Here is a 72,089-nt window from a genome sequence, read left to right on the forward strand (position 1 = left end):
AGTACATAAGAATAGAACCCAAGTATATCTAGAATAGTCATCTACCAAGACAAATGCATATTGTTTTCCACCCAAGCTAGTAGTCTTAGATGGCCTAAAAAGATCTATATGGATCAATTGTAATACTCTACTAGTTGATACATTATTAATGGTTTTAAAGTAAATTCGCTTTTGTTTTCCTTTAGTACAAGCATCACAGATTTTATCATTATAAAATTTAAGCTTAGGAAACCCTCGAACTAAATTTCCTTGAATTAGCCGTTGTAAAACACTCATACTAGCATGTCCTAGTCTCCTATGCCATAACCAACTATCATGCTCATCCTTAGCAACTAGGCATAAATTAGTCATATCAAAAGAGTCTAAATGCACCATGAATATTTCATATTCTATGACCAACAAGCATAATCCGATTAGATGCAATGTCAATAACTTTTCAACCATTAGTTTCAAACATGACATTGAATCCTTTATCACAAAATTGACTAATACTCAAGAGATTATGCTTTAATCCATTCACATATAAAACATTTTTAATTTGTATGGAAGAGGTATTACTTATTGTACCTATACCTTCAATATGACCTTTTGAATTATCATCAAAAGTCACATCTCCTCTATTTTTGGCGTTAAGCTATATGAACCGATTTTTGTCCCCGGTCATGTGTCTTGAGCATCCACTATCAAGGTACCATGAGTTTGAATTTGTTTCCCGTGCCTTGTAGCAATGCTCATTTTCCTACAAACATAGATTAATTTTTTATTTTTGGTACCCAAATTCTTTTGGGTCCATATTCATTAGTTTCCAAAATCCTAGTCCCCTTAGGTATCCATTTGTGTATGATATCCTTATCTTTAGTAGTAATAAGTTCTTTAGGAACCCATATACTTCTAACGACTTTTCTATTAGAGGTTCTTCGGGGACCTCTATAATTGTAGTTTTTAAAACTTTTTCTAACAAAGTTGGATTTTGAATTTTCTCCATTTTCAAAATGTTTTGTTCCAACTTTATCAAAAGAAGCTTTAAGATCATCGATTTTCTTTTGATGATCATCATTGACCTTTAAAAGTAAATTTTGCAAATCCGAATTTTTCTTTTCAAACTCTTCTAGTTTGATTTGCAAATCTTTGATTTTACTTTCAAGATCGTCACTGGTTTTATATATGAGTTTATTTTCATTTTTTAATTTTAAAATATCATTTTTATATTTTAAAAATAATTTCTCATAATCCGAAGCCAACCCATTATATTTCTCTAATAACTCATCATAAGATAAATCATCTAAATCAGATGAGTTAGAGGTTACCTTAGAATCTTCCCTGAATGCCATCAAGCACAAGTTTGCTACTTCTTGTTCCTCTTCATCGGAACCTTCTTCATCGCTCCATGTAGCCACGTGAGCCTTGTTCTTACTCTTTGAATGACCCTTCTTCTTCAATTGTGGGCAATCGTATTTGACATGCCCCGGTTTCTTGCATTCATAGCAAATGATCGGGTCCTTCTCTTTTGGTTCATTTTGAAGCCTTCATTTCGTTTGAATTTTCTTCCTCGGTTAGGCCTCATCATTTTTCTGAACCGTTTGGCAAACAATGCCATTTCCTTATCATCATCATCTTCATCCGAATCACTTTCATCTTTTGTTGATTTGAGAGCAACTCCCACGTTTTTCTTCTTCTCCGTCTCCTTTTTTGGCTCGTCTCTTTTCTCAAGGTCTTCATCTTCTTTAAGCATCATTTCATGCGTAAGGAGAGAGCCAATGAGTTCATCGAGGGTCAAGGATTTCAAGTTTTTAGCCTCGATGATCGCCGTCTTCTTTGATTGCCAAGCTTTTGGAAGAGAGTAAACTAACTTCCTTACAAGCTTGTCATTTGGAATGATTTCTCCATATGATTTGAGGCTATTGAAAATCGTGGAGAATCTATCCATCATAGCTTTGATATCTTCATCCAGTTTCATCCTGAAATTTTCATAGCTATGAGTTAGAAGACTAATTTTAGATTCTTTTACCTCGTTTGTGCCTTCATGAGTGACTTGTAGTTTGTCCCATATCTCCTTGGCGGTTGTGCAAGATGAAACTCTCCCATATTCATCTAGTCCAAGAGCACAAAAGATAATATGGATAGCTTTGGAGTTGAGCTGGAATATTCTTGTCTCTCCTTCGCACCACAACCTCGGGTGAGTGAAGGGTTTGATGTATCCATCTTTTATGATATTCCATGCTCCCATGTCACTTGATTGAATGAAATACATCATCCTATTCTTTCAATAAGCATAATTAGCTCTATTGAAGAAAGGAGGCTTGTTAATGGACAATGAATCAAGACCGAAGTCGGAGTTTGAAGTGCCGGCCATTGATGACTTTGAAAATTGATGTAACTCTTCCCGAATAGACTCAAGAGGAGATTAAATATTCAAATGAGTGAGGCTCTGATACCAATTGTTGAGTTAATCGATCAGTGGAATAGGCCAAGAGGAGGTGAATTGGCAAAGAAAATTTTGGTGGAAGGTTTTACAGAAAATTGAAAAGATTTGCACAGCGATTTAGAGTGGTTCAGCTTTCTCGAACAAAGTCTACGTCCACTACCTTAGCTATCCACACTAAGGATTTTCCAACAAATTCACTAATTTGTTCTTTCTTTTGAGTCCAAAGAGATAAGCTTACAACTCCCTCAAGAATATACCCCAATTCTTGAGAACACTCTTTCTCAAAGAGAATATTACAAATTTGCAAACTTACAAGAAAAACATCACAAGGCAATATGTTTGCAAAATTATAGAACAAGATAAGAACACTCAAAGATAATTACAATTGAGCACAAATTGTGTTCTTGAAAGAAAAATGAATATTGAAAGGAAATTTGGCTTGAATTGCACAAACTTGATGTTTGATGCTTTCTCTCTTGTTTCTCTATTGATTCTTCTTTCTTATTGTTTCTTGTTGTTGATCAATGGCTTCTAAGCTTGTTTAAATACTCCTTTAAATGATTCTGAATGTTGGGGATGGTTAGTTGAGTCAATAGAGTCGTTTAAGTATGAAAATAATTAATTAAAGCAGTTGGGAGCGTCAGTGCATCGATGCATACCCATGGTGCATCGGTGCATCAAGTGTAAAATTCAAATATTTTGACCGTTGGACCCTTAGTGCATCGGTGCACTAAGAGTGCATCGATGCATGAAGTGCATTTGATGTTTCAAAATAGCCTGAGTGCATCGATGCATCAAATGCATTCTATGTTTTCATAAAACCCTCAGTGCATCGATGCATGGTATGTGCATCGATGTATAAAATGCATTCGATGTTCAATTTATTCCATGATGCATCGATGCATGAATTGGTGCATCGGTGCATCACTTTGAAAAATTGATTTTAGGCTTGATTTTGATTCAAAATACTTTGTGAAAATTGTTTTAAAAATAGTTTAAGTATAAAACACAATTTTACACATTTAATAAGGTTTGAAATTGATCTTGAAAGACTTGGAGTAATAATTTGATATTCAATTAATTGAATCGAATATACTTATAAAAATATTTATAAAATCTTAAAATTCATTTATACTTAATTTGTTATATCGAAACATCAAAATGTTTTCAACAGTGTTGTCATAAGTAAAGAGGCGTGTGAGTTTCATGACGCTAAATGACCCCAAACTACACCATGATACTTATTATTTGCTTGAGTATTGCTTTTGCCTTTGACTACATTGTATCATGCTTGCATGTTGGATGTATGTAGTATATCCTAATTATTTATGTGGTGCTGAGCTCATGAGTTCAGCGTATAGAATGTGTTTCTGTGTACAGGTCTTTAGGTGTCGGATCGAGGAGTACGTTACCGATTGTAGAGCTTTCCGGACTTGATCGCTTCCAGAGTACATCTCGAATATTTTAGTGGGCATGTATTGTCATAGACCCTTATTTGTATTTGAGTCGTAAACTCTGTATTTTGATTTCTAATATATTTTGGAGACTTATCTCGGGAGCTCCCTTGTATTTCAAATATTTATGTTTAGTATTTAAATGGTATTAGGATTTTATGGATATTATTTGATGAATTTTTTTAAAAATGGTTAGCCACTTATGTGGTTTCATGTGATATTATAATTCAATGATCTTCGGGTCGAATTAGATTAGGGTGTTACATATGTCATCATTTACACAAATGACATAGTAATTCAAGGACATCAGTCTACTGTTTAGCTAGTAAAGTAAATATACTGTCACAAGGGAATGTTTAAAGGAGGACACTTACATATCCTATACAACTATCAATCTTAGATGCTATCACCACTTCGTGCCAATTTTTTTGATTAAATCATCAATTTCATTTATGTGGGGGACTGTTGAAAAAATGGTGAATTTAATTGATTAATTTAATATTTATATTAAATACATAGTCCTTTTGACTATTGCAAATTAAAAGATAATTTTTAATTTAGATATTAGTAGGATAATTACTCTTCTAATAAGTCAATTTAAAAATGTATTTGTTATCTTTTTAATTTTGAATATTAAAACATAATTATATATTTTTGTATATTTCAAATTAAAAATAATATCTCTTTAAGTTTGAATAGTAAAAAGAGTTTATTTTTTGACCTTTGTAAATTAAAATATATTATTTAATTTGAATATTAGTAGTATAATTACTCTTTAAATATGTCAATTTAAAAATATAATAATTTAAAAAGTTATTTGTTATCTTTTTTAACTTTGAATATTAAAGATAATTATATAGTTTGTATATTTCAAATTAAAATAATATTATTTAAGTTTGAATGATAAAAGAAGTTTTATCTTCTGAATATTTCAAATTAAAAGATATTGTTATCAGTTTAATGTTAAATATTAAAAGATATTTTATTGGATTAAATCTCTCTTGAAAATCCCTATAAATAATGAGCAATCTGTTAGGTTTTTTCACATCTCAAAACAATTGTGAATTCTAGAAGTTTTCCGGTGATATTTTCTCTCCTTAGAAAATATTCTTTTCTTCCACTAGTTTTTTGGTGATAGTCGAATGCAAGAATCCTTCGTGATTTTTGGAAATGTGCTACTTTAGCTCATCATAAATTCTTGTATCTTAGGAGACAGACGGCCAACGAACTCGAGCACCAAAGGAGTGGCTGAAAATCTGTTTTAAAGAAACTATGTAACGACATACCTCAACTGATTCCAATCTCAATTGATCAAAATTAAAAGAGTATTTTTCTTTCTATTTGATTTTGATATACTTTACGAAATTTAACTTCTTTGTTTGGTTTTTCTCATGTTTGATTCTATCTCATATTATTACTTCGGTTAATAATCTTAAGACAGTAAATTGTTTTAATCCTTTAATTTTATAATAGTATTTATTCATTATTGTTTTTCTATATCATTCTCGAATTAATGCGCGATTTATCTAACACAAAATTTAGTGGATAAGTTGTTGAGACCGAGTTGAATCCAGTTCACGCTTCAATATTGCACTAAACTCGACGGTATTTGATCGAAAATGAGTTGTATATCATTAGCATCTCTCTTAGTCTCCCTTTCAAGGGATGTTCAATGTTCTGTTAAAATCTAATTAACCGATCAAATTAAAATTTCAGTCGGTTAATCGATCGGTTAATTTTGGGTTCGGTCAGTTAATGATTAATAATTTTTTTTTCAAATTTCTATTTCAGTTAATTCGGTTTGAAATCGGTTAATTAATCGAATTAATCGAAATTATAAATATATATATATATATATATATTATTTAGCTTTAGGGGTGTTTGAACTCGATTTTTACCGAACTAATGAACTCGATTTTTATCGAACTAACCGACCAAATTAACAGAATAAACAAAAAATATTAAATATTATTATAAATTTCGGTTAATTCGTTTATTTCAGTTAACCGATCAATTAACCGAACTTAGTTCGGTTACTTTTTTTAGAAAACATTTGATTCGGTTAACGGTTAATGGGAAAGATTCGGTTAACGGTTAATGGGAAAGATTCGGTTAATAAAATTTGAGTAATTTGGATCAGTTGGTTAACTGAATTACTCTTTTGAGCACCCCTACTGGGTGGGATAGGACCGGTGAATTGGTTGCTGGAAACATTGAACCATCGGAGCAGTGAGTTCTTGCCTAATTCTGTGGTAATTCACCGGTGAGTCAATTCTAAAAGATTATAAGCTCGTACAGTAATAGTGGTAGGAGTGTTCAAAAAATACTCAATCCGATTAATCTGACCTGTTGACCAACTGATTCAAACCTTCGGGTAATTCTTTAAAATACTACCTGATCGGGTCGAAAACATGACTCGTGGTTTTTCCCGGATAGTTGGACTGCGTTTAGGTCAAAATTTTTGTATAACCGAGTACCCAACCCACCCAGTAGTTCTAAGTTTTTTATATTTTTTGTTTTAAAATTAAATTTAAATTCCTAAATTTTTCTTAGAATTGTATTATGTACTTCTAAGTTTTGAATTTTTTAAAAATATTAATTTATCAATATATATATATAAATTATATTTTTTATTTTAAAATTAAATTTAAATTCCTAATTTTTTCTTAGATTTGTATTATGTACTTCTAAGTTTTGAATTTTTTAAAAAAAATATTAATTTATCAATATGAGATTCGGAAAAAAAAAAATCAAGATCAATTTTAATTTTTTAATGTTTCCTTTTAGAAATAAACTTTAATATATATATATATATATATATATATATATTTATCTTTATCTTTAAAACCAACTTCAACTCACTAATTTTTGTATATGGATTGCATATTATGAACTCTTAAATTTTATTTTTATGTATTTATTATATGAATCTTTTAAAAAAAATTAAACTTATATATATATATATATATATATCTTGTGGCCCAAAAATACGGGTACTCGAATTTTCGAATATCCGACTATCGAGTATTCGAATTTGACGGATCGAGTCACAGACTAACAAATGTACCATCCGAATAGCGGTGCCCGAAGATGCGGTACCCTGTTTTGAACACGCTGGTGAGTCAGCAATACTTGGAGGTAATGTTCCTTCGAATTTTTTGGAGTAGATGTTGAGACTTTCAATTGACAGCTGAATCAACTCGTCTGGGATCTTTCCAATTAACTGATTCATCAACGCGTCGAGGAGTCCCAGATTGGTAAAATTCGAGAACTCCCTAGGCAACTCATCGATCAACGAGTTGTTTAGCTCAATCTGAATCACATTAACCAACTCCGTGAGCAAATTCGGTATACCCCCACCTAATGGTTAATAGCCAAGTCCAAATCATTGAGTCTCTTGAGTCCACCCTGGGTGTCAGGAATCACCGGTGAGGAGATTCTAGAGAGAGAAAGGTGAACGAGATTTCGACATGTAGAGATGTTGGGTATGGTGGAATTGATGTTGTAGTAAAAGCTAATGTAAGAAAGGTTCTAGAGGCGACAAAGGACGGAAGGGAAAGGGTCGGCGAGGTTGGAGTTGGAGAGATCGAGGGAGGTGACTGAACCAGAGGCGGCGTCGCATGAAACGTTGTCAGTCTGATGGGCTGGGATCATGTGAGTTCCATGAGGTGAGGGCGGAGTCGGGATTGGAAATTGAGGATTTGAGTTGCAGAAGGTAGAGACCTTCTTGGCTGAGGCCTGAGGGAAAGGGAAAGGGAAAGGGAAAGGGAAAGTGCAGAGGAGAAAGTAGAGGATATGGGGGTGTGGGTAATGGGGTCAACACGTGAAGTAACACGAAGATTTATTTTAATTTTAATTGTCACGTAACCATTAATAAGTTAACGGAAACTAACAATTGAAATATTTAAATCAAATAATTAATAACATAAGATATTAAACTTAGTTAAATTTTGAATCGATAAAATGGTAAAACTAAAGACCGAAAACAAAGTAACTATTTATATAATTTATATATCAGCCAGTAATTTAGATTATATTTTTCTAAAAAAATTAATGTCCTCACTTTGAACACCACCACCACGTGATTATGGATGTGTCTATTCCACTTAATTTCTTTATGTCATTTCCAACTACAAATAGAAAATTGAGAGGCTTATAATTATTTCATTTGAAAGTCTTGGGATAGAGCCTATCATTCCAGCCTTGTGTAGGGTTGTATTGAAACATATGAAATAATAATTTATGAATATTGTTTTCTTCTTAAAAACATACATGTTTCCTGATGAACCGTCAATCACAGTTACCATAGTTATAGTATTATATTTATACTTTACCATCAGCATGCTTGTACGTAATCACATGTCCTACTCTTATAATTAAACTTTACATTTGATTAGTGATTTTAGCATTTTCACCATAAAAGTTGGGGGAGTCCATTGCCATAATCAATATGCCACTAAATGATTGAATTCCAAGAACAATACTCCTTTTTATTACTCTTGTTGTTCACTAGATTTGAAAATAGGTTCTTGATGTTATTAAAGAATGTCAATCTGTCTATACAATAGATTAGGCATTGAACAAAGGTTTTGACCATTGGAACACAAAACTTGGATTTTGACAAATATTTAAAGCACTTTTACTTAAAACTTGTACCAGAGATGGCATGCCAGCAAAGAATCGGCCACTGTCTGTGGTTATAACAATCCAGGCCTCAAGAACATGGCACCAACTTAAAAACAGTTCCTTATTATAATAATCCCTTCAAAAAGCAGAGAAGTTGTGTTCTTGAAGCGTCGTTTTCCTCCACCCAATTTTTATTCATTGCATCTACACTTGCCAGCCTATGTAGGGGTTTTATTTAACTCATTCAACAGTTCCAGGACCTAATTAAAGTCTTGAAAGAATTAAGATACAAGCATCATCTCTTTCTATAAAGATGGTTCAAAGTTGGAAGACAAATTCAAAGCTTCCAAGTTAAAGAAAACCGATGGAAAACAACAGTAACAATGTTGCCATTGTCTTTGGGGTTACTGGTCTTGTCGGAAGAGAGCTGGCCAAGAGGCTTATCTCGAAATCCAAGTGGAAGGTCTATGGGGTAGCACGAAATCCCGAGATCATACCGATCAAAAGCAGCAGCTACCATTTCATATCATGCGATCTTTTGGATCCATTCGAAACGGAGCAGAAGATATCAATGTTGCACGATGCGACGCACGTTTTCTGGGTCACTTGGGCTAGACAGTTTCCTCTGGATACACCAGAGTGTTGTGAGCAGAACAAGGCGATGATGTCTAATGTCTTGAATGCCGTGCTCCCGATAGCGAAGGGATTGAAGCATTTCGCACTCCAACAGGGATGAGTCATTATGTGCCTTCGAATGCGGAAACGATTCATTTGTTCGACGAAGAATGGTCGAGGCCGAGTGGGAGCTCCAACTTTTACTATGTCCTCGAAGATTTGCTCCATGAGAGATTGGGTGGTAAGGTGGCTTGGACCGTGCATAGACCCGGCTTGTTGATGGGTGGTTCCAATAGGACTTTGTTCAATTTCATAGGTAGTTTATGTGTTTACGGTTCTATTTGCAAACACTTGAACCTGCCTTTCGTGTTTGGAGGGTCAACCGAGTGCTGGGAAGAGAGTTACATCGACGGCTCCGACGCGAGAGTCGTGGCCGAGCAACAAATTTGGGCAACCACCGCGTGCGAAGATGGAGGAGTGTGTCCCGATGGCGAGGCATTTAATGCGATAAATGGTTCGAGTTTTACGTGGAAGGAGATATGGCCAATACTGGGGAAGAAACTTGGAGTTAGAGTGCCGGAAGAGATGGTTATGGAGGGTTTTTGGTTTGGAAAAGCCATGGGAGACAAGAAGAAAGAATGGGAAGAAATCGTGGTGAAGGAAAGGTTGGTGGAGACGAAGATGGAAGATCTGGCCAACTGGGAATTCTTGGACACATTGTTTCGGTTGCCGGCCAATTGTTGGGGTCCCGAGCTAAAGTCGATGCCCTGGGTTTTACAGCGAGATGCAACACACTTGATTCCATCTTGTATTGGATCGATTTCATGAGGGATGAAAAGTTCATTCCCTATCAAAACTGTTTCAAACTAAGCTTATTATTATAAAATTATACACTTCTTCAATCAATCTCTTATTATTTAAATTATGAAATACGTGAATGATAATACAAATGTTTTCATAAATTTTAATATTATTTGAAATGATCAAAATGAGATTTAGGTTTAGGCTCGTTTGACTTAAATGGTTAAATTTAGGGCAAGGTAAACAAATGATTCGTCGACTATATGACGTTGTTTTATTTAGTCTTTTGATTATTAAAAATTATAAATGATTCTTTGATTATAGGGTGTTGATTTGTTGAGTCCACCAACTATAAAATTATAAAATTATTACTAGATTATTCATATGTTTCAAACTCGTCATTTTTAATTAAAAAATTGACAACAGTCTAAACTGGATGCTAACATGCTGAATGTGATATGTTAAAATCTGATCTCAGAATTTAAATGACTATTATATCACATTCAACATGTTAACATTCAGCTCAGATGACCTTCAATTTTTAACGAAAAAAGAACGAGTTTAAAACATATCAATAATTGAATGACTATTCTATAAATTTTAACAGTAGAGGGTTAAGAGAAACAACGTACTATAATAAAAAAATATTTATAACTTTTAAAAATTAGAGGAATCAGTAAAATAATTACCTATAGTGAAACTATTTCTATAATTATCCTAAATTTTAATGGAAAATTAATAAATTATCAAACTGTAACTCTACTCAGCCTTACAAGTTGCAATAGACACCAATGTGAAATGCTTTTGGTCCTTTAGAATATAATCAAATCTGTACCTTTTAAAACAGAAAAAAGCTGCTTTAGATTAAAGAAGAGAGCATCACATAAAGAAATATATTATAAAATAGAAACAAAGCAAAATAAAATGGTTTAAATCTTGCATGAATCAAACGACGTCGATAGTTAGAGCATTATTGTTATTTTTGAGGTTTGGGTTTGAGCAACGCATATATATATATATATATATATATATATATATATAAGTATGATCATTCAATGTTAGTAGTTCGAACCCTGATATTTTCGTATGAAACAAATTTTATAAGTTTACCCTTAACATAAAATCTTATATATGTCGCTTACCATATGTATTATTGTAAAATAGTATAGAACTTTGTGAATGGATTGCTGTATATGGATACATTATACCATTTTAAGGGGCAGACCTTCTATAATTGTGCTAATGAAAACAAGTCAGATGGATTATTGCAATTATTTAAATATCAAGGGGATATATTGATTTTAAATAAAAAAATTACAATAGATAAAAAAATTATATTTAAATTTTAATTATAAAATATAAAATATACACTTTTTTAAGAAAATAATTTTATAAATAAAAAAATCGGATGCAGGAATATTCGATTTATGCCATAATAGAAAATATCCAATTCTCATAGATGAATGCTAATGGACCTTTAAAATATAATTTAATTTGTAACTTTATAAAATCAAGATCTTGCTTCTCTAAACAAAAATTAGGAAAGGAAATCAAGATCTTGCTTTAGAGATTAAAATAGAGATAATCACATTATAAAGCAAAATATATTATAAAATAGACCAAGTGCCCCATTGTCTCCCAGTTTAGTAGAAGACAAAACAAAACAACGCGAATCCTTGTCGGTCGTAATTGGTGAGGAAACTGAAATATTTCAGTTTAAATTTAAGGGTTTGAGATATTTTTCGATGAAACAAATATCAGATTCGGACTCAGGGGGTCAAGACGAACAAACCCATCCCCTTTTAGGATCGAACGACCACCATCTACGGTGATCGATGGTGGCTGGAATGAAAATGACATGTTGGCCGGCAGAGAGAAAATGGAGAAGAGAAGGAAAAAGGTAAATTACACCATGAGTCATTAAACTTTACTCTATCTCATATTTTACTCACCAAAACGACGTCATTTTAGAGTATATTTGAGTTTTTCAAAAAGATGTCTTTTGATTAATGTGCCACCTCAAAATCCGTTAAAAAGTTAACGATAAAGTGAGCAAAATGATTCAATCTGTAAGGTTAAGTGAGCAATTAGAAAAATTGAAAGTTTGGTGAGCAATTAGAAAAATTGAAAGTTTGGTGAGCAAAATAGGAGAGAGTAAAGTAGAGTGAGAAACATGTAATTTACTTTTTAATGAATAGATATGAATTTTATTTAGAAAATTTTAGGATCCAACTATGATGATCAATATCGACTAATAATGATCGATGATATTGATAAGCAAAAGCGGATAACAAAGGACTTCGATTGGATTCGGTGATCATTTGATGATCAAAATGAAACTAGTGTTTAGATAGAACTGGAGAAGGATAAGGCCCATCCTCCAAAAGCAAATGGAATACATCGTTTGCCAAACAACCCACTAAACTATGTCACTCCACCCACTTAATGGTCTTCCCACTTCTCTCTATATAGTAACAAGGGTAAAGTATGTAAACTTCACAATTATAAGATTTTTAGATTTTTGATTATAAAAAATATATAAAATAGTTGGTTGATTTTAAAAAAATTCCAATTTCAATATTTGTCAGAGTTAATTTTTAAATATCATCTGATTAAATTGTTATTTTTTAAAATTAAATGATTATTTTATATTTTTATAATCAAAGGATTCAAAAAGAAGTGTCATGTGAGTGGAGTAATATTTACAATATTTTACCCATAATACAATACAAGTAGATATGTGTGTGTGGAACCAAGTAAGAAAACCCATCAAGGAAATTCCGACTTTCCTACAGAAGTTGAGAAGGCATATATTTTCTCTGGTTTCCTATTGTCGTCAGTAGCCCAAGGATTGAACCCCGAATGTGAGAGCCAAAACCGAGGGTCAAACCTCCAAGTGTTCCACATTTACAGTCCCTGCTCACCCTTCAGACCTCAAAGCCACTCACGTGGGAAGAAGATGTGCTCCAAACGCAGGCCAAGGACCAGGCCAGGCTGCAATATTTGTCGAGCCTGGTGGCCAAGAAATCCTGGTGCCAATAGCTTCCGGCAGGCAGATCGTGCAAAGTCCAACTTCTCTCGTGAGAGCCAACATCGGAACCCCACCTCAGACCTTGCTCATGGCCATGGACACCAGCAACGACGCCGCTTGGATCCCTTGCACCGGCTGTATCGGCGCTCTTCCACTGTTTCGTAAATCCACCACTTTCCATCCCTCGGTTGCCAACTGCACAATGCAAGCAGGTGCCGAATCCAGCTGCGATGCCATGGCAACAGCTGCATATTCAACATGACCTATGGGGGTTCAACCATGCAGCTAATCTCTCACAGGACACATTCATCTTAGCCACTGACTCTGTCCCGAGCTACACTTTTGGTTGTCTCCAGAAGACTACCGGCAACTCGGTGCCACTGCTGGGTCTGTTGGGGCTCGGTTGAGGTCCATTTTCGCTTTTGTCTCAGACCCAAGACTTGTATCAATCGACGTTTTCATCCTGTTTGCCTAATTTTAGGTCCTGAACTCTCTGGGTCATTGAGACTTGGACCAGTTGGCAGCCATTGAAGATCAAATACACCCCGTTGCTGAAGAACCCGAGGAGATCGCTTTACTTTGCGAATCTGATTGGAATTAGAGTGGAAGCAAAGTTGTGATATCCCACCATCTGCCATTGCTTTCAATCCTACACTGGTGCTGGCACCATTATTGATTCTGGTAATATTTCTTATTCCTCCTGTCAATTAGTTAAAATTTTCATGAAATTTAACTATGAAAGCTTCATTTAAAGTGTCGATTTTAACTTTGCTATTAACTTTAGGTACCGTCTTCACTCGGCTAGTCGAACCAGCGTACAGTCATCCGGGAAAAGTTCCAGAGACAAATCAAGGTTCTAACATAACATCCCTCGGAAGTTTTGACACTGTTACAACGTCCCGATCGTGGCACCAACGATAACGTTGATGTTCGCCGGCATGCATGTGACAATACCACAAGACAACCTGTTAATCCACAGCACAGCAGGCAACATCACATGTTTGGCGGTGGCATCGGCACCGGATAATGTGAATTCCGTGCTGAATGTGATTGCCAGTATGCAGCAACAGAACCATAGGATCCTTTTCGATGTTCCCAATTCGAGATTGGACGTTGCCCGAGAGTTCTGCAGCTATATACCATCTTCGCTTGTTGTGTTGGTGTATTCGATGTGCCCAATTGTTTTTCTTTTATACATTTTTGTAATCACTTGGACCAAATTTGAAGTTAAATTTTTATATTTATGTTATAATAATTTTTTGTTGAAAAATACTTGTTGGTAGATTGGCAGCAGGTTGAAGATGATGTGAATTCTATGTATCCAAAATAGTCAACTGGTAGCAACTTGGATTGCATGAGTCATCTTCAAAAAAAAAAAAAAGTCAGAATAATATCTTCTTTTTTGTTTCTCTCAATTGCCTCTGATTTTGCCATTTCCACCACCAAACACAAGTCAATGGAAGTTAAACGCCGAACCGCTCGTAATCTGGTAGCCAAACTAAGCTCAGTTTCCGATCAGACCCGCACAGAGGCTTTGTGTGAATTGAGGCTAATTTCTAAACATGATCCCGAAAGCCGACCCTTAATTGCCGATGCCGGAGCCGTTCGTTACCTTTCCGAACGCTTTACGGTTCTTCTCCTGCTATTCAAGAAAACGCCGCCGCCACTTTGTTGAATCTCTCCATTACTTCCCGCGCTTCTCTCATGTCCACTCGCGGCTTCATCGACGCCTTATCTAACGCGCTCATTAATTCACCTTCTCCTGCCGCGTTCAGTCCTGCGCCGCCACGCTTCATAGCCTTCTCATTGCGGAGGAGTCTTACCGTCCCATTATTGGGTCGAAACGTGATATTCTTACTCGCTGTTGTCGGTCATCGCTTCTAACAAAGCGCCGCTTCTGTCGATTAAGGATGCTCTGAAGGCGTTGTTTGGGATCGCGCTTTACCCCGCTGAATCGGGCCAGTTTGGTGGGTCTCGGGGCGGTTCCCGCTTTGATGGCGTTGATAGTCAGGGATGCGAGGCCGGCGATCGTGGAGGACGCCACAGCGGTGCTGGCTCAGATTGCGGGGTGCGAGGAGAGTGAAGAAGCGATGAGGAAGGCGGATGGGATTAGGGTTTTGGGTGATTTGTTGGATGAAGGGACTGGAGCCAGTGAAAGAATAAGGGAAAACGCGTTACTAACATGACATCCCTCGGAAGTTTTGACACATGTTACAACGTCCCGATCGTGGCACCAACGATAACGTTGGTGCCGGCATGCATGTGACAATACCACAAGACAACCTATTAATCCACAGCACAGCAGGCAACATCAATGTTTGGCGGTGGCATCGGCACCGGATAATGTGAATTCCGTGCTGAATGTGATTGCCAGTATGCAGCAACAGAACCATAGGATCCTTTTCGATGTTTCCCAATTCGAGATTGGACGTTGCCCGAGAGTTCTGCAGCTATACCATCTTCGCTGTTTGTGTTGGTGTATTCGATGGCCCAATTGTTTTCTTTTATACATTTTGTAATCACTTGGACCAAATTTGAAGTTAAATTTTTATTTATGTTTAATAATTTTTTGTTGAAAAATACTGTTGGTAGATTGCAGCAGGTTGAAGATGATGTGAATTCTATGTATCCAAAATAGTCAACTGGTAGCAACTTGGATTGCATGAGTCATCTTCAAAAAAAAAAAAGGCAGAATAATATCTTCTTTTTTTTTCTCTCAATTGCCTCTGATTTGCCATTTCCACCACCAAACACAAGTCAATGGAAGTTAAACGCCGAACCGCTCGTAATCTGGTAGCCAAACTAAGCTCAGTTTCCGATCAGACCCGCACAGAGGCTTTGTGTGAATTGAGGCTAATTTCTAAACATGATCCCGAAAGCCGACCCTTAATTGCCGATGCCGGAGCCGTTCGTTACCTTTCCGAAACGCTTTACGGTTCTTCTCCTGCTATTCAAGAAAACGCCGCCGCCACTTTGTTGAATCTCTCCATTACTTCCCGCGCTTCTCTCATGTCCACTCGCGGCTTCCTCGACGCCTTATCTCACGCGCTCATTAATTCACCTTCTCCTGCCGCGGTTCAGTCCTGCGCCGCCACGCTTCATAGCCTTCTCATTGCGGAGGAGTCTTACCGTCCCATTATTGGGTCGAAACGTGATATTCTTTACTCGCTGTTGTCGGTCATCGCTTCTAACAAAGCGCCGCTTCTGTCGATTAAGGATGCTCTGAAGGCGTTGTTTGGGATCGCGCTTTACCGCTGAATCGGGCCAGTTGGTGGGTCTCGGGGCGGTTCCCGCTTTGATGGCGTTGATAGTCAGGGATGCGAGGCCGGCGATCGTGGAGGACGCCACAGCGGTGCTGGCTCAGATTGCGGGGTGCGAGGAGAGTGAAGAAGCGATGAGGAAGGCGGATGGGATTAGGGTTTTGGGTGATTTGTGGATGAAGGGACTGGAGCCAGTGAAAGAATAAGGGAAAACGCGGTGGCGACTCTGTGAATTTGGCTCGCTGCGGCGGCGCGAGAAAGGGAGGAAAGAAGTTAGAGAAAGGGGGCTAAAGTTTTAGAAGAGATTACCGACTTGACGAAGAATGGTAGTTCTAAAGGGAAGGCTAAAGCAGTCGACTTGCTGAAAATCGTTAGATGGGAACACAATTGAGGTGAGGGATTTTAGCTCCAATCATTCCTTTGATTCCATTAATCACTCTATATGAAACGCTTTGCATTTGATTCCAGTATTTGTTCATGGTGTGTGTAATATTCGTTTGTCCTTATGATAAGATTTATTCGTGTATATATATTTGTTTGAGTTATTTTATTAAGTTTTTAATATTTTTATATGATTTTTATGTAATCTTAATTGTTAATTTTGTATAAATGATTATAATAAAATGTCATAATCATTTATTTAATTTACTTTCACAATTATAAAATTTTATTGTAATTTAAAATATTTCTCAGTTTAATAATTAATGTAAAATTGAGAGTTCGTTTGTTTATCTGAAAACGTTTTTTCGAAAAATGAAATCTGAAAAATGTTTTACAGAAATATAAATTATTTTCAGAAAATATTTTCTGTTGATATGTAACGTGGAATTATTGGAAGTTGATTTCAAGATCGAGGGCGTTCAAATGGAATTAAATGGTCTATCAATATGTACGAAAACCGAGATAATACTCTATTACCTTCTGTATGCTTTTCGGAACTCATGGTTAGATGGTAATTGTTTTATATGAATAATTGGTCTGTTAGAGTAGTTAACTATCTTTGGACTCAGATGGAAATTAGAATAAGGACGTAACACTGTATAAGACTCTTACTGTAACATCCCAAACTACGGGTAGTGATCAAATTGTAAAATTTCAGAATTTGGTGATTAAAGTGGAAAAGTTGAAAAGTTCAATGATTATTTGAGAGTATTTCCTGAAGGGTTGTTAGTAATTATTGAAATAGTCAAGGGCAAATATGTCATTGAACAAGAATAATAATTAAATAAAATTTAGTGGGTATTATAATACCCATGTGATGCATGTGTGAAGAGATAAGTTTCCAAACTTATCTTCTTCATCTTCTTCTCTTCTCCAACGTGCCCAAGCTAGAGCAAAGGTGAGTTTATATTTTGTTAATTATTTGTTAATTTTAAGAGTGAGTTTTGATCATTAGATGATAACTAAGCTTAAGGAAAGTTTAAGTTATGTTAAAATCAAAAGATGAAGAAGTTACGAAAGATTAAAGAAAATGGGTTTTTAAGTGAAATTTGGAATATGAAGGTTTAAATGAATTTGGAGGATAAATTTGACTTGTCATCTATGAGAATAAGAAGTTGGAAGTGTTAGAATTAAGTTTGGATAACATGGAAAATTTGGTATGATTATTGATTTCTATATGGAGAATATAATTTTGAGGTTTAAGATTAAATAAATAGATATAAATGAGTTTAAGCATGTATATTTGAGTTAAGAATATGGAAGGGAATGAAACTTGAAGAATTGAAATTGAAAGAGTTAATTTTTGTGCAATAAAAAGTGATTTCTAGGTAAGTGCATCGATGCATTAAGGGGTGCATCGATGCATGGATATTTCGAAGCTATTCTGTGTACTGATGCACCCATAGTGCATCGATACACTCCTAAAGGAAAAGCTGAAATTTGGTTTATTAAATTAGCCTGAGTTATTAACATCAAGTTATAAGGTTTAGGCTTTTGATAATTGTATTGGAAATTATGTTTATGTAGATGTTGAGCTTAAACAAGTTCTGGAACAATGAAAGAATTAGGATCGAATCAAAGCAAGGCTAAGGTGAGTGCACATTATTTAGTATATGATGTTCAATGAAAAATAAGACTTGTGATAAGTCTATTTCCAATAGTAAATTGCATGAATTCATAGAAGTATGTGTTATTGATATGAATATGGTAAGTAAAAGGGATTAATGGTGATGATAAGAATAATAATCAGGATAATGAAATGATATGTATATGTGAATATATGTATATGAGAAGACATAAGAGTAAGATATAAGCTATGCAAAAGTGAATTTTGTGAGTATATGTATTGATGTGTTTTTGTATGAATGTAAGAGATCATATGAACAAGAGATAAGAGAGATGAAAGATAATAATACTATAGGAGTATGATAAAAACCATAAATGATGACATGTATGTGTGTATGTATGTAATGGTTATATGAAAAGTATGAGTTATGTAACACCCCCAACCCGTATCCAACCCGGATACGAGTCCTAAGTGTCACATTGACTTTTCAAACCTTGACTCTTAAGAAAAATCCCGGGAAATTTAAAACTTTATTTAAAACAAAATACAGACTTATCAGAGTGCTTGTACTTAATGACTTATTACATGCCAACACTTTATACATAACCAAATACATACTTTGTCAAATATTTCTGATCTGATCTTTTGGTAAGGAAAACTGACCTGTCTTGTCCGCATTACTCTTTACTCTTCTCGAAACCTACGTGTGAAACAATCACACGCTAAGTCGAAGACTTAGTGAGGCATAACAACTTATAATGCACCTTATAACATATACCGATACATGCATGTTCTGTTCTATCATGTTATAGCAATTCCATGCATTTTTCATATCGTATAAAATCATATCAGATTAATTACAGTAAATCCATACATACACATAATTCATCATTAACAGTTTATCATGTAATCACATACTTTTTCAATCAAACTCTATACACACACAACATCATATCATTTCTATAGCATTTATCATACCACTAACATATATTTGTTCATATCTCTGGATTAGCCCATGTACATATGTGAGAACTATCGATATGTGAGTCTATAGAGGTTGTGCACTAATGATGTCACCACAGCTCGTATAATTGCACCGAAGTGCCGCGTAGAATTGCACCGTAGTGCCATAATGATGTCCATAAGGACCACATAGAATTCCTTAAGAATCATAACATATGCTAGGGATCAAGTATGTGTCTTTCCAGACTTCACACATGTTCCAAAGAATATACATATGTCCCGAAGGACCGCGTAGAATTGCACGTAGTGCCATATAATAATGTCTATAAGGACCACATAGAATTCCTTAAGAATCATATACATATGCTAGGGATCATATATGTGTCTTCAAGACTTCACACATGTTCCAAAGAATACATATGTCCCGAAGGATCGCGTAGACCCTCGACTCTTGGCATGCCAACTATACCCCTAGCTCTCATGACACATAACATGGGCGTTATCATTTATTTCATTTCAAATATTCACATAAACTTGTAATTCACTTTCACATATCACGTATCACATAGCTTCTTTTCATATTATCACATAGTCACGTAGTTCACTTACACGTAGATCATTTCCATATAATTCACATGTCACATATGTCATGTTTTCATATAATTTCTATCATTTCTCATCCAATCACCTTTATTCATGTAACATACTTATCATATCTTGTTCACATAAGATCATATACTTCATATAATATATCAAAACACCTAGAACACTTTCACGTAGCTTATAGTCATAGGTCTTATCTCATAACATATACTTGTTTTCACATATATATTTCATATCATTTCTTATACCATCACATAATTCATTTAACATCCATAACATATTATGTAACATTATAATAGAAATACCTATAAGTCATATCACTTAGAGCACAGATATACTTATAGTCACATTGCTTATATCTTAATCTTATGCCTTCTCTTAGACATATATTCACATGTTCAGGTAATCCACCATTCATCACATAATTATGTATTCATATAACTCATTTCATTGCATTTCATATCTATCTATATATATATCCTCAAGATTTATCCTAATATAAATCATATAGCACTCTTATAATTCATATTCATATCATCTAGGGCAGACTTATAAACATATCTCACTTCTATTTTTCTTTATATATATAATAATCTGTTTACTTAATTCAATTTCATATAACTCCTATAATCTTCTCATATAACTTCATAAATTTCTATCATACCACCCATGTGTTATAGTTTTATTTAAACATATGAATATTTCCATCTAGCTTATCTTATATGATCATCTTATCATTTATGTTCAAATCTCCTAGTTAGTGTACTATTCTCACTTCATCCTATAGATCAATATTATCCAGCTTATTTCACTTATCATATAATAATAATTATATTTACTATGATCACATAGTTTATATCTCATATAATTCATAACCTTTCTTATGTAATTACTTATACTTTATCATCTAACACAAAAAGAACAGATCAATCCATATAATCAAGCATACATACATGCATATTCAACTCATGCCTTTAATCATGCATTCATGTGTAACACTTCAGGAAATAGACTCATCGCAAGTCTTATTCCCATCGCACATCATATACTATTGAATATGCACTCACCTGGCCTCACTAGTCAATTCAAATCTTATCTTTCCCTTGATCGATCTTACTTGCCAAACGTTCCGGAATTTCTTTATGCGTAGAATCTACATAAATGTACATTTCGAGGTAATCATTAGATACCTACACCTTGTAATTGAATACTAGCAACTTAAACGAACTTATTAAACCAATATGCACATTTTCCTTTAGGGGGAATCGGTTCCCTACTATGGGGGTATCGATTCCCTAATGACATTCTGGAAATGTTGTTCGTTTGAAGGGGTATCGGTTCCCCTTGAATGGGTACCGATTCCCTTGCCCAGAAATCATATTTTCAACCCGAAAATTACTTCATTTCCACTCAAACACTTCATATATCATCCCCTTTTTATTCTTAACTCTAGTATACATACTTAAACCAATCTATATTCATTTATTTCATCTTAAACCTCAAAATCCTATCTTCCATATGAGATTCAAAAATCATACCAAATTTTCAATGTGTTCTAATTCCAATTCTAACACTTCATACTTCTTAATTAGATTTATGACAAGTCAAATTCATCCATAAAACTTCAACAACCATACCATATCAAAATTTCATCTTAAAACTCATATTGCAAATTCCTTCATAATTCCTTTATCTTATTGTTTAAATCCCATATAAGCTTTCCTTAAGCTTATTTAATACCCAAAGAATCAAAACTAAGCTTAAAACTCCAGAATTAACCAACTAAAATTAAACTTACCTTTGCCTTGCTCTCCCACGTATGAAGAAGAATAAAGGAGCAGAGAACTCTGGATACTTCTCCAATTTCCCACGTTTATATTACCTTAAAAAAAATTATAAAAATCTTTCTGGTCAAATGACCATAATACCCTTAATTTCCTTTAATAATTACCAAATAACCTTCAATATATATTCAAATAATCATTGAATTCTTTCCTTCTTCTACTTTAGTCACCAAATTCTGAAACTTTACAATTTGGTCACTAACCGGTATTGCGGATGTTACAAATCTCCCTCATTTTAAGAAAATTCGTCCTCGAATTTTTCACTGAACATCTTAGTAATAACATATCTTCTAATGTTCTTATGTTGCTTCCCTGACTTATTTTTCTTATCATCATCAGAAACTTACTTTTGATCCTTTAGTTTTCCAACTATCTTTTCGTTTATACATTCATCCTCTGTTGTTTATCATATAAACAATAACCAGTAATACCAATCCATTGTTGTCTTTTCTCTCTTTCGATTATGCATTTTTCCTTTGACCTTTCTAAAATTCCATATAATGTCACTCATCATGTTGACAGTAACATCCATCTCTATATCATAAATCCATCTATTTCTTTATAACTCTCTAATTACCTTATAATCATACCAAACTTGTATTTCGTCATCATTTGACCAAAACACAACTTTAAATCTTCTTCAATGTGATTAAACATATACTTTAAGGAGTCAAACAATATTTTCACATCACCTTGCACACTTGTCTTATTTCTATATCAAAATTGTCCTCTGTACTTCCATATTTATCGGATCTGATCCTTTTAAATTAATCCCTTTCATTTCTTTATTCCTTCTTCCTTATACATAAATCATATATTTCCTTTCATGTTCACATACTCTTGTCTTATCACTTATACTCATCTTTATGTACCAATCTTTATTGAATCCTCATTACTGATAACCCATTCTTATACATAACTTCATTCTTTATCATTCTTATACTTGTATTTTCCTTCTTGAAGGTTCCATGCAAATACTTATCTCTGTTTCTACATCATAGCTATCTGCTCAGAATATACAACTATATTCAAATTCACATCATAATCAATTAACTCTACTATATCTTTCCTCAAATCTTATAACTCTAGCACCTTTACTCTGACAGCTAGATAATAACTTTTGTTTAATCTAGGGCACAAGCCCTATTATACCAATCATATACATCCTTTCCAATCTAAATTATCTCAAAATTCGCTTACTCAACTTATCAATTTCACCTCTATTCTCATACATCCTGAAATTTCTTTTATTCAAACTCAACATTCTGACTTCCTGTGTCCTATAATCTGATCATCGATATACACATTCTCAAACTCTTCTTATCAATCCTCAGCTTTACTCAAATATACAAATTCTTACTTCCTTTTCCTTTACTATACCACATTACTATGATCCAAATATGCAACTGTATCCAGATCCATTTCAGATTTGGTTATCATATCCTGACAATATCTTATAATCTTATAATTCCAGTACATTTTTATCATATACTCTAGTTAGCCATGCTAACTCTTTCCATCTTAACTGCAAACCCTTATCATAACCCTACTCTTGTTTATGCGCAATACTATCACTTCATTTCAAACTCATAAGCTCTGACTTTATACATCTTATACACTTGTCACTGATGCACTATCCTTGAGTTCTTCTATACGTACTCATCACGTCCTTAGATCTTTTTAACCATCTTATGGTGACACCTGTTCACCATATTCTATCTTATCCACATAATAACAAAACTACTCTATATCATTTTTCCGATTCCAAACGATGAAAACTTTCTATCATTATTCAGATATGATTTCAGCTTTCTGAAATCAACTTTTGATCTTACTAGGCATTTCCTGAGGTGTCCGCTCTTCATCCTGCCTGGCCAGGGCAGGTGAATAGCTATCACAATCAGGAATATCACCTTTCACTTATTTCGAAATTATCACGATCGGATTTCTACTGTATTAAACTATTCTTATTCTATTAGCAAGACAACATATTCCTTACACTATCAGATCAGAAATTTTTCAATCTATGTTGGCATGTACACCTTTTATGACACTTTGGACTTCGGTTTATGCCGAGAATCGGCTAAACCATAGCTCTGATACCATTAAATGTAACACCCCCAACCCGTATCCAACCCGAATACGAGTCTGAAGTGTCACATTGACTTTTCAAACCTTGACTCTTAAGAAAAATCCCGGGAAATTTAAAACTTTATTTAAAACAAAATACAAACTTTATCAGAGTGCTTGTACTTAATGACTTATACATGCCAACACTTTATACATAACCAAATACATACTTTGTCAAATATTTCTGATCTGATCTTTTGGTAAGGAAAACTGACCTGTCTTGCTCCGCATTACTCTTTACTCTTCTCGAAACCTACGTGTGAAACAATCACACGCTAAGTCGAAGACTTAGTGAGGCATAACAACTTATAATGCACCTTATAACATATACCGATACATGCATGTTCTGTTCTATCATGTTATAGCAATTCCATGCATTTTTCATATCGTATAAAATCATATCAGATTAATTACAGTAAATCCATACATACACATAATTCATCATTAACAGTTTATCATGTAATCACATACTTTTTCAATCAAACTCTATACACACACAACATCATATCATTTCTATAGCATTTATCATACCACTAACATATATTTGTTCATATCTCTGGATTAGCCCATGTACATATGTGAGAACTATCGATATGTGAGTCTATAGAGGTTGTGCACTAATGCTGTCACCACAGCTCGTATAATTGCACCGAAGTGCCGCGTAGAATTGCACCGTAGTGCCATATAATGATGTCCATAAGGACCACATAGAATTCCTTAAGAATCATATACATATGCTAGGGATCAAGTATGTGTATTTCCAGACTTCACACATGTTCCAAAGAATATACATATGTCCCGAAGGACCGCGTAGAATTGCACCGTAGTGCCATATAATAATGTCTATAAGGACCACATAGAATTCCTTAAGAATCATATACATATGCTAGGGATCATATATGTGTCTTTCAAGACTTCACACATGTTCCAAAGAATATACATATGTCCCGAAGGACCGCGTAGACCCTCGACTCTTGGCATGCCAGCTATACCCCTAGCTCTCATGACACATAACATGGACGTTATCATTTATTTCATTTTAAATATTCACATAAACTTGTAATTCACTTTCACATATCACGTATCACATAGCTTCTTTTCATATTATCACATAGTCACATAGTTCACTTACACATAGATCATTTCCATATAATTCACATGTCACATATGTCATGTTTTCATATAATTTCTATCATTTCTCATCCAATCACCTTTATTCATGTAACATACTTATCATATCTTGTTCACATAAGATCATATACTTCATATAATTTATCAAAACACCTAGAACACTTTCACGTAGCTTATAGCCATAGGTCTTATCTCATAACATATACTTGTTTTCACATATATATTCATATCATTTCTTATACCATCACATAATCATTTAACATCCATAACATATTATGTAACATTATAATAGAAATACCTATAAGTCATATCACTTAGAGCACATATATACTTATAGTCACATTGCTTATATCTTAATCTTATGCCTTCTCTTAGACATATATATTCACATGTTCAGGTAATCCACCATTTCATCACATAATTATGTATTCATATAACTCATTTCATTGCATTTCATATCTATCTATATATATATCCTCAAGATTATCCTAATATAAATCATATAGCACTCTTATAATTCATATCATATTCATCTAGGGCAGACTTATAAACATATCTCACTTCTATTATTTCTTTATATATATAATCTAATCTGTTTACTTAATTCAATTTTATATAACTCCTATAATCTTCTCATATAACTTCATAAATTTCTATCATATACCCATGTGTTATAGTTTTATTTAAACATATGAATATTTCCCATCTAGCTTATCTTATATGATCATCTTATCATTTATGTTCAAATCTCCTAGTTAGTGTACTATTCTCACTTCATCCTATAGATCAATATTATCCAGCTTATTTCACTTATCATATAATAATTATATTTTACTATGATCACATAGTTTATATCTCATATAATTCATAACCTTTCTTATGTAATTACTTATACTTTATCATCTAACACATAAAAGAACAGATCAATCCATATAATCAAGCATACATACATGCATATTCAACTCATGCCTTTAATCATGCATTCATGTGTAACACTTCAGGAAATAGACTCATCGCAAGTCTTATTCCTATCGCACATCATATACTATTGAATATGCACTCACCTGGCCTCACTAGTCAATTCAAATCTCTTATCTTTCCCTTGATCGATCTTACTTGCCAAACGTTCCGGAATTTCTTTATGCGTAGAATCTACATAAATGTACATTTCGAGGTAATCATTAGATACCTACACCTTGTAATTGAATACTAGCAACTTAAACGAACTTATTAAACCAATATGCACATTTTCCTTTAGGGGGAATCGGTTCCCTACTATGGGGGTATCGATTCCCTAATGACATTCTGGAAATGTTGTTCGTTTGAAGGGGTATCGGTTCCCCTTGAATGGGTACCGATTCCCTTGCCCAGAAATCATATTTTCAACCCGAAAATTACTTCATTTTCACTCAAACACTTCATATATCATCCCCTTTTTATTCTTAACTCTAGTATACATACTTAAACCAATCTATATTCATTTATTTCATCTTAAACCTCAAAATCCTATCTTCCATATGAGATTCAAAAATCATACCAAATTTTCAATGTGTTCTAATTCCAATTCTAACACTTCATACTTCTTAATTAGATTTATGACAAGTCAAATTCATCCATAAAACTTCAACAACCATACCATATCAAAATTTCATCTTAAAACTCATATTGCAAATTCCTTCATAATTCCTTTATCTTATTGTTTAAATCCCATATAAGCTTTCCTTAAGCTTATTTAATACCCAAAGAATCAAAACTAAGCTTAAAACTCTAGAATTAACCAACTAAAATTAAACTTACCTTTGCCTTGCTCTCCCACGTATGAAGAAGAAGAAAGGAGCAGAGAACTCTGGATACTTCTCCAATTTCCCACGTTTATATTACCTTAAAAAAATTATAAAAATCTTTCTGGTCAAATGACCATAATACCCTTAATTTCCTTTAATAATTACCAAATAACCTTCAATATATATTCAAATAATCATTGAATTCTTTCCTTCTTCTACTTTAGTCACCAAATTCTGAAACTTTACAATTTGGTCACTAACCCGGTATTGCGGATGTTACAAGTTACATGATTTATGTGAAATATTATAATAGGTGATAAAAATCGTGAGCCTATATGAATGTGTATGAATACATGCAACAACAACAACAACAAAACCCAATTCCCATATGCAATGGAGTAAGGGGGAGGTAGGGTAGTAGGCTGCCCCTAACGCCAGGCTGAGAGTAGCTTCCGTGGAAGACCTCCGGCATTCAGAAAATTAAAAATATAGATAAAATGCAATGCATGTATAAATAAATACATAAATACATAGTTGAACAGTATTCATATGCAGTCATTAATATCATTAATATCATATGCAGTCATTTATGTGTATGAATACATGAATAAATGAAAATGAGTATATGTGATACATGTTATATGATATGAAACAAATGTTTACATATACATATGGTTATGATAGAAGAAAGGAAATATATGATTATAAGATCAATGATTACACGTACATGTGATACGTGACAGAAAAGAAGAGATATGTGAATTGTTATAAATGATAATGCCCATGTTATGTGATATGAGAGCTAGGGGTATAGTTGGCATGCCAAGGGTCGAGGGTTTACCTATGTTCTTCGGGACATATGGACTGTTTACCTATGTTCTTCGGGACATATGGACTATTTACCTATGTTCTTCGGGACATATAGACTGCTTACCTATGTTCTTCGGGACATATAGATTGTTTACCTAGGTTCTTCGGAATCTATGGACTGGTCATTCGGGACAATTATACGAGCTCTGGTGACAACATAGTGGTGCACAACCTCAATGTACTCATATACCTTAAGTTCTCAAAAGTATACATGGGCTAATACATGGTCTTTGAAGAGAGTAAATAAATAACTTGATATGATACTATGTGTGCTCTATTGTGAAATGACAAGGATGCTCGATGGTGAGTATAAAAAGGTACAATATATGATTACATGATAAAAAGGAATTAATGATAGTAATATGAGTACTGATAAGTATGTTAATGGTATATGTATGCATTTTATTATATGTTTTATATGCCTTACTAAGTCAACGACTTAGCGTGTGATTATTTCATGCGTAGGTTTTGAGAAGAGGAAGAATGATAAAAGTTATGCAAGACATGTCAGTTCCTCCTTTCCAAAGATTAGATCAGAAAAGAAATGTATAGTATGTATGTTGTAATAAGGAAAGTAGTTGGCATGTAAATAAAGGATTAAATCCGATATATATTCTAATCGGTTTTGAAAAGTCATATGATTGAGTTTTGTAATGTTTTAAATGTGTTTATGTAATCGATAAATTTTATACGGATGAAAGCTTAGATTTTTACGAGTTTATACATATTTTTACGAAAGTACTGTAGCAGTGCATCGATGCATAATTGATATTCGAATTTTTTCACTGTTCACGGTATTGTTCAATACTGTTCATTACTGTTCACGGTACTATTCATTAATGTTCACGGTACTGTTCATACCGTATTTTACTGTTCATAAAAATGTTATTTTTTCAAATTGTTTTTAACGAACATAATTCAATAATATATGATAGTATTTTCTTAATATGAGTTCAAATGTTCAGTTATTTTACAAGAATAAAGGTTTTGAAATGTCAATGTGATATCTCGGACTCGTATCCGGGTCGGATACGGGTTGGGGTGTTACACTTACGACTCGAAAAGGAAATTGATATACTGATCGGAAACAATAATTCAATGAATAAATCAATCTCAGAGCGTGTAATTTCTGATTAATCTCGTTAAGGATTAAATGTAGGAAATATTTGGATAGAAATTACCGAAAAGAATACCAAGATTAAATTACGAAAATGCTCTTGTACTAAAAAAGGACCAAGACTTCCCTTAGTGGTGAAATTAACCTCCAGTGAACAAATGAGCGTAATACTCTGAACTGTAATAGAAATGGAATACTTTCAAGATTAATTTACCCGAAGTAATGCCATTGACGGAATTGAATAAAATTATGATAATACCCTCAGCTCTGAAATGAACTAGTACCTCAATGATTGAGGTTTAAGTAAGTGATTTGGATAAGTCTGGAAACTCTGATGAATTTATATGATGTACCATCCTTATGGGTTATGAACCATAAATCAAGTATATATGTATTTCTTGATATCGTTGAAATGTAGAAATGAAATAAAGACCATTGGAATATCTGTTCGTCTTCTTAAGTTACATTCAGCTATGATTCTGAAGGTGATCAATGGACAAGAATTGTTGGAACTAAAGAGTGAACACCCTGGAAGGGCAACGAATGGACCGGTCGACATGCATTAGTTATGGGAGTTGTTCAGCTTGAGTTATTTCGATACTCTGATATATCGACACAAATCATAAATGCCATGAATATTCGTTCTCCCTTATCAGCTCAAATCACTTTGGACCAGTAACTCAGATGCAAAGGATTCTGAATACCCTTCTTATTACTTAGTGCCTCTGAAAAACATCTGAATACTATATGATACTGATAAATCACATTCTGAATAATTGATGATTTCATCAACTAATGAACTCTTCTGATAGTGATTCTAACTTCCAACATTCTGTTAGTATATTGAAGATATGTGTTTCTCTGCCTAATAAGATTATCTTGTATCTTCGAATCATATCTGGAAACTCTAGTGTGTTCCTTATGTGCAAATGATTGTTTTCTCTAATTTGAAATATAATGATTGAACTGATTTGACTGGCAGGTTCAGTCGCTGAGGTTAATTCCTTTTATAGGTTCTACACCGACTGGTAATTCCTTATTTTACGGACTGAAAATGTTTTCTACGGGATACTCTGGGATCTGGTATGAAGACTCTGGCAGGTTCAGTCGTTGTTGGTAATTCCTTGGATAGGTTCAGCACCGACTGATAATTCCTTATGGACCTAAGGCGACCCTTGGGTAGGCTCTGCGGCCCTGAGATTTTTATTGGGTAAGCCTCTGTGGCCCCGAGAATTGTCTTGGGTAGGTTCTTAGGCCCCAAGGTACTCCTTAGGTTGTGCAATTCTGTGGAACTGCACATGGCGTTCGGTTGGAGGGACTATTATGGTTTTGAAAACATGTTTTAAATGGTTTTGAGGGAACATACTAGACACCCTATCCTGATCTTCTGAACCCAATCATTCGAAATATTTCCCTTTGAACGGAAAACTAAATGTCTGTTACTACCTAAGATATCAATGGGACCTCAACACAGCCTAAAAATCTATAGATGTTTGAACCAATAAGGAAACATATGATTATCGGTTATCTGCATGTCATGTAGCATCATCTGGTAGTTCTGTATTATTCAGCTTTCCAAAGCTCACTCTGTTACTCACCCTTTTCAGGTTAAAAATGATTGAAAAAAATACAACTATCGACATTAGTAAAGGAGTCCTTCCGGCTTTGCTTGCAGAGTATAGTACTTGTGATTAGGGGGCATGTAGATTGTATTTTGTTTTATATCTGAGTCTGAAAACTTGTTTTATTTTTGAATGCTGATAAATCATTTTATGAGTTTACATGTTTTAATAAAAGTTTTAAATTTTCTGACACCTCATATCATCTTTGTATATGTTACAGTATTAGCCTAGATTTCAGTGAGTATGATCTATTTATTTCGGTTGTGATTGACTGACTGTTTTACTTCAGAGCTTTGATCTTGCAACTATGAAACCCGATGAAGTAGATTTCACTGCGACGGTTGAGTTAGAAGCGAAGTTTGATAATTCGGATCATAAGGGCAACATCATGTCATGGGGTTGATTTATGGTTCAACACAGGATTCGCCAGCCGGTTCTGCAAAGAAACACCAACCGTTTAGTCTACATCACCATATACACCCAAAACCCACTCGTCACAGACGATCCTCACCTTTCGTGAAGCAGTATCGGTAGCATCCAGCAAATTTGCTGCAGAAGGATCTGCAGATGTTGGAACGGATGCTTGTCCAGCTTCGAAATTTCTTTGCGTATCAGCATTGCTCGTGCAACACAGCATCGGTGCATTGACATATCCCTCGAAACTACCGGATTCAGCCCCAATGGTCCGCAAATGTTTAGTTTAACATAATGAGTACTCATCCGAGTTTTTTTACTTCTTTTTGTGGAATAATGAAAGATAACAATTCTAGCTAATGCTAGTAATATTGCTTTATTTATTTCCATAAAATGTTTTATTTCGATTTTATCCAAATTTTTAAGGTTCGTACTCGAGTTTGATACCAGAATTATTATAAAGAATATATATATTAGAAATGGAATTTATATTAATAATTAATATATTTATTGTTAAATGTTGTTGTACCCTATCCATCTAATCGGTTATTTTGAACAACACACTTTTCTTAAAGTCAGTTGGTGTGATGGATAGATTAGGTTTTCGTGGCCAACATAGAATGTATCAGAGAAAGGTTGTCATGTCCCCTCTTTTGATACGTCGTGTATACGTATGTAGAGGAAATAAACATTTTTTTTTCTTGAGAGAATATTATTTCTTTGTTCAAACTGTAAAAGATGGTTCTATTTCAAATTATAGAAAGCGAACTATAAATTCTGTTTAATCATTTACTCGTATGTTGTTGTACAAATGATCGTAAACTATCACCTCATCTATTTCTAAAATTCTAATCGTCTCCAGATTTCAATCCCAGAAAAGTAAACTATCACCTCGTCAATTTTCGAAGATCTAATCACCTCCAAATTTCAATCCCGGAAAGATATAAATTTCTGGAGACCAAGATGATCACATGCAGTGATGGTCCATTTCAAATTACTTTTTAAGATGAATATAGACACCGACAAAGGATGCGAGGTCGTAGAATAGAACCCAAAATCCCGACATACAAGCATTGTAATGAGAAAAAGGCATATGCAAATTATCAACACTTGAAGAAGATGCAGAACAAAGTGCATGTAAACCTCAAATATCCTTCGATAAGTCCTAATTTAATCTATAAAAAAAAAACTCAAGACTGTGAAATGGTATATGTGACTGAATACGGATATTATATGATTAACATAAGAACAGTATACTGCAAATGTATGTAAACAAATTAATATAATAATATAAGCACTTCATCGGAGGTTAGAACAAAATCCAAATCACTGTGGGTTTCGACAGTACAAATTTAATTAGGTACATTATATGCGCAAATTAATTAGACAAGTCACACGCCTACAATCAAAATAATATCATGATTTTAGTTAAATGTTTAATTTGAATGAACAAAACTAATAAAATGTAACAATCGCAAATGTATTTCGATCTGTATTGTCGTTATTATGATTAATTTCATTCCTTCAAATAGAACATTATGCTACATAGGCTATTCATGAATGTTGAATATAAAATCGTAAAGGTCGGATTTAAATCATTATAAGTCCAATATATTTACTTCGCTATTTGATACGTGGATTATTGAATCACATAAATCATTTGTTTTTGGCTTCACAAATGATAAAATCCCTCCATAATGATAAAACGAGATGAAAGGTATAACACAAAATCTTAAAATACGTAGTTTAGGAAGGTTGATACGTTAGACACTCACCTGACTTGAAAAAATATATCATGGTTGTATATCCAGTCCAGATTTGGGTGGCAGTGGGATTGTAGCACCTCACTGGAGGTGTCAAACGGGTTAAAAAAATAACGCTGCGTTCGATCGAAGAAAATTTTGGCTTTGGGAATCAATCGCACTGTAGGTGCGTTGACACCAAAAGGCACCACTGTTAGAACCAAATCGAATATAAAAAATAATCAAATTAATTGATAGGTTAAAATCCTATAATATATATTTGGTTGTGACCTTCCAATAAGATATAACTTAAGGATAAAAATAAATACAAAATTATCTATTTCTTGAAGACCATTACCTCTTTATGTAGAGGATTTAAGAATAAATTATTGTCTATATTTATAACTCTCCTAATCAAATTATAAATACAACTTTAATAATATCTACACTTCTATTTTCATTACACTTCTAATATCTTATTACTTTATATCATAATTAGTCACTTAATTTATGTCATATTTTTTAACAACAATAATTATGAATTTTAATCGAACAACAACCACTTTCAGCATTCAAACCGGAATTTGCTACAACCGAGCAAAAGAGACATTTTATTCAATTTAAGCTTCAAAAGTAGTGAATCTAACATCCTTAAGCTCGTAAGGGAGGTGGGCGTTGTTCTACAATAGCCCGTGTTATATATAAAGCTTAAATCTGGCAGTATACATAAGATTTACTAGGGTAAAGAGAGGCAGAATTTACAAGGAATGCATGTCATGTGCTGCACTAAGACTACGGTGGCTCGGATTTTAAAGCTGCACCGGATGATGCATGGCTCCCGTTCTCAAGGTAAAGACTATTTGCAACCATAGAATCACTAACCAACCCAACCTCAAGATCATCGAAGTTGAGTGCCACTCTGGTCCTCCGAGTACTACAAGCATCAAAGTCAATGCTGGCATATCATTAATTTAATCCATCACAAGGATTTCTATACACGAAAAGAATTGGTAACTCAAAGAGAGAAAAATACCCGTTCAAGTGATTGTTGATAGCGGTTAAGTCTTTTGACGGGCTCTGAAAGGCACGGGTACTCTCTCCAAGACAAGCATAATGGCTTCTCGAGCTATGCGATATTAGAGCATCCATCTGTAGATTAAAACAAAATAAGGAACAGGGTTCAATTTTTTTTCACAAGATTAATAAAACTTAAATCTTTGGAGATTAAAGGGTCTTTCTTTTTCATTTTTCCCTATTTGTATTGGCCCTTCCTAGAGTGCTTGTATTTTCAAAGAAACAGTTTAGTTGTAGTAGTTGTCAAATACACTTTTTCCATTTTGTCCAATAGAAGATGTTCAAATCTTAAATTTACTATGCTAGTTTTCTAGTAAATCAAAATTTGATCACTCAAGTCAACCCAAAGGTAAAAAAATAAAGTAAAATAAGAACCTTGGATGCTCGCAATGGAGACACATATACGTTATGCTTTGCAGATACTTTCATTGGTGACATATCAGGGAGACTTGGAAAAGAAGTGACTTTAGGTGATCCAGGGCATGGACCTAACTAGTCAGTTAAGAGAGGATAAGCAAATTAGAACGTCTTGCATAGGCAACAAGGACGGTATATCATTATACCCTCTTCTGTAAAATAATGGAAAAGAAACCGAAAGGTTTACCATCATTACTATTGTTGGTTTCAGGGACCTGGGTCGTTCTTCTTGTTGTTCTGGCAGGACCAAGTTCTTCAACCAAATGTTTTACAGTAGGAATGAATTTCGTATTGTAAAATACGATAATACTAACACGATCCTGCCCAGTTCTCTGTTTGGATCATTAAAATGGCCAAAAGAAATCACTCAAAAAGCAAGCAGCGCAGAAAATAGAGGTGAGACATCATACCCCATTCTGTTGCGTTGATGACCTGTCAACAAATACACTGCCGTAAACTTCGGGCTTGCATTGTGGTTGCTTCTTATAGTTGCAAATAATTTCTTTAAAAGAAAGCTCCAACTGAGAAATCTGCAGGCCATTCATTCAGGGAGTAAGGATAAGAAGTGCAGATAAAGTTAACAGCATCTAAAAGATTTCATAAGAACGAACCTTGGCTACTGCATAGAAACAACAAAGGATGATCTGGTCAATGTGACGATTAAAGAATAGAGATGTCCATTGGCTAAGTATTTGTTGAAAAATATCATATACTTTCTCCCTAATCTCTTGAGACAGTTGTAGCTTTTCAACCATACCATTAATCCTGACAGCAGCCAACTTATTAATCTGGGCAGTGCAAAAGCAAGCAGCATGTTAGCAACTCAGCAGAATGATAACAACTGAATCTAAATCAATGGTAAAAGTCAGTGCACGCTGGCAATTTCCTAAAGCACATGTATCAAGGGATAATTACATTTAAAATGAGTACAAACTGCCATACTTTTTGCGACAGTATAAACAACCAGAAGGCACACCACAGTTATGCAGAATTTAAGCAAATAGATGGAACTTGAAAGCCTAATTTATCTCTTTTTTGATACCTTGCTAAAAAATATATTTATTCCCGTTTCAGCACATGTTTCTCCTCCACCACCTGGGTTAGGGCGTGTTGGGCTACAAAACAAGAACCCGAAAATAAAATGAGGTAAGCAATTGCAAATAGTTTAGGTTTTCTACTTCCCTTTAAACTTGCACCAAACAACATACCTGGCAAATGCAGATTGCAAAGGAACCTTCCGAAGGTTGCTGAATCCTAAGAGACAATCCTTCACTGGTGATTTAAACGAATTCCGTTCAAACAATACACTCCTGTAGTCTGTGCATAATCTCTTTGGAGACCTGACGTCCACATTTTGACCTGAAAAAAGCAACAAAACATGACTATGTAAATTAAGTTCAGAATAGAATCAAATTTAACACTTACAAGAAAGAATAACTGTAATCAAATCCTATTAACACAATCGACTACAGTAGGCAAGAAATTTGGCATACCACTTGAAAAGTTTTCAGTATCTGAATATAAGTGGTAAAACTAAAAGCTAGTAAGCTACTAATGATTCATACCTAAGATTGAGCTGCCAAAACTATTTGGCAATGTTTCTTGCTTATGCAAAGAAGGCATTGTTTTAATACCTCCGGAAAAGTTGATTTGCATTGCAATTGCATCCAAAGATGGCATTGGTTCTGCCAATAAGCCATGACGATTTATTTCAGTAGATAGAGCAGGCCTGGCAACTATCAAAGTATTGTACAGTGAGGAGCCTTTATCCCACACCATGCTCTCCAAAAGCCTCTCCTCCAGTGAATTTAGATGCCGCCTCAGTTCTCTTGGCAGAGACTTCTCATGTCTAATGAAACTCTCTATCACCTTGCTTAGATCAAAGGCTGTAATACCAGTTCTATCTAGAACTGTAGGAAACAACATGGTGGCAGTCATATGTGTTGCTAGCACTAGTTCAGCAGAACAAGCAAGCATACATCTGTGAAATCTCTCATTAGTTAACAACGAGGTCAGATTAGGTGCATGTAATATTTGGGCCTCTGCCATACACATAGCTTCCAGAACCCTATAGTATAACTTAAGTGCTTCCAGCCTTCGTTGTTCCATCCATATATTATCCATCAGGTTTGCACTTTGAAGGCTTCCGGTTACACTAACTTCATGATTACTGGGAAATATTGCCTCCAATATTATACGAGTCCTCCGTATCACATCATTGGTAACATCCTTGTCACATGCTGATAAAAAACGCTGCAACTCTGCAGAGGGTCTTGAAGGAAGTGGAGAAACAAAAGTACGAAGCCATTTGGCAGTTGTCATTGCACTGCTGACAGGCGTAGCTGCCATCTTTCCATTAGTTGGCCCAAGGACACCATTTGCACGAGATGCACGATACCGATGAGGAGACAATGGGCTTGAGATTGTCTTTGATGGTGAATCCATTGAATCAAATTTTCTCTATGCAAAACAAATAAAAATGTTAGATGAAGTGACTGCTCCATTGGGCATAAAAAACGAACAAAGGAGATATGAAAACGTACCTTGATGCCAATGATATTCTCATCCCCTCCTGACAAGCTCCCAAAACCAAGTAAACTACCTTCGTCGCTTATGAACAGCTTCTCATCCAGATTACCACGATTACAAATTGCATCATCATAATCCTTTTCCAAAATACTCAAATTGGATGAAAAAGATTGTTCCTCCAGTAAACCTTCAAAATAGATCAAGCCATCTGCAGCAAAGAAGACCAGATAATTAGAAGCATAAGCAAATGAAAGCATGCTGCCCAAATTACATCCATTACTTTTGTAACAAACCTGTATTAATATTTTCCAGTGTTTCAGTTTTGCAATCAGACGCTGGACATGGCTTTTTTTTCAATATACCTTCTATTAGATTATTGGCCATCTTCATTGTTGTCCTCAAATCATCCTCTGAAGCATCATACATGTTGCAAAGTGATGCAAGCAAGTTCACATCTTTGTCATCTTTCTTAACTAAAAGATCAAATGACAAAGAAATCACAATAGGGAATGACAACTTTATCCCCAACAAGAAAAGAAAATAGAAAAACGCACAGGCAGATGTACAAGGTGGTTAGGGTGGGCATGTAATTTTGTAGAATTCGAATTTTCTTCTTAAAACTCGAAGTTTTTTCTCTTATTATATACGTGTTCCCACCCTGAAATTTTATCGTGCCCACCCTGAAATTTTATAATATCTATTTAGATATAAAAATTTTATATTATTAATATACGTGTGCCCACCCTCAAAAAATTTTCTAGATCTGCCACCGGAAACACGTAAAAGGATAAGTGCTAAACACCAGTGAAGAATAAAAAAATGTGTTCACTTTATCAATAAGAAGCATAGATCTAAACTTTTTACAGCCACAAAAGAGCATATAATTACCAAAGCACGTAGAGTCACTGATCTTGAAGTTTCTGAAGCGAATAGGAACATGTATAATCAGAATAGCCTGTAAGAAATCACAATATAACAAAGGAAACATTAACCTTCATAATTGTTATGTGCTATAGTAAATGTTGTTTTCAACATTTGCATTCTGTCTGTTTAATAGTTAAAAGTTATATTGATCCTATCTATTCCTAGGAAACACGGACGCAGAAATGCAATATAAGTACAGCATGATATAGATGCAGTGATATGAATTTCTAAGAATTTAGGACATGATACAATAGGATATGGCAATAAAATCATTTTTACACAATAATATACGATAGGAATGTAAAATTGATATTTTTCAATTAAACATTATAATACATATAGCTTTTCACCTTTTTAAAATATATATATATAGATATATAATTTAAAAACTTGAATCTTAAAAAAAACCGCTAGAACCAAATTGCTTCTTATTAACTCCAGAATGGTTTGACCATGTCATTTCTTTAAAATGTGTCTGGCATGCATTTCAACTCGTCAGACAAGTGCCCAACACTTGTACAATACACTAACAGAAGCTTCCGTGCTACATTCAGAACAACGCATTCCATGATAAGAAAAAGATGGCATGTTATTCCATTGGAAAACCGTGTCTGCCTTCCTACAATCAACTATTAAGAAAGCCACAGAAATGAGTAACTAACCAGTACAGAAACAAAACCATTTGCGCAAGTCACTAGATCTTTGAAGCGACTGAACGCATGAACACGGAGTGCCAAAAACAGTAACCACCCAAATCGTTGGCACAGAGATAAGTAATCCGGAGCACCCGTAGCACTTTGCTGAATATTTGCATCACTAGACAAGAAGAGTTCCCAAAATGCACGCTTGTACGACCTTTGTACCAATAATAACAAGATGCACACATTAAGTACTTTACAAATAAAAGCACGCAGAAAATTAGGTTTTGAGGACACAGCCTCACAGAAAAATAACATCATACACACTGTACAGATTCCATGTAATATATTACTGACATAAAATCTGCAATCTGTCTAAATGAGAATGTCGTTCATATCAAGCAATTTTTCCCACCTATTGCACCTTCAGAATTATTCTCTCAAGTAGGGTGTTTTGAACAGTAACATGGGAAAGACGTACGGAGTAGAGCCAGAGGACGTCTTCAAGAAGACACATGAACTTCGGGGTGTCTTCTGCATAACTTGAGTGACGCAGAGGAAGATGGCCATGCAGGAATCTTTCGGACATGCATGCAGTTAGGGAGAAGACGCAGTGTGTCCGGGCGTCTTCCAATGTACATTGTAGCAATCACACTACTTGAGAAAATAATCCCACCCATTCCCTAGTGCTAATTTTTTTCCATCACATCATCAGGGCAATTTCGCCTTCATATCATTATCTTAAATTTCACCTCATTATTTATCTGACTAAATTGCAATCAAACCATGCCATAAATAAGTTGCAGGACCAGTGATTCATATAATTAGGTTATATGTCTGTGGTATGAGTGTCTGCATGTATGCATGCATGTATATATTTTAAGTTGTAAACATCGTCGATATGTCCATCTTATATGGTGCACAACCTCCCTGTGTGGGGAAAAAACACTTAATGAAAACACCAAAATATTTTCCTGCCCTTGTCAATTTCAGACAAGGATCAAGGCAATATAAGGAAGCACACTGCGAAATCTAGACACTTACAGAACATAAACTGATGGCTGAAAAACATTTAAAAGAGTAAGCCATCAACTTTAGCACATCATTGTTATTTTAAGAAAAAGAAAGAAGCATTAGAGCCATCACAAAGCTATACACACAAGCATACTCTAATCTAGAACAGGATATAAAAGAAAGGGCACCTACTTGCATATAAGGCTCAAATGCACAAAATCAGCCTGCATCTCCTTTGCCTAATTGATTAATGTGACATAAGTAGTTAGTAAAATAGATGTCACATTACCACAAAATCACTATTTTAGGGGAAAATGAAAAGCAAATTTAACCATAAATCTATATTCTGTCACTACCTGAAGTCTACTCTCCCAATATTCACCGTACATGTTTATCAAAACAGGAGCAGCTTTTCCCATAAGTTGCGGCAACTCTTTAAAGAAGTTCACAATACTGCAAGATAGAAAAAGAAGCTTGGTACCGTTACAACAGACACTGATCACAAAAGCACTCATAAGCATACAAAATTAATAGCATCATACTTTAGCTTTGTAGCTCTCAATATCTGGCAGAATGTAAACCCTTTACATCAGATTCTTGTTCTGCATTTCCTCCACTCTTTTCACTAAGCCGCTTCAGCGAATATAAGACAAACGCAAACCAAAACCTCTCTGCTTGTTCAAGCTAAATCCATAAATAAATGCAAGTAAGCTTATTTCATCCGAAATTAATTGTCTTTAGTAATTTCTTTAAAAAAAGTTTAAAAATATCTACCGTCATCCCAACTGCCGAAACATTAGATGGAACGAGATGTTCTGTTTGTTTGAATAGCATCATAGCTTCTGAGCAAGTTTTCTCATCCAAAGATAACCCATTCTGCAAATCATGGAAATATATCATTAAAACTACACATCACTGCCAAAAGAGGAGCATATTTGAACTCATATTACTACCTTGCACAAATCAGTGAATCTAGCTTCAATAGCATCGCAATCCATGCTGTTGGCAGTTGAAACTGAAGGCTTAATGTCTCCCATATTTCTTTGAAATAACCCTAGCAGCTGATTTCAAAATTAACAAATTTCGATAATTAAAGATTCCGATTCCTAAAAAGTTTTATCTATAAACTCATAATCAGCAAAAGAATATAAGAAAACTTTTTGCTATTATAACAAAAAATCAGACGAAAAAGCAAGTTTCTTTATGCTTCTGAAAATTTCGAAGTACCATTCAAGAATGAAATGGAACTTACAAATTTTGGGCTTGAAATTTGATTAGGATCTAAGATCTACGGAGCCAGTGAAGAAGAAAATCCGAGTTCAAATACTCCTAAAAAACACAACAACTTTTAAAGGATCGAAAACAAGGGGAGGGGGAAGGAAGAAAGCAAAAAATGTATATTTTTGGTTAAGAACAAGCCGAAGAACCCTGAAATTCTACCTGTTTTCCCCTTGGATGTAATTTATCTCTCTAATTTTGGGCCTCTTTTATGGAAACCCTAATCAAGGAAGGATCTTTTTCTCTTTACGCGGGAAAATTAACCAACGTTGCATCAAGATAACATGCACATGGCAATGACATGCATGAGTAGCCAATTATAATTTGGCACGTCATGATGTTGGGTTGGACTTTTGCCGCCAAAATTGTTCAACGCCTCCCGTGACGAAGATTCCTGCTTTTGAATAGAGTTTGATGTTCGCCGTTACGGCAATGTTAACGGAGTCTCCTTTGGGCTCAGGTCGGGCGGAGCCGTTTAATCCCTGGGATTATATCGTTGGGTCTTGGCAATTGGGCTCGTTAATTAATAAGATTATGATTTAATTTTTTTCGTAAAAGATTATGATTTGATTTAAACGGGAGGGTGTTTGTTAATATTTCATTTGATTTAATTTGATTACTCCTTTATTTTATTCTCTTAAGTTTTTTTTCGTATTTTGTTCTTGATTATTAAAAAATTAAATTAATAATTATTTAAAATTAAATGTTTTTCCGTTAATATTAAGCTAATTCCTTTATATTAGCATTGAATCAACGTATTTATAAAATAGAGTCATAGGACTTTTGCTCCGCATATTCTAATTCTCTTCTTCATGTTGAAAAGTCAAGTGGCACTACCACTTGCCAAACTTTCGGTGGAAAATTAAGAAAAAAAATATTAAATTTGTCAAATTTAGGGGGCATCGAATGCACAGTTGAAATTGTTGATTTTTTTTGCAATGGGATAATTAATTTTAGTCATTGTAATTTAAGGTATTTATAAATTAGTCCTTAAGCTTCAACTATAAATACCCTAGCTCATTTAGCTTCAAATCCATTCCAAAGCATTCTAGCTTTCTTCCAATACTAGAGAATTTAGAGAGTTTCTTGAGAGTTGTTTTCTCCTTGATAGATCGAGAGAAGTTGTAATTCCTATTTTCTCATAATAAAATTCTTTTACCGTTGCCCGTGGTTTTTACCCTATATTATTTAGGGGATTTTCACGTAAATTTTGTGTCTCTTTTATCTTCATTTTTATTTTCTCAAATTATCAGTTGCGATTTTACTCTATCCGATAGTTGTCTTCCGCAACAATTGGTATCAGAGCCAAATTTGAGTGTGTAATATCTGTTTATTGTCTTTGTGGTTGCCACAAAAAGGTGGATCCTCTAATATAAGAAAGTAAGAAGGTATTACCCATTCTTTGAAGGTTCCAGAGAACTATTCACGATAGTAAAATAGTGGGAGCTATCCGTAATAGAAGCTATGGCAACGAAATTTGATATTGAAAAATTTAATGGAAGAAAGTTCTCATTGTGGAAATTGAAGATGAAGGGTATCCTGAGGAAAGACGGTTGTCAAGAAGCGATCAGTGAAAGGTCGGTAGATTTCAAAGATGACAACAAATGGTCGAAATGGACGGGAATGATATGGCAAACTTTTATCTAGCATTAGCAGATAAAGTATTGTGAAACATCGAGGAGAATAAGACAACTAAGGAGATATGGGACCATCTCACCAAATTGTATGAGGCCGCATCGCTGCACAATAAAATTTTCCTTAAGAGAAAATTGTACACTCTCCGTATGCCAGAATATACTTCAATGATGGAGCACTTAAACACGCTGAACACTTTATTTTCTCAGCTTACATCCTTAAGATGTACAATAGGAGAACAAGAACGTACTGAACTTCTACTTCAAAGTCTACTTGATTCGTATGATCAACTCATCATCAACTTGACAAATAATAATGTCACCAGTCTAGTCTTCGATGACGTTGCAGCTATTGTTCTACAAGAAGAAAATCGGCGCATGAACAAGGAAGACAGACAAGTAAATCTGCAACAAGCAGAAGCGTTGACAACGATGAGAGGGAGATCAACAGAACGTAGCCAAAGCAGCAGTCATAAACATAGTAGATCGAAGTCGAGAAGCAATAAGAATTTAAAGTACTACAACTGTGAAAAGAAGGGTCACTTGAAGAATGATTGTTGGAGTCTAAATAAAAACTCCAATCCACAAGACAATACCGCAAACACTTCAGATGATGGAGATGCTCTATGCTGTGAAGCATTAACCACCGTGGAAGGCAGAAAAAGATTTGCAGATATATGACTCATTGATTTGGGAGCAACATATCACATGACCTCAAGAAGAGAATGGTTTCATCATTATGAACCTGTCTCAGGAGGATATGTGTATAGTTGTAATGATCATGCCTTAGAGATCATTGGCGTGGGAACCATCAAATTGAAGATGTATGATGGAACAATTAAAGTTGTTCGAGATGTGCGGCATATGAAAGGCCTGAAGAAAAATTTATTATCCTACGGATTATTGGATAATAATGCAAGCAAGATTGAAACACAGAAAGGAATCATGAAGGTGTTCAGTGGAGCGCTTGTGGTGCTGAAAGGCGAAAAGATAGCAGCAAACTTGTATATGCTGAAGGGAGAGACTTTACTAGAAGCAGAAGCCTTTGTTGCCTCATGTAGTTCAAATTTTTTTATTATTTTGAGTCGTGTCGGGTCGAGTTTCTAATTCATATATTGAATAAAAATAGTTTTTGGTATATTTTTTTGGTAACTAATTAACATACTCCGATTGGAATGTATCGAAATATTGCTCTATCTTTTGGTAACTTATTAACATATTTTAATTGCGATGATTTTAACTTATAATGTTTATTAGCATGATTTTTATAATTTATTAAAATGAATAATCAATCAATAAAATGAAAATTTAATATTTTTTAAATTTTTTATAATATATTACTACATGTAAGTTGTAAAATAAACTAAAATAAAGTAAAAAAAAATAAGAAGGGCAATTCTGTCATTTTACATTACTGAAATCAAATTCATCTGACATGTCTGCGAACCAAACAGAATATGGAATTGGATTCCAATTTCATTTCCTGCCAACCAAACAGAATATGGAATTGGATTCCAATTCCTACAAATTCCAATTCCTTCACAGATTCCAATTCCCTCATAAACATTCCAACGAACCAAACGTCACCTTAGGGTATTTACAAATTAGTCCTTAAGCTTCAACTATAAATACCCTTGCTCATTTAGCTTCAAATTCATCCCAAAGCATTCTAGCTTTCTTCCAATACTAGAGAATTTAAAGAGTTTCTTGAGAGTTGTTTTCTCCTTGATAGATCGAGAGAAGTTGTAATTCCTATTTTCTCATAATAAAATTCTTTTACCGTTGCCCGTGATTTTTACCCTATATTATTTAGGGGATTTTCACGTAAATTTTGTGTCTCTTTTATCTTCATTTTTATTTTCTCAAATTATCAGTTGCGATTTTACTCTATCTGATAGTCGTCTTCCGCAATAATTGGTATCAGAGAATTATCATTGTTTTCTCCTTGGTAGATCGAGAGAAATTGTAATTCATATTTTCTCATAGTGAAATTCTTTTACCGTTACCTGTGGTTTTTACCCTATATTATTTAGGGGTTTTTCACGTAAATTTTGTGTCTCTTTTATTTTTATTTTCACAAATTATCAGTTGCGATTTTACTCTATCCGATAGTCGTCTTCCGCAACACTTCGTTACATTAGGTCTTGAGAGAGATGGATCCCAAGGCGCCGGCCTTGTCGGCGACCCCACCCTTCCCGATCCTAGAGAGACTGGGATCCCCTTCACTGACGGAGGGCACTGAGCGGCCAAAAAAGTGCGTAGCGATGAGCTGCCTGAGGTCATTCACGTTGCATCTGCGTTGACTCCCGAGTTAGTTGCGGGTGACATTAATATGGATGATCAAACATATACTACCTTGGGTACTGAGTCTACAAACCAATTGGAGGGGCATCATTTATCCTTTGCGACGTCCTTATGGGCGGACAGATGGGGGAGAAAGCGATTAAATTTTGTTTTGACGAGACTGATGTGGAAGTTCTTGAGAGCGATATTCAAGTAGATAGGAGTGGTGCTTACCTAATGGTTTGGTTCTCGGATAGGGTGCACGAAACGATCAACTTTAACATGCACAAAACTCTCATTGTTCGTCTTCTAGATCGTACCATCGGATATATAGCGCTATGAAACAAGATCAAAGTGCTATGGCAACCACATGGTTCTTTTCAACTAATCGATTTAGACAATAACTACTTTCTTGTTCGGCTAGAGAATGAGAGTGACTATATGAGGCCATTGACAGAGGAGCCGTGGGTGATTTTCGGGAGTTACCTCATTGTGAAACCTTGGAACCGCATGTTCTCCATTGCGGATGCTTTTCCATCTCAAATGATTGTTTGGCTCCGACTTGCAGGCTTACCGTATCGTTACTACTGCAAGTCCTTGTTTCGCTTGATAGCCTCTAAAATTGGCAAGATTATCAAGATATATTACTGTCATAACCATTTTTTTGAAAAAATAATTAAATATTATTTTAAAAACGATTATAACTTTTATTTGGAAAATTTGGTGATTTGGAATTGATTGGAATTAAATTGAAAAAGGAGTCGTCATCGACTTTTGAGTTAGGTAGGTCGAATACCTAAAAAAATGTCTTTTAAAACAATTTTAATGAAAATCATTTTTTAAGACGAAAATTGACCTGCATTTACCAAAGATTCGTATTAAAAGGATCCAGGAGTCGGTTACGTGTGGAGAAGATTAGCACCCCCACAACGCCCCAAAATTGGTATTGTGTCGCTTACACGTTGTCGTAGTGGTGGAAATTTTGAATCGAATATAAAGTTAAATTGTGATCCATTTATTAAAATTTAATTAATTTGCTTTGAATTAACTATTTAAAGAAAATCCTTTAACTCGATAAAAAAATCTTGAAATTTGCAATTCTCCGTCGGAAAAGCTATTTCAACCATTTTTCATTATTAAAGAATATTCTATCATCGAATATGTAAAAGATGCATATCGAATATAAATTGCAAATTGACAGTTGCGAAAAATAAAATACATAACTTGCATTGTTAAGTGTAAAATAAAAATGAATTAACAAACTAAAATTGATTTATTTCAAGTTCCATTTAGTTCGAACGTCGTATTAGATTGTACCACTTCGATTAAGTGATACTTTCTACGCCCGTTCTACAAATACATTCTTGAAATTACTGAAATACTATTAATATTTAAGGAAATATATAATAGCAACAAATACGATGTAAAATAATGTATTTGCAACATAAAATAATAACATTTACAACATGTACATACATGGGGATTAAAATGATTTAGAGCGTAAATTACCACTAAAAATCAGAAATTAACCAATACACATATCAACAACAAATAGGGACTAAAATAGACTAAGCTAAAAGTTAGCAATCACAATAAGAATTTATCTGAAAATAAATAACAAATACATATAGTGACTAAACTAAAATATATATAAATATCATGACCAAATTAGATAATTCACGCAAATGGAAAAATACAAAGCAATAAGGACTAAAATATAAACAATGAAAATATAGATACCCATAATAAAATATCATGATATTTCATTAATGACTACAACAAGATGTTACAAACCAGGAGGCACCTACACTATGATTTCCTCAAATATTGAAAAACACGCGTATGAGATTCCAGGGCTACGAGGAATAAAGTTGATATTATCCCTTAAAACCCAGAACACATGGGTAAGTTTACAAAGTAAGAAGGACTAAAATGGTTATTAGACCCTCAGGTAAAAACACGTAGAACCCCATCCTTACAGAACGACGTCGTTCGGTCGACTAAATATATATCCCATTTAAGGGTTTGAGAAACCCTATTTTTCATTTTGCCACCCTTTCAGCCGCTCACCTCACTTTCATTTCCCTTCACTCTTGCTTCCTCGTCGAGGGAGAATGAAAGCTACGACCATCGTACAACGGTGACGACAACTAGGGAAACTGAACGCCAAAACACCAAACCCAAAACAGATTTAAAGTAAATGGGAGGTTTACCTTTGGAGATAGGGTTCTACGATCTGATGAACGATGGGTAACTAGCAGGGTAAGGTTATTTTCTATCCCTGTTTTTTTTTCTCCCCAATGCCCTCTGTTTTTTTTCACACTCTCTCTATTTTTTCTGGTTATCCCGAATCTTCTCTTCCTTTTTTTCCTAATCCAAATGTCCTCTTTTATCTGATTGCATGCCTCTGATTGATGATGTTGCCGAGGAAATAGGATAATGATATCTTATTTCCATTGATGGACTAAATAGGATTTGTTTGGATTTTTTTCTGATTTTTATTTGTGCTCTTGTAAATTGGTTGGGCTTTAAGGCTTGCACAAAATATATAAAATGTAAATTAAATAATAATAATAAAAAAATTAAAATAAAATTAAATAAAATAGATTTGAATAAAAATGGGTGTCTATAATTACAATACCTCGGTCGGAGGAGAGGTAAATTTGCTAGGATGGAAGCAGCGATAGACCTCAAGAAACCTTCGCTACCATGGATAGGTATTGATGGCTTTGTCCAAAGAATTGAATATGAAGGCTTAGAAAATATTTGCATCATCTGTGGAGTCTACGGCCATTCAAAGGAAGCTTGTACTTCTAAACAACAAGTCGATGAGGTGAATAATACTAATTTCGCTGCTAAAGAAACCCACGACCATCAACCCTCAAACAATAATGATGACCTTTTTGGCCCCTGGATGGTTGCCCCGTCTAGGAAATGAAGAGCACGAAAACCTAATAAAGAAACTCAGGTCGGTGCTACTGCACCAAACCCTACTCGTATAAATAGGTTTAATATCCTAGAGCGAGAAGGGTTGGATATTAATGGGGCACCAGCTAATCCTGAGCATGGATTGCATGAGATGGCAGAGAGCCATTCCACGAAATTTACTAGGCATACTTCAGGTGGGATAGATAGGGTTAAGGGCAAGAAGTAGATCAAGCTGGATGTTAGGTTACAACAGTCGGTGTAGATTAACTGCCAGAGGTTCAACAGCAGGTAAACGACATAAATAATGGTATGGCCTCTCAGTAGGTAACAGCCGGTAATACCGAGATTACTCACCCGTCGTCTTTAATGGATATCTCAAACTTTGCGAGCAACCCATCGAAGTTCTCTATCACGGCACCTAGTATTCGTGATGGCCATCACATGGCTGTGTCATTTATTGAGGAACAGCAAGGCCAGAACGACTCGGGTCGAGGTAAAAATGGCCAATTATGCTTGGGCACGAATAAGGGTAGTCGTGAAACGGAACTAAAAAGCCTTCGAATTAAAAATCAGCTGTATTACAAACCCTCACATCTTTCGCTTCTCATCGATTGGGTTCAGTCGGTGATTTCCAAAGCAGATGCAACAACTTTTCATGGGCAAAATTTGAAGGGTTATAGTCGAGATCATTATTCGGTTATGGACTTATAGGAAAATGTGATCACTGCTTGCGAGGAAGTGTAGGCTGCTGAAGGCTTTGGTCAGTAGTTTTATATTTCTTTCATCTATTTCCCTAATGTTTAGTTGCCTCTTTCGGAACAGTCAGGGTGTGGCTAGTCCCTCTTATTTACAACACTTCAGGAATTTTATGATGTTCTATAAGCCTTCGATTGTCGGCCTTCTAGAAACAAGAGTGAGTAGCCGTAAAGCAGATGAAGTCATTAAAAAAATAGGTTTTCCTAATTCTTTCCACATTGAAGCTCAAGGCTTTAGTGGTGGGATCTGGCTTTTGTGACAGGCGGATATTCGGACTTTTATTATCTCTATATCAAGACAGTTCATCATCTTTGCAATTGAATATGATACTTTACTTATTATTGTATTTATAACTGTAGTTTATGGCAGCCCACATGTCTCCAGTCGAAAGGATTTATGGCCTCCATTGGCTTCTCTAAATCCTGGTATTAATTGCTCGCGGATACTCGGGGTTGATTTTAATGCTTTACTGAATGCGGAGGAAATGATTAGAAGGGCTATCGGACAATCTAGTGTAAGTAAAGGTTTCACGGATTTTATGTTTGATAATAGTTTGATTGATGTTGGTTTTCGTGGTCCATCATTTACTTAGACGAGAGTTTCGCTTCGCCAACAGTAAGACCGTTGTTTATTTAATGAGAATTGGATTTCTGTTTTTCTCAACTCACATGTTCTTTATTTGGAGCGCCTTGGTTCTGATCATCGACCCATTTTGTTCCACACAAGTGCACCACCCTCACCGAACAAACATCATTCTTTCTATTTTTTATTTGCTTGGCAAGAGCATTCCAATTTTGATACTGTGCTTCGAAATTCTTAGGATGATAACGCATATATTCAAACTAATCTTAGTTCTCTACACTCCTCTTTGGTGGAGTGGAATTCTAATGTCTTTGGGGAGATTGGTAATCATAAAAGGAAATCACTCGTTCGTCTTCGAGGAGTTGATTGTGTCCTTGCCAATAGTGACTCCCCTTTACTCCAAAAGTTTGAGCAGAAACTTAAAGTTGATTTAGAGATAATCCTTAAGTAAGAGGAGAGCTTGTGATTTCAAAAATCTTGGAGTAGCTGGTTGATTTATGACGATCATAATACAACATATTTTCACTCTTGTGCCAAGTATATTTTCTCTCGAACTTGATGATGGGTCATGAAGCTCTGATCAAGCTGCACTGCAGTTAATTTTTACAAGGGGTTGTTTACTAGCTCCGACTTTATTGACCAATCATACCCGATCATAGGTCATTTTCCTCAGATCCCTCATACTTCTTGCCTTACCCTTTCTGAGATAGTTACGGATATCGAGATTCGACAAACAATTTTTGCGATGGATGTTGGGAAATAAAACGAAAAACGAGTAATTTACCTATAACCAGATTAGTGAGAATGCGAAATAAAAGCGGAAAAATAATACCCGAAATTGATAACGGAGTTCAGCCAATTTTGCCTACGTCTCCGGACTGCTGCTGATCTTTTACTAAAGAGAGAAAATTTACAGGTTTTCCAAAACACTCACAACTCACAAGAAAGCTCTCTAGTATTGGGAGAAAGAACTTATTTGGGATAGTTTTGAAGCTAAATGGGTTAGGGTATTTATAGTTGAAGCTTAAGGTTTAATATTTAAAAATACCCTAAAGTGTAGGGACTAAAATGCAATTCTCCCATGCAAAAAGTTCAACCAAAATGGCTGCCTAATTGTTGAACATTTGTAGCTGTCCCATTTGCATCCATTTTTTACAATTTAGCCAACCATTTAGTAGCCCATGTGTTGCCATTTTCTTTGACTTTCAACAATGTCAGCTTGAATATTCAACAATCTCCTACTTGAAGACTGATTTTAATCTATCTTCACGCCTCGATCAATGCAGCAGTATTTCTAGTTTTGTTATTCTAGCATGCCAACTGAAGCTAAACACAACTTCAGTTTGTCTGTAGTCACCGCCCTGTAAACCCACTTGTTATTGGGTAGTTTCTCCGTTGTTGCCTTGTCCCTCAACGTCTTGGCTCCCTTTAACTATTGTCCACTAGTCTTTAAAGGATTGTTCCTCACTTGAACATCCTCAGCAAGCCCCTACTTCGACCCTTCTCTTAAAATGGTCTCTAAAGCCATGTTCTGAACATGCTCAGCAAACTACTTGGACACAGAAAACTCTTCTTGCACTTGGCTTCTACACGTCTTAGCAGAAATGAACCTTACTGAGCCAACTCTCAATGCTTCTTCGATCTTGGGTTCATCTCCTATTCTCTGGACAACTCGATCCTGGGCTCATCCATCACCTTGGATGACTCGGCTCCCCTCAGGTAATTTTGTAACACTTCTGGCATCTTAAGTCTGCACCCCCTCGTTTGCTCGATCTTACCCTCGGCTTAGCATCTTTGACACTCGAACTTATACCAAGACTGCACACATCTTCCCCAGATCCATCATCTGGTTCATCATTGAGTGGACTTTCTCTGCCACCCGAGTAACAACATTCATCATCCTTCGACTTGCCTTCATCATGGAATCTCTTGCCGCTACACTCGGCTTTCGGCTTTGTTTTGGAAGTCTTGTTCTTCTTAACTCCAAATTCTTTGATAGACTCAGCGGTTGTCAAGGCTTTGGATAACTCCTTGACTTCCCTTCGCTCCAACACTTTCTTTGCCTACGGCTTTAATCCGAACATAAAGGTGAATAACCCATATTCTTCGGTCAAACTTGGGACTTTGAGCATGAGTCTTCTGAATCGGCTCACATACTCCTTAAGTATCCCTTTATGCCTGAGACGCCTCAACTTGGACCACGTCTCCATCCTGGCATTTTGTGAGCGGACTTGCTCACTCTGCACCCTCGACTTTACGGCTTTATCTCTTGCTATCGCATCGGGTCCCTTCTTGTACTCGACTGCTTTGACACCTGCAGTGTCATCACGTTGTAATCATGGGCTGACTACTTGAGAACTTGTAGTCGCACCATGCCTACCCCTTGATTCGGCTACTTTGGAATATGTAGCTTCACCAAGTCTTGCTCCTAAGGTTGATTGCTTGGACACTCGCAACCACATCGGGCTTTCTTCTGGGTTCGGCTGTCTCAACACCAACAACCTTGCCTCGACTTTTTCCTTGCTTGGCCGCATTGATCCTATCAATCGGACCAAGTCTTTTCCCTGGCTTGGTAGCTTTAACACTTGCAACCACACCAATTCCTGCTACTTCTCCTACTCCCATCATCATCATGATGGTTGTAAGGTGACGCTTCTCGGGACATCCTCTAATCAAATGAGGACCATCACAGAAGTAGCCTTAAGCTTTTCTTTGCTCATCTTCTTCTTCGCCCCGGACTTAGCCTTGTCATTCTTTCCCGATGGCTTTCCTTGGCTACGAATAGCCGATGGATCACCTTGGCCACTTGAAGAGCTTTCTCTACCATCTCTCTGCTGCACTTTTGCCCGGTCTCCCCCACCCGGTCTCCCCCACTATTGCCACTATCTCTGGGCATGGGCTTGGATGACACATTGCTACTTGGCTTGTCACCTGCAAGCTCAGTCAGCTTTCCGGCTATAGCTATGGCATCCGAAAGTCTCTAGGCATATCCTTGCTCTCCCCCGAGCATCGCCCCTGATCTAAGTCATTCCAAGAAGGTCTTGAGCGCACCACATTCACTCATTTCTCCCTTGCATATGAGCAGCTCCCTCTTGATCTTATCCACTTCGTTTCTTAAAGCCATTACTCCCACTCAAATCTGGCTTCTTTTGGATCATTTTGACAATTCTTGCGAACCACTGTGTATTTTAATATCTCCGTCGACAAATTCGTATCGCCGACAAAATTTTACTATTCACGAAATTCAATATTTACATGAATAGTAACCTCGTAGAAAAATCGACAAAATTCAACACCAAAAGCTCTGATACAAGTTGTTGGGAAATAAAACGAAAAATAAGTAATTTTCTTTTAACCAGATTAGTGAGAATGCGAAATAAAAGCGGAAAAATAATACCCGAAATTAATAACGGAGTTCAGCCAATTTTTCCTACGTCTCCGGACTGTTGCATATCTTTTACTAAAGAGAGAAAATTTACAGGTGTTTACAAACACTCACAACTCACAAGAAAGCTCTCTAGTATTGGGAGAAAGAAATGATTTGGGATGGTTTTGAAGCTAAATGGGTTAGGGTATTTATAGTTGAAGCTTAAGGACTAATCTTTGAAAATACCCTAAAGTGTAGGGACTAAAATATAATTCTCTCATGCACAAAATTCAACCAAAATGGCTGCCAAATAGTTGAACATTTGCAGCCGCCCCATTTGCATTCATTTTTTGACAATTTAGCCACCCATTTAGCAGCCCTTGTGTTGCCATTTTCTTTGACTTTCAAGAATGCTAGTTTGAATATTCAATAATGGATCCTTCAAAAGTACCAGGTCCCAATGGTTTACATGTTTTTTTTATTTCAACGAAATTGAGAACTCATTGGACCGAGTGTTTGTCGTATGATTAGAAATTATTTTCTTACTGGACATATTTCGAACGAGATCAATCGAACTTTACTTGTGTTGATTTCTAAAATTCATGTGCTAAAGAATATTACTTAATTTCATCCTATCGGTTTGTGCTCGGTTCTTTATAAGACAATCACAAAAGTTATTTTTAATCGGATTAAGCCTTTCAAGCTTTCCTGGATTTCAGAAAGCCAGACTAGTTTTATTCCAGGTCACCAGATTACGGATAATATAATAATTGCATATGAGCTCATCCACTCAATGAGGAAAAAGAATGGTAAAACGGGTTGGACATTAAAATTGATCTCGAGAAAGCCTATGATCGTCTTGAATGGGATATTATTAATGATACTTTAATGGATACGAGTTGCCTAAATGAACTTCGTATTTTGATTATGAATTGTATAACTTCGGCTTCTTTTCTGTTGCTCTGGAATGGATCCCCTTCTGAGAGCTTCAAATTGACTCGTGGTATTCGACAATGTGACCCTCTATCTCTCTACATTTTTTTTATTATGCATGGAGCACCTCGCTCAATCTATAAATCTTACAGTAGAGCAATGATCATGGAAACCCATTAAATTGAGCCAAAATTATCCCCCTTTGTCACACTTATTCTTTGCCGATGATTTGCTTCTCTTTGTGGAGGCTTCTGTTACTCAACATGATGTAATCCATGGAATTCTCATTTATTTTTGTACTTACTCTGGTTATAAAATAAATATTGCGAAGACAAACATTTATTTCTCAAAGAATGTCTCGGAGACTCTCAGTTCGGATATCAGTTATCATTTTTAATTTTCACTTGTTGATGATCTTGGTAAGTATTTGAGAGTACCCCCCACTACACAACTGGGTTAATAAACACACTTATCAATACATCACTCAGCAGATTCGCAATAGACTTTCGATTTGAAAAGCACGGCATCTATCCCTGGTCGGTCAAGTGGTCTTAGTTAAATCGGTTCTTTCAACTATACCGACTTATGCAATGCAAACTTGTCGGCTTCCAGTCAGCACAAAAAATGAACTTGATCGCGTACTCCGAAACTTTATCCGGGGAAGTAATGAAAATAACCGACGAATCCATTTGGTCTTTTGGAAGGAAGTTTTCTTGTCGATAAAGGAAAGTGGTTTCGGGCTTAAAATTTTATAGCATCATAATGATGCTTTTACGATGAAATTGACCTTTCGGCTTGTGTCTAGTCCACAAACCTTGTGGGCTAAACTATTACTTGTGAAATATGGTATGTCTGAATTAGTCCCCAACCCAATCCATAAAGTTGGTTGTTCTCGTTTGTGGAGTGGCTTAAGTGTGGTGTAGGATGAGGTCAATAACGACTTGGTTTGGACTTTAGAGGATAGAAAATCGATAGATTTTTTGAAGGATTCTTAACTGGGTAACCTTGACCCTTTGCGAGAATACTGCCTCGAGCATCACAACACTGAGAACAACTTTGTCCCGATTTGTACAATGGTGAACTAGCAGGGCGAGTGAAATTGGGATACTTTTCAACGCTTGCTTTCAACATCAGTTTACCCTGATTTGATGGTAGCAATACCTTTGGGATCTTTGGGTTGCTTCTATATACTTGGCTAGAAGTGGAGTAAACATCGAAGTTTCTCGGTTAAGAATGCCTATGAACAACGCACTTTCTCTCATCACTATGTAGGGGTACCGATATGGATGACTATAAACCGCCATAGCGGACTACCCCGAGTTAAAACCCTATTATGGCTGATTTATAAGGATTGCTTGCTTACAAACGAGGAGCAAATGTGACAACATATGACGTCCAACCCTAGTTGCCCTCTTGTGGGGCTATGACGTAATCTCTTTCAAATGTTTTTCGGAATTGCATTGCGACAAAATCCACCTGGAATCAGGTCGTTAAACCAGAGAAACTTGCTGAATTTTATGGGATGGCTTTTAATGACTGGATTATGTGAAACATTCAGGAAACTTCATATTGCATGGGGACTTAAGAGGATTGAGATATGCTTTTTGGAACATTGATATGGTGTTTTTGGGATCGTCGTAACATATTGATTTTCGACATGGAAAATGCTTACTTTGAACCTTTATTATCTACAAGTAAACGACTTCTTGTTGAAATCACTTGGGCACACTTGTTGAAGGAGAAACATAATCAAATGCCCTCACTGATAAAAAAGAACACGCCATGACAACCTCCTCCGTTGGGCTTCAGAAAACTCAACAATGACTGCGCCTACTGCTCCAACTGAAGAAATACAGCTTGTGGGGGACTTCTTTGAAACCGTCAAGGTGGATGGATGCTTGATTTTTTGAAGCATCTTGGTCGCTGCTCCATCTTGGACTCAGAGTTATAGGGCATTTATGAAGGCATTCGTATGGCGTGGGAGGAAGGCATCCGAATGTTGTGGAATACGTCTATCGGATAGAGCAAAATCGCAACTGATAATTTGAGAAAAAAATGAAGATAAAGAAGACATAAATTTACATGAAAACCCTCTAAATAATATAGGGTAAAAACTACGGGTAACAGTAGAAGAATTTCACTATGAGAAAATAGGAATTACAACTTCTCTCGATCTAACAAGGAGAAAACAATAACAATTCTCGCTTGATAAAAAGGAGAAAATAACTCTCAAGAAAACTCTCTAAATTCTTTAGTATTGGGAGAAAACTAGAATGATTTGGGATAGTTTTGAAGCTAAATGAGCTAGGGTATTTATAGTTGAAGCTTAAGGACTAATTTATAAATACCCTAAATTACAATGACTAAAATTAAGATTTTACCATTGTTGAAAAATCAACAATTGTTATACATTTCGGTGCCCCCTTTGACAAAATAATTCGGTGCTATATGCACCAATTTTCAACAATCTCCCACTTGAAGATTTGATTGGAATAATCATATCTTCATACCATTCTTTCTACCTTGTACCATCATGTTGCTTATGTCTCTGACAGGTCACAAGATGATCGACACCATGTAAATTTATCAGCATTGATCACATTCGTCATGAAATCTGCTATGTTGTCTTTGTTATGGATCTTTTGAATATCTACCGTCACTTCTTTCACCTTTTCACGAATGAAATGATACTGAACTCGTATGTGCTTTGTCCTTGAATGAAATGTTGGATTCCTTGCTAGATGCAAGATGCTTTGACTGTCATAAAATAGAGAGACATACTCTTGATTGTGCCCAAGCTCCTCCAATAGCATCTTTAACCAAATTGCTTCTTTATTGGCTTGTGTAGCTGCTACATATTCTGCCTCTATTGTGGATGTAGCCACAACTTACTGCAATTTTGAAACCCAGCTTACAGCTCCACCAACAATTTTGAACACATATCTTGTAGTAGATTTGCTTTTATCCAAATCCACTATATAGTCAGAATCTACATACCCATTTATTAGTAAGTTTGATCCTCTGTAACATAATGCAATATTTGAGGTCCCTTTGATGTATCTCAGGATCTTCTTTACTGTATTCCAATGCTCTTTGCCTGGATTTGCCATGTACCAATTAACCACTCCCACTGCTTGTGCAATGTCTGGTATTGTGCATATCATAGCGAAAATTAAACTTCTCACGGTTGATTCATACGGTACTTGAGACATCTCAATCCTCTCTTCTTCACTACTAGGACTCATACTGGAAGATAATTTGAAGTTAATAGGAAGATGAGGTATATAACATCCTCAATTCCGGGTTAGTGACCAAATTGTAAAGTTTTAGAAATTGGTTATTAAAGTAGGATAATTGAATAGTTCAATGATTTATTGGAAATATGATGAAGGTTATTTAGTAATTATTGAATGAATTAAAGGGTAAAATGGTCAATTGACAAGTAAGATTTTTATATTCCTTTTATAAGATAAGGAACCACGTAGGAAAAGAGAGAATTATCCAGAGTTTTCTTCCTTCTTCTTCCTCCTCCCGTATCTCCAAGCTCAAAGGTGAGTTTCTTTATTTATGAATTAATTGTTGATTTCAAGGTTGGGTTTTGATTATTAGATGATAACTAAGCTTAAGGAAAGCTTAAGTTATCTTAAAATCAAAGTATGATGGAGTTAGGAGGGATTAAAGATTTGAGGTTCTTGGGTGAAATCTTGAAATAGAGTTCATAACTAGAGTTGGAAGTTAAATTTGACTTGTCAATGGTCTAATTAAAAAGTTAAATTTGACTTTCCAATGGTCTAATTAAAAAGTTAGAAGCCATAGAATTAGAATTAAAACATATTGCAAAGTTGGTTTAATTCTTGAGTTACATATGAGGAAAAGAATTTTGAAGCTAAAGATGGTTTATATGGATATAAATTGGTTTAAGCATGTGCATATGAGTTGAGAACATGAAAGGGGTTAAAATATTAAGTATTTGAGTTGATTTGAGTTGATTTCGGGTTTAAAAATGAATTTTGGGATATGTGCATCGATGAACATTCAATGTGCACCGATGCATCAAGGGTAAATTTCCAGAAATTGTTCAGTGTGTATAGATGCACAAGAAGTGCATCGATGCTCCCTTAAAAATGGAAACATCGAATGCAATTAATGCATCGATGCATAAGGAGTGCATCGATGCACATGTTAAGGGATGCATCGATACACTGTAGAATGCATCGATGCACTTCAAGGGAAATAGAATTATACCTTTCTTTTGGTCTAAGAAATGATAGATTATTGTATATCAATTGGATACTAATATGTATCAATGTATGATTATATATATATCGAGCACGAACAAGTCCCGGAGCGATTATCAAGTTATGATTCGATCACAAGAGAGGAAATTATAAAAATGGATTGGAACTTAGTGAGGCCAAGGTGAGTGTGTATTATTTTATATATGATGTTTACTGGGAAATAAGACTTGTGACAAGTCTAATTTCTATAGTATTATGCATGAAGCATGAACATGAACATGTGTTTGTTATGAGTGTCTGAGTTATATGTTATGGTATGTATTGATATGTTATTGTATATGTATTTCATGGTTGATGTGAATATATGCTATGTTATGATGATATGATAAGAAATTATATGAATATAAAAGAGAAGTTATGTGATAAGATTTTTGAGATATATAGAAATGAAATATAAGATTACGTGAATACATGATATGGGATAAATTAGGTAATAATATGGGAATGTGGTAAAAAGTGAGTTTATAAGAAATGATGAGAATGAAGTACTCAAGTGTAAAGGTTATATAAACAATAAGAATATGAGTTGGGTAAGTGAATAGTGGTATGAACATTTATGTGAAATAGTATAAAAAGTGAATATGAACTACGTGATATGTGAAAGTGACGTACGTGTTTATACGTATATGTGATTCAACTTATGTGACATAATCTACGTGCTATGTGAAAGTGAACTACATGTTTATGTGAAAATATGAAATGACATAAATGATGATGCCCATGTTATGTATCATGAGAGCTAGGGTATAGTTGGCATGCCAAGAGTCGAGGGTCTACGCGGTCTTTCGGGACATATATGTATTCTTTGGAACATGTGTGAGGTCTTTTGAGACACATACTTGATCCTTGGCATATGTATATGATTCTTAAGGAATGATATGTGGTCCTTAGGGGCAATCTTATATGGAACTTCGGTGCATTTCTACGCGGCACTACGATGCAATTCTACGTGGCACTTCGGTGCATCTATACGAGCTGTGGTTACAACATTAGTGTACAACCTCTATAGACTCATATATCTATAGTTCTCACATGTGTACATGGGCTAATAAGAAAAACAACAAATATATTACATGTGATTTGTATGCTTTTGGTGGTATGAATGATATTATATGATTTATATGATGATATGTGGATTGTATGATTAAATGAGGCAAATTTGGTTAAAATGCTTGGTATAAGAGGATATGTATTAAGTGATATAAACGATAATAATATTGATAATGAAATAAGGCTAATGATGGAAATGATGAGTGATGAATATATGTGTGGATATGTTTTTATATGTGTAATGATATATATTGCATATGTGTTATAGGGATTTGTTACATGAATAAGGGTATGAGTGATAGTAGTAATTGTTCATGCATGATTACAAGCTATAGTTATATTTTATGTTTATTGCCTCACTAAGTCATCGACTTAGCGTGTGATTATTTCACACGTAGGTTACCGAGTGAGAAGAGTAAAGAGCAATGTGGGGCAAGATAGGTTAGTTCTCATTACCAAAGGTCAGATCAGAAGAAAGGTAAATAATATGTATTTTAATACATAAAGTTCTAGTTGGCATGTATTCAAAATAATATATTGTATAAGCTATGAATAGTTCGATAAAGGTTTTGAATAAGTTATATGTAATAATAAATTTTAATTACTCACTATTTTATACAAGTAAAGGTTTTTGAAAAGTAAATGTGACACTTCGGACTCGGATCCGGGTCGGATACGGGTTGGGGGTATTACATTTAATGGTATCAGAGCTACGTTTTAGCCGATTCTTGGCATAAACTAAAGTCCAAAGTGTCATAAAATGTGTACATGCCAACACAGAGTGAAAATTTCTGATATGATAGGGTAAGGAGTATGTTGTCTTGCCAATAGAACAAGATTTATATAATATAGTAGAAATTGATTATAGAAATTGTCGAAGTGAATCGATAACTGACAAATCTGATGGTAATAGAAATTCACCTGCCCTGGCCAGGCAGGATGAAGAGCAGAAACCTCAGAAAGTGTCTTATAAGATTAAAGGTTGATTTCAGAAATTGAAATCATATTTGAATATTGATAAAAGGTTTTCACTGTTTCAAATCGAAAAAGTGATATGGAGAAGTTTTGTTATAAAGTGAATAAGATAGAATATGGTGAGTAAGTGTCACCATAAGGACGTTAGAAGATCTAAAGATGTGATTAGAATTTATGGAGAATTCGAGAATAAGTGCATCAGTGACAAGCGTATAAGATATATACAGCCAGAGTTGATGAGTTTGAAATAAAAGAATAGTATTGTGTATAAGCAGGAATGTGGATAGAATAAGGGTTTGCATTTTGGATGGATAGAGTTAGCGTTGGCTAACCAGATTATGTGATGGAAAAGGTATATAATTTAATATTTTGAGATGTTGTCAGGATAAGAAACCAAATATAAAATGGATCTGGATATAGTTGATATTTGGACCATAGTAAGGTGATATAGTAAATGAAATAAGGATTTGTATATTTGAGTAAAGCTGAGGATTGATAAGAAGAGTTTGAGAATGTATATATCAATGATCAGTTTATAAGACAAAGGAAGTTATGATGTTGAGTTTGAATAACGGAAATTTCAGGATGTATGAGATTGGAGGTGAAATTGACAAGTTAAGTAAACGAATTTTGAGATAATTTCGATTGGAAAGGATGTATGTGATTGGTTGACTAGGGTTTGTGCCCTCGATTGGACATATGTTATTGACTAATTATCAGAGTAAAAGTTATAAGACTGGAAGAAAAGGTAAAGTTGAGTTAATCAATTATGATGTGAAATGAATGTAGTTGTGTATTCTGACCAGATAACTATGATGTAGAAAAGAAGATAAGTATTTGCAGGGAACCTTAAGGAAGGAAAATACAAGTATAAGAATGATAAAGAATGAAGTTTTGTATAAGTAAATGAGTTATCAAAGTTATGAGGATGTCATAAAGATTGGTACATAGAGATAAGTATAAGTGATAAGACAAGTGTATGTGAAATCATATTTAAAGAAGATTTAAGGTCGTGTTTTTGGTTAAATGATAATGGAAACGAATTTGGTTATTATGGTAAGGCAGTTAGAGATGAAATTATGATGTTGAGTGGTGAAAATGGATGTTACTGTCTACATGATTAGTGATATTATATGAAGTCGCAGAAATGGTCAAAGAAAAATGCATAATGGAAGGAGAGAAAAGATATAAAGGGATTAAAGTTACTTGTTACTGTTTATATGATCAATGACAGTAGATAAATGTATAAAGGAAAAAGGTAGAAGAAATAAAGGAAGAAAAAATTAAGAAAGGAGGTAATATGAGAACAATAGAAGATGTGTTCTTATTGATTTGTTCAGTGAAAATTCGAGGACGATTTTTCTTTAAAGGAGGGGAGATTTGTAACATCCTCAATACCGGGTTAGTGACCAAATTGTAAAGTTTTAAAAATTGGTGATTAAAGTAGGATAATTAAATAATTCAATGATTTATTGGAAATATGATGAAGGTTGTTTAGTAATTATTGAATGAATTAAAGGGTAAAATGGTCAATTGACAAGTAAGATTTTTATATTCCTTTTATAAGATAAGGAACCACGTGGGAAAAGAGAGAATTATCCAGAGTTTTCTTCATTCTTCTTCCTCCTCTCGTATCTCCACAAATGTGAGTTTCTTTGTTTATGAATTAATTGTTGATTTTAAGGTTGGGTTTTGATTATTAGATGATAACTAAGCTTAAGGAAAGCTTAAGTTATCTTAAAATCAAAGTATGATGGAGTTAGGAGGGATTAAAGATTTGAGGTTCTTGGGTGAAATCATGAAATAGAGTTCATAACTAGAGTTGGAAGTTAAATTTGACTTGTCAATGGTCTAATTAAGAAGTTAGAAGCCATAGAATTGGAATTAAAACATATTGCAAAGTTGGTTTAATTCTTGAGTTACATATATGAGGAAAATAATTTTGAAGCTAAAGACGGTTTATATGGATATAAATTGGTTTAAGCATGTGTATATGAGTTGAGAACATGAAAGGGGTTGAAAGATTAAGTATTTGAGTTGATTTGAGTAGATTTCAGGTTTAAAAATGAATTCTAGGATATGTGCATCGATGCACATTCAATGTGCACCGATGCATCAAGGGTAAATTTCCAGAAATTGTTCAGTGTGTATCGATGCACAGGAAGTGCATCGATGTACCCTTAAAAATGGAAACATCGAATGTAATTAATGCATCGATGCATAAGGAGTGCATCGATGCACATGTTAAGGGATGCATCGATACACTGTAGAATGCATCGATGCACTTCAAGGGAAATAGAATTATACCTTTCTTTTGGTCTAAGAAATGATAGATTAGTGTATATCAATTGGATACTAATATGTATCAATGTATGATTATATAGATATCGAGCACGAACAAGTCCCGGAGCGATTATCAAGTTATGATTCGATCGCAAGAGAGGAAATTATAAAAATGGATTGGAACTTAGTGAGGCCAAGGTGAGTGCATATTATTTTATATATGATGTTTACTGGGAAATAAGACTTATGACAAGTCTAATTTCTATATTATTGTGCATGAAGCATGAACATGAACATGTGTTTGTTATGAGTGTCTGAGTTATATGTTATTGTATATGTATTTCATGGTTGATGTGAATATATGCTATGTTATGATGATATGATAAGAAATTATATGAATATAAAAGAGAAGTTATGTGATAAGATTTTTGAGATATATAGAAATGAAATATAAGATTACGCAAATACATAATATGGATAAATTAGGTAATAATATGGGAATATGGTAAAAAGCGAGTTTATAAGAAATGATGGGAATGAAGTACTCAAGTGTAAAGGTTATATAAAACAATAAAAATGTGAGTTGGGTAAGTGAATAGTGGTATGAACATTTATGTGAAATAGTATAAAAAGTGAATATGAACTACGTGATATGTGAAAGTGACGTACGTGTTTATACGTATATGTGATTCAACTTATGTGACATAATCTACGTGCTATGTGAAAGTGAACTATGTGTTTATGTGAAAATATGAAATGACATAAATGATGATGCCCATGTTATGTGTCATGAGAGCTAGGGTATAGTTGGCATGCCAAGAGTCGATGTTCTACGCGGTCCTTCGGGACATATATGTATTCTTTGGAACATGTGTGAGGTCTTTTAAGACACATACTTGATCCTTGGCATATGTATATGATTCTTAAGGAATGATATGTGGTCCTTAGGGACAATCTTATATGGCACTTCGGTGCATTTCTACGCGGCACTACGGTGTAATTCTACGTGGCACTTCGGTGCATCTATATGAGCTGTGGTGACAACATTAGTGCACAACCTCTATAGACTCATATATCTATAGTTCTCACATGTGTACATGGGCTAATAAGAAAAACAACAAATATATTACATGTGATTTGTATGCTTTTGGTGGTATGAATGGTATTATATGATTTATATGATGATATGTGGATTGTATGATTAAATGAGGCAAATGTTGGTTAAAATGTTTGGTATACGAGGATATGTATTAAGTGATATAAACGATAATAATATTGATAATGAAATAAGGCTAATGATGGAAATGATGAGTGATGAATATATGTGTGGATATGTTTTTATATGTGTATTGCATATGTGTTATAGGGATTTGTTACATGAATAAGGGTATGAGTGATAGTAGTAATTGTTCATGCATGATTACAAGCTATAGTTATATTTTATGTGTATTGCCTCACTAAGTCATCGACTTAGCGTGTGATTATTTCACACGTAGGTTACCAAAGTGAGAAGAGTAAAGAGCAATGTGGGGCAAGACATGTTAGTTCTCCTTACCAAAGGTCAGATCAGAAGAAAGGTGAATAATATGTATTTTAATACATAAAGTTCTAGTTGGCATGTATTCAAAATAATATATTGTATAAGCTATGAATAGTTCGATAAAGGTTTTGAATAAGTTATATGTAATAATAAATTTTAATTACTCACTATTTTATACAAGTAAAGGTTTTTGAAAAGTCAATGTGACACTTCGGACTCGGATCCGGGTCGGATACGGGTTGGGGGTGTTACAGGGTAGAAATTGGCTTACAATCTTGTATGTTGAATCGTGACAAGATCTTCTTCAAGTAATTCTTTTGTGAAATCCAAATCTTCCTATTACTTCTGTCTCAGTGAATTTGCATCCCTAGAATCTTGTTTGCTGATCTCAAGTCCTTCATTTCAAATTCCCTATCTAGTTGTGCCTTCAATTCTTCAATATGATCTTTGTTGGATCCTGCAACCAACATGTCATCCACATACAACAATATAACAAAATTATTATCACCAAACCTCTTGAAATAAGCATAAGGGTTTGCATTAAGTCTGTTGTATCCAAAGCACATAATGAAAGAATCAAATCTCTTATACCAACACCTCGGCGCATGCTTTAGACCATACAGAGATTTGTTCAACCTGCAAACCAAATTCTTCTTTTCTTTTTCTTCAAAACCTTTAGGCTGGAGCTTATAAATCTCTTATTCAAGATTTATATGAAGGGAAGTTGTTTTAACATCCCTGTTGATGATCACTTTGCGGGCAGTGGAATACCACAAGCGATACCTCTTTACTCCATCAGCATACCCCAAGAATTTGCATTTCTTGGATTTTTTTTGATCCTATATCTCCTTAGTTGTTTTCTTCTCCTCAATGCTTGACGATACTTTATCTGCTAATGCTAGATGAAGGTTTGCCATAGCATTCCCGTCTATCTCATTTCATTTGTTGTCATATGTGAAATTTACCGGCCTTTCACTTATAGCCACTAGACAATTGTCTTTCATCAGGATGGCCTTCATCTTCAATTTCCACAATGAGAAATTTCTCTCATTGAACTTTTCAATATCAAATTTTGTTGCCATAGCTTCTATTACGGATAGCTCCCACTATTTCACTATCATGAATAGTTCTCTGGAACCTTCAAGGAATGGGTAATACCTTCTTACATTCTTATGTTAGAGGATCCACCTTTTGGTGGCAACCACAAAGATAATAAGTAGATATTACACACTCTAATTTGGCTCTTGATACCAATTGTTGCGGAATACGTCTATCGGATAGAGGAAAATCGTAACTGATAATTTGAGAAAATAAAAATGAAAATAAAGAAGACACAAATTTACGTGGAAAATCCCTAATTAATATAGGGTAAAAACCATGGGCAACGGTAGAATAATTTCACTATGAGAAAATAAGAATGACAACTTCTCTCGATCTAACAAGGAGAAAACAATAACAATTCTCTCTTGATAAAAAGGAAAAAATAACTCTCAAGAAAACTCTCTAAATTCTCTAGTATTGGGAGAAAGTTAGAATTATTTGGGATGGTTTTGAAGCTAAATGAGTTAAGGTCTTTATAGTTGAAGCTTAAGGACTAATTTGTAAATACCCTAAATTACAATGACTAAAATTGAGATTTTACCATTGTTGAAAAATCAACAATGGCTGCACCTTTCGGTGCCCCCTTTGACAAAATAATTCAGTGCCATGTGCACCAATTTTCAACACCGAAAGCTTTGGATTGAAGTTGATAGTAAAGAAGTCCTTGCAGTAATTACTAAAAACCCAACTTACCATGGAACCTTTTCACTTGAACCACACATTCACAATTTGCTGCAACGTGATTGGGAGCTCAAGTTTCATTTTGTACCGCGAGAGGCTAATACAACATCCAACTGCCTGGCAAAAATTGCATAGAATCACCCGGGTGAAACGCTTGTTTTCCATACTCCCCCGACTGTAGTGACAACCATTCTTCACGTTGAAGCATGCATGGATTCTAGTTAAATTGTTTTTCTACGCTTTTTAGGTCCTCTCTCTTTACATTAAAAAATCAAATGATTTATAGGAGTATAATTAAATATATTGACATACAATTAAAAATTATTTTTGAACAATATTTTGAATAAAAAATTATATTTACATATAGAATAATTAAATATGAATTTAACAGTTATAGTATAAATAAAATATAAATTATAAATAAACTAAACCACATGTTTAACTTCTCAACTTTTATGTTAAAAAAACTATTCAACTTTTAGAATATTTTTGTTTTAGTCACTTAATTATAAATTTTTTATAGTTTATTAACTTTCAATATATGTTCGTTTAGATTACTCAAGCGTTAGCTTTCGAAACTTTTTTTAAAAATTAATCTAAAATTTTAATCTTATTATTCTCCATGATCCTTCTCCACTATCACTTGACTATCATTGCTGCCATTTTTTCAATATTTGACCATCATCCTTCTTCACTATCACTTAACTATCATTGATCGTCGTTTGCGACATAATCGATTTTAAATTAATCTCTTTGCTTCCCTTTTTTCAATTTAATTTCTTAAAATTCCCTTAAGATTGAATGAATTTGATTTTATTTTCGTTTAATATGCAATAGTCACAATCTAATCAATGTATAATTATTATTTATTGCTTTTATTATCCTTCTTGATCTCTTCTTTATTTGAAATTTAAAGAAAATAATATGATAACTGTGAATCAAAGAGATATAAAAATCTAGACTTGAAAAAAAGTTATATTTTTTTTTTGGGATAAATTTAATAAAAAATTGTATGACATTAAAATATTAACAGTTGACTGAACTAACAATAAAAATTCAAAACTTTAATAATAGAATAAAAAATATAGTTGAGTCACCAAACAGAAACATGAATCAATCTTAAATGATTCATTAAATAAATGTAAACCATCTACAAACAAATTATATTCAATGGACTTTGTAAAAGAAATCATTGTTCTTTCTGGATGATACAAATTTAAACCGTCGTATTTATAAAGTACATGTACGATGTTAATAAATTAATAAAATTTCTAAACATAAACTACCTTATAATTACTTCATGCTATTAAAAAATTAATTTAATATCTCTATATGTTTGTTTCATTTATATATTTTATCAGTTTAATTCTAATATATTTGTTATCTTGTGAAATAATAAAAGCAGCCAACAAATCGTACCATAACCGATACGAGCATAAACATAATTTCTTTGATGGAAAGTGGAACCATAAAACAGACCGATTTACACATCCGGCTGTAAGAATCATGTGCTGTCCTGTTTTGAACCACAGCCAACCGAAGTGATCCATTTCCATCAATACACAAAAAAAAAAACTGATTTGTTTTATACCTCAAAACGAAAGATTCCATTGCAAAAATCGAACCTCCATTTTTTATGCACGTTTCCATCCTTACCTATAACAGGGATGATTTGTCCTTTCCCCATGTGCTCACCTTGTCACATGTTTTCTTGTCCAATTCTATAAAAATCAAGCAGCTTGCCGTTATTTTTTTTAACAGATAGTGATGTGGCAGTTAAAAATTTTGGTGTAATTACTTATTTGGTCCTCAATATTTATACATTCTATTAATTTCGTCATAATTTCATTTTATTTTAATATATTTAATCTCTCAATTAGCTAGTGACATGTGTCAATACGTGTTTGGAGGCTTTTTTTTTAAATTTATTTATTTTATACTCAATCAGATAATGACACGTGTCACACCTTGAACTGATAGAAAGTAAGTTGAAGAAGAGAAAAGGATATCAAAGAGTAAAACGCACTTGGGGAAATTGAACCCAGGTTAAAGGAAGCCCTTCAAGCACCTAACCTTAGATGACTGGATCAAACACTTCTCTTGGAAATAATTTGGAAACATTTTTCACTAAATCTATTGTAATTAAGGGAAGAAAAAAATGAACTAAAATGCTTAGGAGGGGTTTTACTCTTTACTATCCTTTTCTACTTTTCAATTTATTTTCTACCCACTCAAGTTGTGGCATGTGTCACCATCTAATTAGATATAAAATAAATTAATTAATTAAAAAATAAACCCCAATCACGTGCTGACACATGCTTAGGGACAGGGCCATATTTTAGTTCAAGGGGTAAAGTATAATTAACAATAGAAAATGAGGGGTAAAATAAAATAAATTAAAATCTAAAGGCCTAAATAGGTAATTTCCCCATTATTCATTAATGATAAAAAATTGAGGGGGAAAATCAAAATAAATTAAAATTTAAAGGCCTAAATAGATAATTGTCTTGTTATTCTTTAATGATAAAAAAATTGGTGGGGAGTAATGGCCCCCAAAGAACCTATGTACCTCTATCCCTGCACATGTCATTATCTAATTGAGAGATTAAATATATTAAATTGAATTAAAAGTATGAGTAAGTTAATAAAATATATAAATATTAAGGACCAAATAAGTAATTATACCAAGTTTTTTATGCCACATCATCCCCTCGTTAAAAGTTAACGACTAGTGGTTTGATTGAAGAATTTAAATTGTTAGATGGTTTGATTGATTAAATCAAAATATCGGTGGTCAAAATGAAAATAGACAATAGCTTAGTGGTCACTCATGTAGTGTATCCTAAAATTTAACAGAGAATTTAACGTCTCAGTTAACATTTTTGTATAATTATACGTTCGATCTTTGTTAATTACATAAAACGTCAAATTGATCTAAATTTTAATTATATTCAATAAATTTAATCATTCAGTTAAACTACGACAAGTGTCCGTCTCTAATTGAACAATTAAATTTATTTATAATTTATTTAATTCATGAAATTTATTTTTCTCCAATCAGAATGGACACCTTCCTATTGAAAGAAGACATGTGAACAAAAGTTAGCATTCAAATTGGCAAGGGTATTGAATGATTTTTTGAATTTAATTTAAATTTATAACATTTTGTATATCTTAACTTAAATTTAATTGGCAAGGGTATTGGCAAGTGTCCGTCTCTGGTTTGAGTCGCATCACTGACAACACCTTTCATTCGTTTTCTTGAAATAAGAGGATGACACCTAGGAAAATAAATTTAATAAATATAAACAAATTTAATTATCTAAAGGAAAATAAATTTAATAAATATAAAAAAAATTAATTATCTAATTATAGATAGATACATGTTACAATTTAATTAAATGGTTAAATTTATTAAATTTAATAAAAATAAAGATCAAATTGTCATTTTATGTAAGTAATATAAATCAAATATATAATTATACTAAAATTTTTAATTGACATATCATCATTTTCGTTAAATTTTAACTATAAACAACTTTATTGAATTGTTTAAATAATTAGATGATTTAATTAATTAAATCGAAACACGAATAATCAATATAATTTGAGACAATAATTGATTAGTTACCCTTAATTCAATAAGCCGCCAGTGATAAACGTATATCTCCTAGGACAACGAGTAAAAAAAAGGGATAGTCTAAATGTATCAAGTGTTTTACTAAACATACCAATTCTTTTAATAAAATAATAAAAAAGGAATGCTTTGTCACCATTTGGACAACGACTCACCTTTTTCTATGTTTCACGTGCACTGAACTCAACGTACCCAACCGCCTCCCATTCATTCCAACCGGATCTTGCATAATATATATTTTCATAAATTAAATATTATAAAACATTATTACAGATAATTTTTAGCTCTATTTTTTATTCATTATATCGGATTTCAATCTTTAATTCCAATTAAAGAAATCAATATTATTTATAACATTGATAATTTAAATTAGGATAAGTCTACAACGTATGTTGTATACCACTATATATTATTAAAGCGACATATTAAAATATATATTATTAACTAAAATGTTCTTATTAAGTAAATAATAAATTATACGTGTAGTATTTACGCTATTATTTAATTATACATACATGTATAAAAAAACAAATATTAAAACATTCATTGATAAATATCAAATTATTTTAAAAGTTTCGATGTTTGAATAGTTTTATATTTATATTGTAAATTATTTACGTAATTGCCCACGACTCCCTTGGTAGGTCGTAAGCATACTTCTTTGTCGGCTACGATTTGTCGAACGGTTGATATCAGCGGTAGGGATGGACATGGGTCGGATAGGGTGGTCCAACCAAACCTGAACTTTGTCCTTAAAAAAATCTGACACGATCCGAACCCAATTTTTTTTTAAAAAAGCCCGACCCGATAGTTTGAATTAAATTTGTCCAAATATGATTTGAATCAAACATCAATCTAGTTTTAATCTGGTAATTAAATTAAATCAATGAATATTTGTTTATTATTATTATATTTTTTAGTAAAATGATAGTGAAATGACAGTAACATGATAAACAAAGTCAGCAACAAAACGCCACGTGTAGTCTAGTAGGGCCTGGGAAAATAAAACTGAAAAAGGGTTAGTCCACTAATTGTTGTTTTCAACATGACTAAATTTTTTATTATTTTTTCGGTAGGTTTAGTAGTACCCGTAAAAAAAATGCAACCTAGATCCATCAAACTCTGTGCAACTCATCGAAACGTGAAGCTTTGTATAGCTTACAACGTGGCATGTAGCAGAGGACCACAAGATCCACGTGTCACCAACATGGCTTACCAAGATCCCGAAGTAATGGTTCGAGGTTTAGAGGGTGGAATAAGTTCATTACACGTGGAGCAATGAGGATGAAGTTTTAGATGGAGGATTCTGAGCCACTAATCAATTGCAGCTTAATTCTCAACCACAAAATTATTTCCTCTGCCTTCTTTTCTAAAGGCAGAAGTGTAAGCAACACAAAATCTTCCAAGTTCTTCCTGTGAACCTACGTTTCTCTTTCATTAACAGCCTGTGTTTTTTTTGCTGAGAAAACAAATACCACGGCCGCCTTTGGTTTTACCGGCGAAGTTTGATGCTTTTTAGAGCATACAGCTTCTAAATCCATCTACAACCCATTCAAGTTTTCAATCATTTCCTTGATTCCATCTGTTTTTGTCAATCAAGAACTGGGTTGTCTCTAGTTTCTCAGCTAATTCACAACTTTATTTCCAGCCATTTCTATACGTTTTCTCCTTCTAGCTTGATTTTAGTGCTGAATCAAGGACTGGGTTCTCTTCATTTCTCAGCTAATTCACTACAAGGTTTGTCTTTATCAAATTTCTTAATTTTCTTCTTCCATTCACTTGGTTGTTCTGTTTCTAGCTTTCTACATGTATATTCGAGGACAAATTTATAAAATTTTAGAAACGAACTTATAAAAAAAATTAGGGTTTAAAACAAATATGGATAAAAATACAAAGAAAATAGTTAAATTATACAAGAATCTGAAATTTTCAAAAGGTGATCCCGTGCCAGTCCTCTTCTGTCCATTCCCGTGTGTTTGTTGGAAAATATGTGCAATTTTCAGTAATAAGTATATATTACAGGTAAGGACTTCAATTCAATTTTCAGTAATAAGTAGTATGTATTACAGATAAGGACTTAAATTCATATTTCTGAAAGTTTGGTTTAACTTGTGTGGTTTTCTATGATTTAATTTTGATTCTTTCAGTGGATCGCATGGATTGGTATCACTGTAATGGAATGGAGGATCTTGTTGTCCCCACACATCAAGAAGTAGACGATAATCTCCCTTCACCCGGGAGCTGGTCAAAATGGGATTTTAACTCTCCTGGAAATTTTAACGATGAATGCTTTGCTGTGGCCGAGAATCTAACTTGTGTTAAATCGAAATCCAATGGCAGATTATGCCACGGCTCTGAATTCGAATCCACAGCCGATGTTAACGATCCATCCACATGTTGGAGTATATATGGTGGACTGTCATCGAATCAGGGTCGAGTTTCGCAGCATCAAACCTATCACCAGCTCGACGATTTCGGCAGATTCGAGCAGCTCGATGACATATTCTTGTACTAGCTTAACCTCTGGAATTACGATATCATATAGTTATGAATAACAGCATGGTCGGACATCCCATGAAAATTGAAGGGTTCCAAAGGTTTGGTCATATAATCCTGTTAAAAACTATTTGTTCATCATTGAAATTAGTAGCCACCACCATCACAAAATGGTTCTAACAAAAAGAATCCGATTATAATGAAGATAATCGCATGTCTCACGTAGGTGGTTTTATGCCATGTTAAAAGTGCTTCTTTTAATAACATAGTTTAGCCGTTCAATATTCCATGGGATGTTCAAATTTACTCTCTGTTTCAACGTTTTACCTTTGAGGTCATATGTTAGGAGTACTTTCTTGTTTTCTGGTCATAATTCTTCGGGTTTCTCCATTATTGCAGGGCTTCCTTACTGGAGGATCCGACCTGGGGCGAAGATCTTCACAAGTCGTTTTGCTTCTCTCCTGGATTCAAGTGCGAGACGATGGCAGCCGACTATCTTCTGCCAGATGTAAGTTTGTATTTTCGAAGTATTTCAAACAATGAACATTCATATCATTTCCAGTTTGAGCTCAAGAAAAGATAGACAGTGAAGGTGAAACAAAACTATTTAGAATACTAGCCTTCTGTATGTTATTAATGAATCTATATCGCCGATGTTTATTCTATTTTCGATATTGAATGTATGTCTTTACTGGTAGCATTTTTTACAACTGGACAACTACTTTTGCTAATTTTTTTGTTAAGTTAGTGTACATGAAGATCTAAGCTGAATGCCTTGCATTTAATCTGGTCTTGCATCAGAAAACAGTATCTGTGCTTGAGGGAACATGATTAAAGATTGAAAAGTTCGAAACTAACTAAAACCGATACTAGAAAATGACAAGTGTTTTATTTGTAACTAAAGCCACATATTTCTAATTGGGTAGCCCTAGCATTTTACTTGACATATGAGACGATTTACTAGTTTTTCCTCTAAACCACCCTAGGCCACGTCAAAAGATTGTTGCAGTATGGATTAGATCTTGTTGGAATTACTTTTGTGAAATAAACTCCCTCGTGTAATCAGACCTTCGAAGAATCTTTTGAAATACCCTAGGAATTTGGCTAAACATACATTGCATCATCCTATGCTTATTATATTTGTGAAAATTTAGTATAGTTCCCAAGTTTATAAGATTAACTAATGGATGTAACTTTTGCACAAGGCATCTCCTGCCAAAATATTGGTCCC

General features: G+C 34.4%; 1 protein-coding gene and 5 pseudogenes across 3 annotated transcripts in view; 5 read left to right on the plus strand and 1 right to left on the minus strand.

The window, feature by feature from the left end:
- The first annotated feature begins 8,847 nt into the window (after positions 1–8,847).
- Positions 8,848–10,026, plus strand: LOC120157527 (annotated as a pseudogene).
- A 2,152-nt stretch (positions 10,027–12,178) lies between these two features.
- Positions 12,179–14,262, plus strand: LOC120157657 (annotated as a pseudogene).
- Positions 14,263–14,347: 85 nt separating this feature from the next.
- Positions 14,348–15,138, plus strand: LOC120157658 (annotated as a pseudogene).
- A 555-nt stretch (positions 15,139–15,693) lies between these two features.
- Positions 15,694–16,622, plus strand: LOC120157528 (annotated as a pseudogene).
- Positions 16,623–33,088: 16,466 nt separating this feature from the next.
- LOC120157678 lies at positions 33,089–40,401 on the minus strand (annotated as a pseudogene).
- Positions 40,402–69,779: 29,378 nt separating this feature from the next.
- Positions 69,780–72,089, plus strand: part of LOC120157534 (protein LNK3-like) — a 3,198-nt gene continuing 888 nt past the window's right edge. Inside the window, exons 1-4 of one of the 3 annotated variants that reach the window (XM_039168636.1) lie at positions 69,784–70,099; positions 70,510–70,870; positions 71,258–71,366; positions 72,064–72,089. The exon at positions 72,064–72,089 is cut by the window's right edge and continues 91 nt beyond it. In XM_039168636.1, the coding sequence (XP_039024567.1) occupies positions 70,518–70,870; positions 71,258–71,366; positions 72,064–72,089 (488 nt within the window). In that variant the 5' untranslated portion in view covers positions 69,784–70,099; positions 70,510–70,517. Of the gene's footprint in view, positions 70,100–70,509; positions 70,960–71,257; positions 71,367–72,063 lie in introns of those variants that run through there. The other 2 variants (XM_039168637.1, XM_039168639.1) reach the window with 2 other exon arrangements.

The sequence above is a fragment of the Hibiscus syriacus genome, unplaced genomic scaffold, assembly GCF_006381635.1.
Source record: "Hibiscus syriacus cultivar Baekdansim isolate YM2019G1 unplaced genomic scaffold, ASM638163v2 tig00111273_pilon, whole genome shotgun sequence".
Taxonomy (NCBI): Eukaryota; Viridiplantae; Streptophyta; class Magnoliopsida; order Malvales; family Malvaceae; genus Hibiscus; species Hibiscus syriacus.